Source organism: Cottoperca gobio, chromosome 15, assembly GCF_900634415.1.
Source record: "Cottoperca gobio chromosome 15, fCotGob3.1, whole genome shotgun sequence".
Taxonomy (NCBI): Eukaryota; Metazoa; Chordata; class Actinopteri; order Perciformes; family Bovichtidae; genus Cottoperca; species Cottoperca gobio.
In genome coordinates, this window is record NC_041369.1 from 15,907,808 (window position 1) to 15,979,896 (window position 72,089).

General features: G+C 40.5%; 4 protein-coding genes across 4 annotated transcripts in view; 3 read left to right on the forward strand and 1 right to left on the reverse strand.

Annotated features, from left to right (window-relative positions):
- Window positions 1-12,982: 12,982 nt before the first annotated feature.
- LOC115020156 (phosphatidylcholine:ceramide cholinephosphotransferase 1-like) lies at window positions 12,983-33,094 on the reverse strand. Its single transcript, XM_029450081.1, is given in 7 exon segments — window positions 12,983-15,493; window positions 16,313-16,479; window positions 17,338-17,491; window positions 18,983-19,100; window positions 19,511-19,701; window positions 19,703-20,406; window positions 32,972-33,094. Coding segments are annotated over 6 exon segments (1,230 nt in total). The 5' UTR covers window positions 20,126-20,406; window positions 32,972-33,094; the 3' UTR covers window positions 12,983-15,316.
- A 5,542-nt stretch (window positions 33,095-38,636) lies between these two features.
- On the forward strand, window positions 38,637-49,403 carry LOC115020288 (multiple inositol polyphosphate phosphatase 1-like). Its single transcript, XM_029450240.1, has 6 exons — window positions 38,637-39,216; window positions 39,302-39,496; window positions 40,385-40,482; window positions 41,450-41,580; window positions 42,818-43,196; window positions 48,950-49,403. The coding sequence occupies exons 1-5, from the start codon at window positions 38,637-38,639 to the stop codon at window positions 43,194-43,196; spliced, it is 1,383 nt and encodes a 460-aa protein (XP_029306100.1). The 3' UTR covers window positions 48,950-49,403.
- On the forward strand, window positions 43,987-49,403 carry LOC115020406 (multiple inositol polyphosphate phosphatase 1-like). The gene is given in 6 exon segments (XM_029450401.1): window positions 43,987-44,346; window positions 44,348-44,654; window positions 44,740-44,934; window positions 46,863-46,960; window positions 47,700-47,830; window positions 48,571-49,403. Coding segments are annotated over 6 exon segments (1,464 nt in total). The 5' UTR covers window positions 43,987-43,992; the 3' UTR covers window positions 48,950-49,403.
- Window positions 49,404-60,922: 11,519 nt separating this feature from the next.
- LOC115020069 (bifunctional 3'-phosphoadenosine 5'-phosphosulfate synthase 2-like) overlaps window positions 60,923-72,089 on the forward strand; it is a 12,316-nt gene continuing 1,149 nt past the window's right edge. Inside the window, exons 1-11 of the mRNA XM_029449946.1 lie at window positions 60,923-61,137; window positions 63,130-63,244; window positions 63,355-63,590; window positions 63,934-64,072; window positions 64,217-64,335; window positions 65,382-65,495; window positions 66,169-66,280; window positions 69,835-70,040; window positions 70,173-70,308; window positions 71,269-71,537; window positions 71,653-71,882. Of these exons, the coding sequence (XP_029305806.1) occupies window positions 61,111-61,137; window positions 63,130-63,244; window positions 63,355-63,590; window positions 63,934-64,072; window positions 64,217-64,335; window positions 65,382-65,495; window positions 66,169-66,280; window positions 69,835-70,040; window positions 70,173-70,308; window positions 71,269-71,537; window positions 71,653-71,882 (1,703 nt within the window). The 5' untranslated portion in view covers window positions 60,923-61,110. The remainder of the gene's footprint in view (window positions 61,138-63,129; window positions 63,245-63,354; window positions 63,591-63,933; window positions 64,073-64,216; window positions 64,336-65,381; window positions 65,496-66,168; window positions 66,281-69,834; window positions 70,041-70,172; window positions 70,309-71,268; window positions 71,538-71,652; window positions 71,883-72,089) is intronic.

The window sequence follows — 72,089 nt, forward strand, 5'->3', positions numbered from 1 at the left end:
GAACCAGAGCTCAGGAAATTGACTTAGCACACTCAATGATGATACTTCCTTCCTGCCTTCCTGTATTAGTACCATCAAAATCAGATAGGTGAGGATGAAGAGTATTTCACAGTTTTTTGGGCAGCAACTAACGATTAGTTTCCTAATAACTTAATCTGTCACTGAATCGCTGTGAAGACTGTTGGTCAAATTCAACACCTTTGCGGTAGATTATTCAAGAGGAGACTAATTGTCTTTAATGCGGCTATAATCTATATTTTTGTATTTACAGTGAATCACGTCGCTCGTAGTGACAAACCCACCAAGAATTACCACCGACTTTACAGTTCTCCTCAGCTCTATCGCGCGTTTTAGCTTCTTTTGACTCATTGTTTTGGTTTTACTTTACTGTTTTGGTTCACTCTCACTGCTGTCAGGGCGGTTTCCAAAGTTAGCAAATAAGAGAATGATGATAAAAGAGCAAATATTGGATTTACATTCATCAGGTGGAGAGAAACTACAAGTCATTTCTAATATTTTGCTATAAAGTTCCCCATATCAACTTTATTAACTTTATTTTAACAGTTAATGCTCTTTTAAAAACTTAGAAAACTCTTCCAGCTATCAATGAATCGTCGAGTCATATAGGCTGATCAGAAAAAGCTCTAAAATGTCAAGACATTTCCGGACCTCAAATTTGACAACTTTAAATTGCTTGCTTACTAAAATGTTCACATTTGAGAAGCTGGAACCAGCAAACGTTTGATATCTTTAGCTTGATAAATGACTTGAACAAATAATCAATTAGCGATATTGTTGTAGGTTAATTTCCTGTCAATCAACCAATCAATTCATTTGCTAATTGTTTCAACACTAGACACTGCTTGAACAGGAAAGCCTTATGGGAAACAACCTGTACTTTGATCCAAAGATGACACAACAGTGAGTGTGAGAATAATCTCTGCTTCTTGTGTTCCAGAGAGAAGAAATGTGTCCGTGGGGCAAACGGGAGGTCAGGGGTCGCTGGTTGGAATGCTGCTTTCCCATCATCCTCCAGGTGTGCTGGGTGACTAACATCGTTAATGTCTTCAGTCACGTGTACGGTGGCCCTGAGAGCTCAAAGCACTGCCACAAACACAAGCAATCCCCAATTTGACAACATGTGCAGCATAAAGAAACAAATACAGGAAACAGACAAATACAGACACTCGTGTAGTTACTGAAGTTCATTGAAGAAAAGGTTTATTTTAGTACAAACATTCTGATGTATAATTCAGATCTTATTGCAGATATTTGCTAGTTAGCCCGAACTAACCTGCAAATTCAATTAAACTGACAAAATATGCACAATTTGTTAAATGTTTGTAGTGTCAGCCAGTCTGTATCTTTTTTCAGTTTTCATGTGCTTGAAAATGTGACATTTACTTTATATATCAGTCCGTCTATTTGCAGCACATTTCCTTACGCTGTCTAAGCTGTGTATGTGTAGACGTGTTCTCTAATGCGTTTGTGTTTTGTCTATCTGCGTGCTTCAGTTGCGTGTGTTGAGCTCTCCGGGCCACCGTACACTGATGGGGGTCATCAACCTTGTGACAGATGGACTTTCTCTCAGAGTTGCATCTTTTGTCAACAAAATGTCAACTGAAAATAACAATTTCGGGAAATGAAATATTAATATCTAGCAGACAATAAGTCTTTCATTTCTATGCCCTTTGCTTTGGGGATGTAAATTAAAGTGGCATTAGCAAATGAAAAAAAAAAAGACACATTTTTGTTTGGCTTTGTTGTCACACTCTTAGTCCGATGATGTTTTCTAGTCATGATAATTAAATGGCTCTGAAAGGTTTCGCTTCATTGATGAAGAGAGTGGACACACATGGTAACAGGAGAAGATATGCGAACAGACAGAGACGAATATCGTCATCAGCTCTTATCCCTCTGCCTGATTCAAATCCACTCCAGATCTCTCCGTGCGGAGAAAAATGAGGTTGTGCCTCTCGTTCTCGCTCGAAACAGGATTATTTTTAGCTCCTCCAACAATTCTAAAGGTGTAACAGAGGTGTCTCTTTTCACGCTTGTCCCAGACTGTCTGACACTTTACCATCAAGGAGCAGTGACAGCATGGTTGTGATGTTGTCATCTTACATCTTACTTTTGGTTTTAAAGGTGTGATGTAAAGGGCATCTTGATCACGAGAGTTTGTTTATCTTGTTCTCACTGCACTCATTGCAATATCGATGCTCATCTAGAGTAATGGACAAAGCCCTGAATGTATTGAATGAAAAGAGACATGGTACGTAAGCTGAGGAGAATCCCTCTCATCTCTGAGGCTGTGAGACAACAAATAGCCATATTTCCTCCCCGGCTGGCCGTGGAAGCCACTGCACTAAAGCAACAAACTAATAAAGTAGTAGAGGTGGATATAATTGATGGTTTTGTGTGAAATAAAATGCCCCAGTTGACCTAAAGCCTTTAAGCCTCATACATATACAAACGCTGTTTCACTCTCTCCATCTCCGCCTCTCTTCCTTCGTGTTTGTTTGGGAAAGCACATGTTTGAAAAGGTCATAACCTGATACACATTTGTGATGAATACATGCCTGAGAGGATGAGCTGCTTTGACTGTTTATTGAAGCTCAAAAAAGGTGTTACAAAGCGGTGTAGTCTGTAATAAGCTGTAAACACACCTGAGTGATGAGTCACATCACTGGAGAGCAGGGATCTATAGCGTGCCATTATCAGGCAGTTAACAAGGAATGCGTTTAATGGAAGCTAGTTTGAGGGCGCGCACGTTCCTCCCCCGGTGTAAACCATACCATATGGAGGCTATACACCAGGCCTTCTTCTGCGAGGTGCCAGGAAATAACATCTGTATGCACAAAGCTTTCACATACAACAAGGTAAAAGTCTCAAATGTAGGATGTTTTCTGAGCCCTTTAATGGTCTTCTCAACCATTTTGTCACAAAGCACATTTTGAGCTGTGATATCTTGTTGCCAGAAGCCGACCGCGACGGCGGTATTATTTTCAACCTGTGAGTCTGTGTGTGTGTGTGTGTGTGTGTGTGTGTGTGTGTGTGTGTGTGTGTGTGCGTGTGTGTGTGTGTGTGTGTGTGTGTGTGTGTGCGTGTGTGTGTGTGTGTGTGTGTCATCATGGCAAAATTTGGTGCTGGAGATGCATATTGTTGCGGGAACTACCACAGAAGTCGTTTTGAGTAATTTGCCACGTGTTTATATGTCTCTCTGTGGACAGACCGCAATAGCATCGCAACGGTGCAAGATGCATTCACGGCCTTTGGCTCCCCTACTAAACGCCCCCACTTTACGCCCCTGGCCCGATTTGGTTTCACAAAATTTTACAGGTGAGCAGTTGAGATTAAAATGATGTTTGGAGATGGATGTGGTCTGAGCAAGCGCGGTGGAAGTAGTAGGGTAGGAAGTGAGGAAGAGGCCGTTGCCCACCCCCCACTTTACACCCCCTGGCGTCTCCCCCGGTGTGATCCAATCGCAAGATGATCTTTAGGGAAAAAAAATAAAGGTTGCACTTTACTGAATCTGACTAAACCTGATCATCTCAAGCATATCATTCAAGTACGTAAAGCCAAAAAAGTGCAGTTTTTAAAGACTTTGTTCCAGGAAGTTTGCAGTAGAAGAATCACTCAGCATGTGGGCTGTCTGTGGTTAGAATAAAATTAATGCCAAGTCCAAAGATGGATGTGGTCTGAGCAATAGCGGCGGAAGTAGAGGGGTAGGAAGTACGGGCAATTGCCCCCCCCCCCCCCACACACACACACACACACATACACACACACACACACACACACACACACACACACACACACACACACACACACACTTTACACCCCTGAGCTGATTTGCCATTGTGGTTGAAGTGATCCCATCTCTAGATGGTTTCATATTTATTCGTGTGGTCAGGTAAAAAAAAAATATTTCTGTTGTTGGTTCCCAAGCAAAAAGCATTTTCTCCGTGTTAGAAGTTCCTCTTAAAAATTAGATTCTTGTAAAGCTGTGAAGTCACCTTTGCCCAACATTCAGCTTCAGGTGAATGCCTGTTATGAAAAGTGACAAATGTTTTATATAGCTTAGCTCAAAGGTTTCTTTAGCAAAAGAAGCGGGGACACAACAAATGTTCTATGTTGATCTCATTCATTTTCCCATTTAACAAAATAAATAGTAAAATAAAATAGAAGCTTTAAAAGAGGGTTTCAGTGATCATAAAATTAGAAGTAAAGAAATGTAAAGAAATAACAAACAGCAGGAATATGGAAGAATAATGAGCACACATAATAAATGTTTCAACAATATAAATAAGAACAGATCCTAAAACAACAACAAGCAACTTCTGATGAAATGTAGGCTTCTTAATGAACTTGAACAGAGTTTAAACGAAGCTAAATACTTCAAAAGAGCTTCATCACGACATGTTCAACAGCCCAATTTATAAAGGATTGCCAAAATGGGTCGATAATCATACTAAATGGCTCAATGCCTCAAAACATGTCTACACTGATTTATAAGAATATTGCAGAATCCATGTAGATTTGAATAGCTTTTAAATCTGAAAGGTCAACCACACTTGAGTACACATCCTGTACTACATCAGGCTGTCTGCTTTATGAATGAACAGGAGGTGTGCTGAGATTCTGACCAATGGCAGCACTGGAAAGCGTGCATCATACCTCTTCAGTGAGATAAAAGGTTTCGTCTTCTCCTATAGATCCATGGTGCTCACTTCAAAGCTCTGAGCAGTCAGAGTGTATTCTCAGAATATTTATTAATGCAGACCTGAACGAACCTGATTTTAAAAGCCGGCACCTACTCTTATTACCAGAGGATTGCATCATGATCTGTTAATAACTCCCTGCATTATGGTTTGATATGCATGTGGAGAAGGCAAAGTTATAGGTAGCTACAGTGGTGGGGGGGATTCAGATACCTAAGTAAAGGTAGCGAATAGCACATCGTAAAAGCACTTAAAGGTCCTGCATTACAAATGTAACTTAAGTAAAAGTAAGTGTTATTAGAATAATGTCCTTAAAGTATATTTAAAAACAAATTCTCTATTAATTGTTTGGTGTGTAGAACGTCAATAAATAGTGAGAAATGCCCTTCACAGTACAAATACAACATTATTCAGTTCACTGTCATTTAAGACAATGAAAAGAAGCAAATCCTTCATTTGAGACATGTTTGGCATTTTGCATGAAAAATGAATTAAAGGATCAGTTATCAAAATCGGTTCAGCTCAAATTTGAGGTAGTTTAATGTATAATAATGCACCAGATGTTATAAGCTCATCCCATGTTTTGTATGTAAAATCTTAATACGCAAAGTTCCATTAACTATAGCAGCTCCCCCTACGCACTGGAGTCAAAATTACAATACCCCATGTAGAAGTAAAAGTGCAATGAAATAGAAATAGCCAAGTTAATTCAAAGTACCTACAATTTGCATTTAAGTACAAGAGCACTGAGAACACTGAGTTACATTCCACCACTGGGTAGCTCCAAGACAGTTATGAACTATAGAAGTGTAAAATCACAGCTATTGGACTCCTGAATTCTTCGACACATGCCTATCTCTGCAGGGTTTCCAGCAAACTAAGCAAGCTTTGCACAGCCTGTGGAAGGACGTGATGTAAAGTCACGGCGGAGGCCGGTCAGGGCTGACAACAGTGCCACAGCACGCCTTCAATTCAACAAGCTCATAAAGGTCTGCGCAGCTAAACATAGACACAGGCGGTCAGAGGGCCGGCAATAAATCTATAGGAGACCCCCAGGGCCCGACGAGAAAGGGGTCCTCAGATGGTGAGGCTTAGCTTACTGCCATTATGCTGATCCTCTCCCTGTCACTGAACTAAACCCCTTTCAACACCTAGCTTATGCTCTGAAGCCCATTATGGTGCCTTGTTACAAACAATACCTTGAACATTTGTCATACCTTTTTAATATACTATCAGTACTAGCATTAGCTCTGTAAGAGAAGCTTTTTCTGCCTGCACGGTTGATCCTCACACCTAAAGGGCCTCCACATTCCTGGCTCAGCTGGACATTCAACAGGCCACCACCTGCAGCATGTCGACAAACTGCACGGGGTTAACAATCCCCCCCCCCCTCTCACTGTGAAACCATTTACCGTCACCCTCACTGGAAAGTGCTGTAAAAATAGTGTCTGAAAGCACTTACAGGACCTGTTTTTGAATACTGTCCAGTAATTTAAAAAGATAGAAACACCAGAGGAGTAATTGAAAATGAAAGACATTTTAAGATATACAGCAACACTAAAAGCAAAGAACGGAGATTATATTGCGTATACAATAAAGAGACATTACCAAAGAGATGTTGAGGATACAGCTGAAGCTCAAAACAAAAGGATTTGACTGACATTTGCCCACCATGGCTGGGAGTGCGAACAGTGGGGGAAGAAGAGACAGGCCGTCTTGTCTCAGCTGTCACTTCAGAGCCTGTGGTGGGAAAACGTGAGGGAAGAAATGCCCACACTCTCAATCACATCCACAAGCTGAGATCCCCTGCACCACCAAAATAAAACCAACCACACTGGAACATCTTTTGTCCTCCTCCATCTCTTTGTATCAATCAGATTGGTGTGAGTCAGTGTGTGGCCGTTAAGAGTTTGAGTGTTTCCCTAAGTCAACTTGTTGAAAAGATTTGAGTGACTGCGTTAAAAAAAAAAAGGCAGCGGAATGCGCCGATCCGCTTTGAAGTCTGTTTTAAGAAACCATCCTTCGGCAAGACGGAGCTGGCTCACTGTGTGTTACAGTGTGAATGTAATTTCCATATTTGCATAACAAAGACAAGACTGATTGGTATTAGGAGAGATGGAGATCTCATCTGCGGCTCCTCCTGATTTGCGCTTCGTTGCAGTTGCCTAGTAGCCAGCGACGCCCTCTTCATTTCCAATCGACATCATATGGCGCCAGAGAAGCTCACCAAGAATAACTGGACGGGCCTCCAGGGGCAACTGCTCACTAATGTAATATGTACGAGCTGAGTGGCCATCTCTTTCTTGGATATCACGGCAGAGAGTTGGTGTGAGAATTAGTAACAGAAACAGAGAGACATTCTTAATCGATGCTTCTATGAATCTATGTTACATAACAGCGTACAGTATACTGAAGTTTAGATTAGAGAAACCCCTAGAGAAAATATGACCATGTGTTCCGCATGAGCGCCGTGAATTAAAATAAAAAAAACTGGAGTGGATGACTCAGCCCGAAGGAGCGCTTGGAGATATCTGGTTAAAAGTCAGGCATTGCTGCCAGGAAACAAGTCTTCATGTTCCAGGCGTGATGACTCTTCATCTGTGTGTGCTGCAGTAAATCAGCCATGCAGGTCTCCATTATGGGAACCCTTTGACCTCGTACATGCTCATCAAGACTAACAGCATCACTCAGTGTACACGCTCATCGTCCATTTAGGTTTAGATTTCCGCTGCAGTGTTTCTCTTATTTCTACCTTCAGGTCCATGATAAGCATCTATATATTTCTCTTAATCTGATCTCGAGCCGTTTGTCACAAGATTTTTATTTTTAACGCAGAGCAGAAGGTAGTGTTCCCGCGGGAAGCAGGATTACTTAAGAGAGTGGACTTGAGAGGATCAGGTACATAAATCAGCTTTTAAAAAAATACAATAAAGATGAGACGAAGACTAAACTGGCTTTTACGGGCTCTACTTTTGAGTTTTTAATACTGAATCGAGCAGCTACAGAATATCAGAATAGAGGCTCCTTTAAATATCAAAGGTTACAGATTCAGGGTAAAAGGTTCAAAATAAGAGTGGTCTTGAAGATTGTTTGATGTTTTAAGATCTCTTCAGCTATGTGCTCTGGCGCTCTACTCGACTACAGAAGAGCATCTCCGCTATTTTGTCATGTTGTAACTTACTGAACTAACTTGACAGTCACATACAGTGTTACACAAGACTTCTATATAGTCTGAATTTATCGCTGACATTTCCCCCGTTTCCCCATCTGCGGACCAAAGCTTTGTTTTTCTTTCCATCTGCCATAACAAAGCTAAAAAGTCACAATGACTTTCTGGATCACAAGTGGCTCTCGGCTTTTTAAGGCCTTATAGTGTTTGAAAATGATCCATGTGTAATAGTCACACAGCGGGGCTTTATATACAAAACGAGAATACAAGAATCCTCATCAGTGCTACTCACCAACCCACTGACAATAATCAGAGGAGAAAATAGGATGAGGGAGGCTCGCTTTCAGTCGACGCTGCAGTCGGCTGCCATATTTCTAAATCATTCTCTATTGATTGATTCCCTGCTGATGGACCTTTTAGGGCTCATTCATGTCTAGATTCTGACTCGATGTATTCTGATGGAAAAAGAATCATTTTCTGATTATAGTCACATTAATTTTTCATTGTGGGCTTTTAGGGGAAGTTATGAATGTGTCTAATGACCATCAAGAGGAGGGCTGATCTTAGTTTCCCATTATACCTTGAAAGCCATGTGCTATAAAGGTCATGCTGAAAATGATCATTTCCTGTGCGAGCTCAGGTGACCCCACAGCGGGAACAATGCACATAGGTGCTGCCTTTACCTGTCTGTCCCAACCTGATGCCCAGGACGCCCAGGATTGAAATATCAAGAGATGTTCTACCTACCAATATCCAGCATTATATCACACATTTGTATTGAAGATCAATACATTAAATCTGCTTTAATCAATAGTTTGTCTGTAATGTGAAAGGCGTCACATGTAGCGTCTTTGAGCTGGTTATTTATGGTTTTATAACCTGCAACTTTGTTATTTTGGTTTATTATTATTATTATTTCTGTTTTTAGCAAGAAAAGCTAAAAGGAGATAAAAGAGAGTGAATATTGGAAGTGCAATTGCCAGGTGACCAGAAGCGACCAACCGACAAATCCTGCTCAATGTGCCTTTAAGTTGCTCTTTAAAGTAAGGCACACAGAGTAGTCATTTGTCATATTATAGTCATATAGTCAACAGGAGGAGAAACTGAATCCACATTACTGTGATCAATAGATGCCAGTAGAGCCACAGTTCAGCAGCGGCGCGGTCTCTATCTAAATGACACATGGACAATCAGGATCGGACAGTAATCAGACTGCCATCTGCTCCCCTGACCGTGTCGGCAGCATGGCCTGTTTCCAAAATCCATCAACAAAAATAAACTACTCAGCAGCCAGAGATCAGAGTGTCTGTTCAAGGATGATGCATTAAAAATAGGCCTCGAAGGTAGAGTGTTGAGAAAAGCGTATTTGTTCGGTCCGCTGTGACCGCACTGGTGCCGAGGACTGTGGACAGATGGCAAAGAAACACAGTTTCCATTAGTCATGAGAGTCCCCTCAGTTGGGGTGAGTTGACTTTTGACTTGTTACATCACATGTAACAAGTCCAAAGTATGTTGCTCTCTGAGACCATTGCAGCTCGGACAGGGACTCACTCCAACACTCGTAAGATTATAGAGGGTAGAGGAAGCAATCCCAAACCGTGTCCCATTGTTAACAACATTGTCCGAGTTTGACTTCCAGCTTCAGACTATCCCTATGTCCTTGGAGTGACCTCCACCACTGAGAATCACCACCTTGTGTTATTGGCTGTTACTGTATGACTGCCAGTTACTGAGTTACATCTCCAGTGGTAGATGGACTGAAACTGCAATGCAATTTCAAGTGGTCAGTGGCTGGAGGGACCCAATTTACAGAGCGTGGCAAGATGAGCAAGCTCTGAAGCGAGGATAAACTTCAGTGGTTAGCGGACGGGGGGGTTGACACACTCGCCTCTTCCAGATCTGGCCTTTTTTATTGCCTCTTGAGTTGTGTGGAGCGCTAGAGGTGGTGGTGGTGTGCGATGAAAATAACTATCATCTTTAAAACTGTCACATACTCCAGCAGCAGCCGCCACGTTTGTTCCAGGTCTGGAGTGCTTCGATCATATCAAGTCCCTTGAGAGGGAAAGTGTGTTGCTGTTAGAGGATAGAGTTATTTCTTTGCTGACCTTGTCGCATTTCAAAATTTGTTGGCAATAAAAGTGATGTGAAAACGTTTTTAGCCTTTTTACAGTCCCTCAAATCCATCCACCAAAACTCCACAGAGAATATTAAGCTGTCGTATACTTAAAGCCGTTATAATATATTTAATGCATCGAGCATCAGGTCGTTTATTGTGCTGATCTCGTCTCAGCTTCAGTTTCAGCTCATTGTTTAGCTGTTTTGGTTCACTCTCATAGCGTCGTATTGGAGGCAGACAGACACAGTGAACCACTCGCTGGTGAACATACTGGAAGAGACCAAAAACAGAGCAAAAAGGAGATTAAATATTTATTTATTTTTGTTGACAAAACTCAAAAATAAATATTTTCCACGTACCTGTAGTGCGTGTAATGTATTTATTAATCAAGATTGTTTTAGTGTGAGTTGCCGTGTGCTCGAGATATCGGCCGTTTCGTGCATTCTCTAAAATATGATGTAACAAGATGTCACTTTGTTTGTGGTGCTCGAAGCATAAAACATACAAACTTAACAGCAATGTCTCTTTCCAGAAATCATGTCCCAGTTATACTCAAGATAATCCTGTGAACAGTTTCAAATGGGAACTATTTTCTTTGTATCATATCACCGGGCAGAAGGAAGTGAACATCTACTAATGGACGAGAGGCTCTCCTGAGCTCACCTGAGCTAGCTAACGTTACAGCTCAGCACAGGAGGACGCCATTAGCGTTTACATCTTGCGCTGTCACGAGCACGAGCATCTCGTTCATGAGTAGATGTCTTGGCTTCTATCTGAGCGATGATATGGATGGCGGTTGTAGTTCGGTAGAAAGAAAATAGGCGCTTTGAGCACCACAGGAAATCTAGTTCCATTATTTTAGAGAGAAGGCAGACATATATCGCTAACACTCACACCACAAATATCTAGATTTATAAATAGCATAGGTCCTACTGATAAGAGGAAAACATTTTGGATTTTGTGATGTACTGTCACTTTAAGTACATTATGACTCGGGCATGCAACATCGGTTATTACAGATCTCAATCGCAGCTCTACAAAAAACACTCCACAGTACTAGAGAAATGATTGAAAACACAGAGAGAAGTGTGGAGGAATGAATGTTCAAGCTAATCACTTTGTAACCTTTACAAGACACCCAACAATCCATGCACGTAAATGTGTGCTTATCTTTCTATCCATTATCTGTCACCAGTACAAGCGCAGGAGGGGAATGTGATTGTAGAACCTTCTTTCTCATACCACCCACTTTCCAAGCCATCCATTAATAGATAAAACTCCATTTGCACTCCAACAACATTATCTTCACAGACTAAGTATGGTATTACGGTGGAAGACCGCAGTACTGCTGAGATTAGAATTTTCTTGTGAACCCATGAATCAGACCGATGTTTTTCTTGGCTTCGCGGCCTTGAGGGAGTGTAGGTTACTTTGTAGCAGCAGACATTGTATTGTGATGGGGTCGTGTAATCATAAAAGATAAAGTTTGTACTTTCACATTGTGAGCCACAAGCAATAGAAATGTTCTTCTTTAGGAAAATGATTGATGGACAGCGGAGCATAGAAAATGGCCAGATTGGAAAACAGGCTGCTGTAGTGTGGACAACGATCGAGCAGAATGGTTGCACATTATTCATGCTGTACAATCATTTACAGAGTATGATTTTACCATCTCAAACTGTCAAATGACACGCAAGGTGGCTGTAATTAAGAACACAGCCTGTTTTCTGTCCACAGCACAGACTGCACACCTGCATATTTAAAACATGTTCAGCCACATTAAGCTGGGAACTATCTTGAGAGCATCACTGTGGCCTATTTAATGTCAGCTGAAACTAGGAGATGTTTAGAGCACAGACTCACTCCCCCCCCCCCCCCCCCCCGCTCCCTCATTTGTGTGCAGTAGTAATGTGTGGGAGTTCAGCTTGACTGGCCAGCACAATGTCTCCAGGGTGCCAGCAAATTCTCCCACGGGCCAAGGAGCCAGCCTGACATAAATATATGCCCCTTTTTCATGTAAGGAGTTATGAGGACCTGTTGCTCTTTTAGCAGGCAGCTACAGGAAACTCCTCAAACCCCCCCTGACAACAATATATCAGCATCTGAGGTCCTGATTTAATGAGCTTTTGTTTGGATCCCTCGTATCCCTCAGTAACCAACACGGACAAGTTATTTAATAAATTGCTAATAAACATTTTGGACATGTTTACTTTAGACTTCCAAGAGTATGTTCACAACTTCATTACTCGAGTCAGTAGCTAACTCGTCTTAGAGAACCAGAAAATCTACTTTTGGTTAGTCACACAAGACTTTTTCTGTATTTTAGATTCTTCCGTACTCTTTTCACTGGTTGGGAATCCGTCGGCTGCCACACATTTCTGTGTACCGGTAAGGATTTGGCAACATTTAAATTAAAATGTGATGTGGGGTTGTTTGCTTATCAAATCTGATCAGAATAGACGGGTTTTAAGTGTTAAATAATAATAAATAATACCTTTTTCCAAGCATTAAGTTAAGCCTCTTTGAGTTATTACTGTAAAGCCTGTAACAGTGGTTACTTGCCACTGGAAAGCATTAACATCAGTGTGTAAGTGGTGTATGTTTATTCAAAAACCTCATGTTCAGCAGACTATAAAACATCTGGGCGGATGAGAGGTTGAAAGTTTGAAACATAAGCAAGACATGTTTGAAAGGCCAACAAGAGGCACACAATGTGCAAAATGAACGGAGGAAGTATCTATGTCAGACATACCTGCGATAGGGACGAGTGCACAAATACAAAAAGAAAGCACAAACACATTTGGGAAGCAGAGGCCACCCCTCACTGTACTGGCCTTATTTATGCAACTCTATGTGTCCATCTGCTGGATGTTAGTGGGTCTGCCATGACGTCATCTTTTGGCACAATGAGTTGACATAATGAGAACAGATTGTGATAAACTTAGAAACAAAAAAAGAGGCCGACAGTAAATTAAATACATTTTAGTAAAAGGTTTTATTCAAAAGCGTCCCAAGTACAATCCTTTATCATATCTTACAAACATCTGGTATACGCACAAAAAGGGACAACATAGGTGAGAGGTTTTACAGAGGAACTTACAGGATAAGAAATGTTTAAAAAAAACAAAAAAAAACAATTTGATTGGCAAACTAGAAGACAAACAACTCCAACCCTCATCTTTATCAAAGCCCTCAGACAACATAAGAGAGCCTGGTTTGGACCGTTACTTCAAACATTATCTCAAAGCAAAATATAGCCGAATGTGAGGAACCTGCTGTGCTCTTAAAACTGAGAAACTGTTCTCTGTTAAAGTTAAATGATTGTACAGGAAGGAGAGCAGGCCTGTCATTTGTCTCAAACATTAAGACTCTTGTTGGCATTGTAATGCATTAGCTTCATAAGTTGGAAATAATATTTTCTCACCTCCTCCTTTTGACAATATTTAAAAGAAGTATCACATTATTATTATTTATTTGGGATTCGTATAATCTACAGTTTAGTGCAGTTTCTCTTAAATCAAAGTTTTGTCAGTATAATTTGAAATGAAAGTTTTACAAAATGAGTTCAATCTTTCCCTATACATGAACTTGTGCAATACTTATTCTTTACAGTTCAGTCATTGTAACACACACACAAAAAAAAACAGTCAACATGATTAGGATTATCAATAAGGACGCATTTTCACATTCATGGAAATCAATGTTATTCTGCACACATATGGTCAAATATATCACCAGCTCTGTGCATCATGCATCAGCTTCTTGCCCACGCACAAGTTCCATGTTGAGTGTTTGCTACTGCAGTCTTCAAACTGGAAGGTAGCAGCTCGATTTAGTGGGAGACATACCACATAAAGTACACGTAGAGATTCATGACAAACATGCTCAGAAACTTTACCTGAAGCTTCCGTTTTCACAACTTTGACATTCCCTAAAACTCAACACACATGTTCACATTGAACGATTCCTCTAGATCTCATCACCACCAAAAGGTTCAAAAGACCAGACAGTAATGAGGATCATTCTGATTTCAGAATGGGACTCAATGTGGGGAACAAGAGAGAGGCTTGTTCTCCGAGCAAGAGACGCTGCAATGATGCACACGACATGTCGACGTCCAGAATAACTTAACAATGCATCTCAGAGACACCTTTTCTCCGTTTTCCAATCAGGCAGTGATTTTTAGCAGATAACTAGTGGTGGAAAGTAAAACTAGCATACAACTGAGCGTCAACGATGGAACTTTGAACATGGCGGGGGTTGGTTAAAGACTGATTGGTAAAAATGAAATGTTACAGACATAAAAAAAAATAAAAAATACAATTAACAGTCATTATTTTCTGCTAGAACAGCATTAACCAACTAAGCACAAACTGACATTGTAAAGCATCAATAAATAAACGGGACATATCACTCACTGCACTTAATTTTGGGAAAACCAATTTTCTGGTAAGGCTGGCGTAGTTTACATTCATGGGAACGAGACTGTTAACTAAGTACCTCCTTGTACCACGGAGTGGTCACACCGCGGCAGAGAGACACAAGACACATAGTACTTGAACTGTTTTACAATCAAGCTAAGAAAGGCACTGGAATAATGTTAATAATAATAACATTAGATTCTTATGCTCTCAGTTATCCATCTTGAAAAAGGTAAAAATCTAAAAATCTTTTCTTGGACATCATTTGTTTTTGAAAAATAAAGTTTGACATACTTAAAAAAATTATTTTTTGCACCTTTTGACTCATTTTAGCAAGGACCATTTACAAAAAGTAATTTGCTATAAAAGAAAAACATGCTTATGGCATTTTGGTTATCAAATGAGCATTTGATTGACACCATTTGCACTAAAACTCTTGTAAGAACATGAAGACATTAACTATGGTTTTGTGCAGAGGGAAAAAGAAAAGTGTTTGAGTCCTTGTGGCCAAAAATATATTTGAGTTTTAGTAGTTTGTCGAAATGCTTCATAAACTGTTGTGTGACCCACGAGGAGGAATAGACACAAAACAAATATAAATTAGTGCTCTGTGTTGGCAAATACTGCCGGAAGAGAAAGAGGACAAGAGAAAACAATATATATATATATGTATATATGTATATATGCGTGTGCATATATACACACACATACATACATATATACACACAAAAGAAAATACTAGGTGGGTCACAGTGCTACCCATTTGGACAGGGGTGTGTCTGTTTCCTAGAAGTGAAAGGACAGCGCTACATTTAACCGTGCCATCTTCCACGCGTAGAAACAGCACTTTTGGAAGTCATAGTCCTCGAAGGCTCTGACATGAAAAGTGTCACTGGTTGTCCAGTTTGCTGTACTTCACGCCGCGGCTCCACTGCAACGATCGCCATGATAGCGGCAGCTGATAGTTACGAGGGACCGTGCCATTGACGTTCTCTTCAAAGAATTGGAACAGTCTGTACCACCACACCCGCGAGAACGGGTTACTCTGTGACGTCTCCTTCAGTGACTGAAACAAACAAAAACAAAAGCAAATTATATATAAATGAAGTAGAAGTGCGGACATTTAATACGGAACGCACATTTATGTACCGATGTTTTGACTGTCATTGTGTCAGCTGTACTTTCTGTTCAACATGGACTCTTTTACATACACAGACAACTACAATGCTGTACTTGAGAAACTATTCAGAACTAAAATAATAATAACCGGAGAAAAATATGTTTATTTGGTCAATCCAATTAATTAAATACCTGAAAACTCATCACACTGATGCATAAATCCTGTAAAGTCATAGATATTAAAAAGGAATACTTGGATAAATTCGGAAATACTTATTTCCCTCCCTAGATGAGAAGATTGATACCACTCTCATGTCTTTATGGTCTGAAGCTACAGCCAGCATTTATGTTATGTTATGTTATTTATGTTAGCAAAAAGACTGGAAATGGGGAAAAAGTATAGGTCTGTCCAAAAATCCACCTACCAACAAAGTGAATAAGCAGATTTCCAAAATGTTGAGCGAGTCCTTTAAAAAGGGATAGCTGCTTCAGTATAAGCAATGCGATAAAGCCTCTGACCGTTGATATCAGTGTATTGTGTCATGTTGACCTGCCCTACATACAAGATACCGTGTTCTTTAATGCCATGTATATTCAAAATGATAAAAACAGGATTTTAAGATTAGATTTAAGATTTTAACTTACTTACATGGCGTGTTTTCTCACATAGCTTAGGTAGTCTAGTTACTAACAATACAGGTTCCAGCTAATAAACCCTTGTGCCCATTTACTTTACTTCAAACATCAACTGAGTAACATAACCCACCTGCTGGTTTGCCATAGTGTGGTACCACCAAAAGAGGCGTGTAGTGATAAAGTATGCAACCACCACATCCACAGTGTAGTGGTCATGGGCCAGAAGGATGCAGAAAATCCCTACAGCGCTCAAGGTCCAACAAAACCAGTGGTACCACCAGAACCGCTTGGGGGAATCTGCCAATCAAATGTAAAAAAGGAAAAATGTAGAGTTAATACCCCAGAGACACAGATCAAACCCAGCAGTATGACCTCTATAGGAGACGCTGAACTCTAAATGGGCCATCAGGGTCGGTGAGCGTCTGTTGTGGCGGGACACTGTGGCTCTTTTTGCAGAAATATTAACCCAACCGTTCTCTTTTTCACCACTAGATGTCACTGCTGTGGTGGGAAAGCATGTGAAGTAGCAGAAGGAAGAATTGTTAACACAAATCATGGAAAATGTAATAAACGTTTTACATTTGATCACGCAGTTTGAAATACTTCTGATCTACGTGCTTAGTGGTGAACCAAAGTGTACAAGTAAACACGATAGACAACGGAAATGCCTGCTGAGGAACAGAACATGTGGTTATGTAAGATAGCAATGCCTTAACACACTGACACCAACATGTTAACAGAAGTGTAAGCGGAGCGTGCAACATTTCCTCCTTTTTCAAGTCTACATTTCCTTATACAGTTTGGAGAAGTGTTGCAAAAGCCAAGCAGTGCCAGGCTTTATCAGGGAGATACAGATGGCACATAAAACTGTGTGAACCTAAAACATCAGTTATAAAATTGAGCATATGTTCTAATACATATGCCTTAATGACAATTTAAGAATCAATAGCCTTAAAAAAGCACATGGTTTAACACCATTTTTGAATAGTAAATCATTCTGCCCTGATGTCGCACTACATTATAGCAGATGGGGTTGTCACAATGATCTGCTGCACATTAGTGTATATTTAAACATAGACTTCATATGTGGCTTTAAATTAAAAACCTTCCAGTACATTCTTACTTAAACTACAGTATAGACACAGTGGAACTTACACTCCTTGATGAAGAGGTACGTTAGCGTTAACATGACTGTGTGGCCACTATACAGATAATCTCCACACATGGTGTGGGAACCTGTGATGGATAGGCCCCCACCGGCAATCATCTTCATTATTCTCCTCATCTGTGCCTCCCAGTTCCCGAGAAGCTGAAAGAAACACAGACAGCCATTATCATCTTAATCTTATTAATACAAGAATAATAACAATGTTCCTGGAAGCTGCTAAATAAATATATGATGTGTAAACGTAGGATGTAGAGGAGAGAGTGCAGCACAACATGAGTTTATTCAGACACGGGTGTTCATGTCTACATGGCATAGGTCTGGATTAATCTGTGATGCCATGTCTCACCTCTAGATTACTTTTCCATCGCTTGAGGTCGTTTTAAATTGAATTTTGAATTTTCTCTGCACCTTTTTTCTCACAACAGATTAAATACTCCCACTTTTTCTACAAATGTAAATGCTTTAATTACAAAAATATTGTAATAAAGTGTAAAAATACTTAATTGCAAGAAGAACTCCTGCATTAATACCATTAATATAATACGATTATATATTAATATAATAGTATTGGCAGCTAAATATAGTGGAAGTATCAAAAGTAAAAACACAAATTTACACAATAGAGGGCCCCTTTCTGGGTGCTAAAGCATTCAGCACTAAGAAGTATTGTAATGCTGTAGGTGTAAATCTGTCAAATAACTATTAACCCATCACATATTTTTTTTTTGAGTAAAAAGAAGAGTTTCCTCTCTAATATTTTCTCTAAAACATTACTAGTAGTATTTTTGAAATCGAAAGTGCAAATATTCATGTAAAAGTAAAAATATCTCAAGATGCATTTACAGTAAACACAGTACTTAAGGATGAGGGTGGTGGAAGGGTTCGACTTAAACACTTGCGGCCATGGATCATTACATGTATCCTCCACTCAAAGTTTTTAACCATGACAATGATCTTAACCCTCACATTTCCCCAACCCTGACAATTGTATCAGTTTAATCTCAAACAGCATTTTTAGTTGTTTAAACTCAAAGTTAACAACAGCATTTCCCATCTCTGCAATTTTACTCCATGAAGATTTTTCCCCACTGGTGCTTTTGAGGAGTGTGTACCCATATTGTTGGTATTTTGTGTTCTAGCAGCATATGCATAAAGACAACTCATGAACTCTACAAACAATCAAATGTTTTACAAGCCAATAGATGCACTGAATATATTTTTATCATCCTTTCTCACCGGGATTGTCAAATGTTTCTATGAACAAAAACGTAATATTTTTCAAAACATGGCAATAACAGAAAGGTTGCACACAGTGGCTTTAAATAAAAGGATATGAAACTCATTTCCTAGTAGAACATTTGCAATATTACAATAGCAGGAACTATAGAAAAGTGAAGCAACCACTCAAAGATCCTTATACTCCTTGGAAATTGGACATGCACATATCTTACAATCAATGGTCAGTGGAGAGCACTCAGAGGCTTTCAGTTTACAAAAGAGATCTCTCTTGTATTGCTGAATTTGCCCATTCAGCACGTTTGTGCCAAAAGTAGTTAAGTGAGAAAGAAGCCTTTCATGCTCAACAAACCTACAATGGCGAGAGAAATAAAAGTGCGTGTGTGTGTATAATACCTTTGGAGAGCATTTGAAGTGCATCCCGGGAACAGGCAGAGTGGTGATGTACATTGTAATACACCGGTACAGATAGAGTGTGCCAACAATGAAAAAGAATCGCCTGCCTACAATTGACCTGGGGGAAAAAAGACAAGGAAAATGAATGGTATGGTATTTTCTAGGGGTGTAAGAACATATCCATACACTTGAGTATTGCGTATATTATGTTTTGTTATACTATATTGATTCTCAAAAGCATTGTACAGATATTGTATAAAAAAATTAAGTGCAAAGATTTATGGCAGTTTATTTTGTGTTGTGCTTTGTTGGATGTCGATACAAATGCAGATCTCACTGTTCTGATTTACTCATATTTTATGCATGCATTACCAAAATTTGATTTCAAAAAAAGTATTGCAATATATTGAAACGTAACCCCTGTATCATGATACATGTTGTATCGCGAAATTCTTGTCAATACGCAGCCGTAACATTTTCATGTAGTTGCATTTCAGATACTAACTCAAAAAATATATTTTGGCTTACCTGTGCTTGAGTAAAATCCACTGTATCAGCCAGAGTCCCACTAGCAGCATGCCATTAATCTCACAGATGGAGAAGGCCCACTCCACCCTGTTAAACAGGTCGAAGAATTTATCAGGCAGTGGTGGGGTGTGCTCCTTTGGCGGTACTCTCTCATGGACCACTGAAATGACGATAGTGGTGGTAACAAAGCACACCTACCGCATAGGCGAACGCTATGCCCGTCTTACCCCACTCGACAGGGAACGAGGGGCGCGTAGTTTCTATCGTAGGGATGGGGATGTGGACCATCTCCATCCTGAAGTCCTTCATCCCCAATGTGCCATTTCTCTGAGGCTTGCTAGTTCCATTAGGTAGCCCGCCAGCATGCCCGTTTGCATGGCCGTTTTTGTGAGCCTCGATATGAGTCTCTATCCGCAGCGTCTCCAGTCGCTCCAACAGCTGCTGACCGCCATCAGACGACACGAGCGAGAGTGGAGGCATCTGGAAATATGCCTCGTTGAGCCTGAGCAGACCAGGACCGTCCGTCTGACGGAGGGCATCGATGTACTCCGGCATCCCCTCTTTGCTCAGCCAGTCAGAGACGTCCTCTGCTGACCATGCTGCCACCTTCTTCATCTTGGCCAGTGGGCAATGTGGAGGATCAGGAGGGTCCTCAGACTAGAGGGGACGGTTCACAAGAGGTTTTGCAGACTATGGGGCAGGGGTAAGTCCTCTCCAGTTTTGGCACATGGTGTTTCTTGCACCCAGAGGGAGCCCAGCCACCTCTTGAAGTGATACGGGAAGAAAGTAAGCAGCAGGGTTTCTCAGAATTAGGGCCAGTAGATAGCAGGCGAACCACAGATGCTTCCTTTCGCTTTCTTCACCTCATCAGCTCTACCCCCACACACACTGCACCCCTGTTAAAAAAAGAACAATTAAATGCTGTGAATCTGAATACAGTGATGCCATATCTGCTTACACAACTCTACTGGGTGTAGTCACGGACCGGATGCCTGGTCATAGCTGGAAGCTAGAGTGAATACTCTGAATAATAGAGCAGCATGACACAGGTTGTTTGGCCAACTCTGAACTACTGCAAATCACAGAAGAATCATTAAATGAATTATTCACATCATTCTAGAGCTTTTACAACAATAACAGCAACATGGAGGACTCAATCGATCAGCATGTTTCCCGTCTTTGTTTCACATTACAGGGAAATCTTGTAGCAACATCCTGAGTGGATTAGCTTTTATAAATGTGATCAAGTTCGACCCATACACAAGAACTGTATACTGTGGTCGTCGATTGTTGTTTTTTGGGTAGTTTTCACATCTAACTCAGCGAATTAAGGGTTTCTTTGACCAAACCACAGTTGGTGATTGTTGGGACAGTGGCAAGAAGGTTTTGGTGACTTTTCTTTTAGTGGTTTTTTAGTGTTTTACGCTGCTCTGCCACCTAACGTACAAGCTAGGCTCTCTGTTTTATACAGGGCAAAACGGCTAAATCTGAATTTCTGTAGGTTTGATGGAGTAGCCAGGTCAACTGACAATGTAATTCAGGTTACTTAACCAATTTAACCTAAACTGCAAGTAGCCTATAGAAGATGAAGAAAATACTATACAACCAGTTCTTTTACAGATTGTAAAACACATTCATTGTTTCCATATTGTGTACGTTTCTCATCCGGGCTTCAGGCAACAGCCAAAGTTTAGCATTAACAAGAGGATGAACTCACATCTGTTGCACATCATGCATTTGTTTACAGAGCACGATGTCTGTGGTGGACACAGGGTGGCCCTGCTTGTGTTCGGGGGAGTGTTAGGTACAGCTGGAGGCAAGTCCTGATCTACTGCGTGGATACGAGGAAAGAGGGAGGATGGGAGGGGAAACAGACTGCAAGAAGGAACTCATAAATCAGAGTGAAGGTCAGCGCCGAACACTGAGAGAGCCCCACCCCTGTGACGAGGGCAATCAGCCAGCAGTGAGGCCTCAGCACGGCCAGCTCAGCTAAGGCCAAAGGCAGCTAAATACACTGGCAGGCTGGCTGGTTGGCAGGACAACAAACTGCACATCTGTACCTCATCTCACCTCAGCTCAGCGGCCCGTTTATTAAGGCCAGAGAAACAGGGCCAAATAAAGGGGCTTATACGCTGGACAATTCTGACAACCCCTGGCATCAGATTTATTCCTGCTGAGGTCTGGAGAACAATTTGGCGAAATAACCCCATGATTCGAACGTAACATACAAAACACTAAAAAACAAGTGTAAAAATAAACATATGAATAGCATTCAAGCTGCACAGCAGGAGCGACATCATTGCAACAGCTTAGCTACGTGACAACCCAGCTGTGTACCTTAACATAGTGTGAAGAGTGCAAAGGAGAGCACTATTTAGTGAAAGTGAAAAGAGAAATACAAAGAGCAGTCGCACCAGTCTGTTAACAGTATACGACTGAGACAGATCAAAGATTAGCTATCACTGAGTCAGCTGTGTGCGGACAAACTTTGGTCTGTAAATCAGTTTACATCATGCTTTGTGAAGAAATAATCTCACTTAACTAAACTGGGAAGGGGAAAAGCATACTTATCCTGAAACTTATTAACTAAACTGCATTTACCCAGTTCTCTGAATACAGTAGTCTCTCAGAAGTCCTGTCTATGAGGGTTAAACCTAAGATATGTTTTGAATTATCCATGTTGACGTTGCATGAGAATTTGCATATTCATTTTTGTAGTGGAGGGATGCTATTGTTTTCTCTTTCAGGCAAAGACCTGGACACTGAGAAAATGCAAATGTATCTGGAGAAAAGAATGTATGCACTGAATTACTTTTCATTGGCTGTAACTTGACCCTGCAGAAACACAGTTCCCTAAAATACGTACATTTACCAATTTACATTTACATTTACATTAACCAAAACCTGATGACTACGTAGAATTTTCGCCAGAAGCATAACAGATGTGAATCTTCAGGACTACATTGTTTAGGACAGAGAACTACAGAAACAAAAGGAAGGTCTGGAAATGCTTCAGCCTTATGATGTTGTAAATGTTGATACAAGATAAAATAAAAACATTGAAGCTACCCCCTAAACATTTCCCCTTAAAAGCCTTGTTTCCCCTTCAGAACTTTAGTAAATATGACAACACCAGAGAAAGACAATACAAATGATTCTTTAAAGCAATGAGGTGTGCTTACTTAGAAGAGAGAGTACTATTGTCATAATGTTTACTTTATTGTAGGCCTACTTACAGGACTGACATAATTCATTTGAGGGTGTTTGAGGAGTTCAGGGAAGTAGTCTTTGTTTTTATCTGACCATACAAAGAGATTGGTCTGTTGGAAAGTGAGCAGCTGAGTAAAGTTCAAAGTGATACTACACCCAAGATCTTGAAAGGTGGACTACAAAAAGTTTGTAGAAAACAGGCTGTGGTCAGCTCAGCAGTATGTAAATATTAAAATGATAATGGTGATACAATTATTAGTTTCCTTCAGTGAATCTTCACTAAAACCTTTAAGTACACTTCTCTGTTTTGTTTGGAGGAAGTGAAACATCAGTTTTTTGGGTGGAGTATCATTACAGTGGTGGAGATACTGGTGGGGCGAAAAATGCTGGGCTCGAATCTTCCCCACACCTCTCCGACGTTGGATTAGAGAGGCTGTGTCCTAACAATTTCTGTAATTTCATGCCACGATTGGCTGGTTCTGCGGTTGTGAGAATGAGCCAGGGTTTTAACGTCTCTCTTTAGCTCTCTGTTTTTTATATTGGTAATCTAAACATCACAGGCATAGAACTACACATATTGCTGTAGACTACATTTTGTACTGTTATCAATATAATGCTTCATGAACTTTTGTGAGTGCTTACTGAGTTTCCGCTATGTTGTGGTGACAGTAATATAGAGAGTCTCATGCAAATAATTTGAAACCGAAAAAGGGTATGTACTCGTCAAAAAGAAGCATTTCCTGTTGTACTTTGTACAGAGTAAAGTTCTTGCTGAGGAATAATCACTATTAATCTCGTGATTCTTTTCTCCCCATTTTACGGGAGCATAACAGAAGCAAGACAGATAAATTAGCTGTGCTCTCTCGAAAAAGTGATGGATTTAAAACTGTAAGCAAGACTGTGTCATACTCAAATAAAACATTAACACAACTGCACTCTTCACTTATGTGTTAAGTCTTTCCCCCTCAGAAAGTTTGGTGTGGCAGATCTGGGTGGTTTTGCAAAAGGCAGTACATGTTACATCACCAGAAAACATCGCACTCTTGCTGACACAAACATAAACACATCATCTGTAGCCCATCTTTAGGCAGCCCAGAGTGGTATGAAAATGACTAATTCACAATGGCTTTGAATTGCCTTTCAGAGAAGAGGAAAGTAGAGTTAGGTTGTGTCTAACAACTAGCAAAGATATCACGGGCCAAAATTAAACTGCCTCAGCTACAAGTTTAATATAGACATGCGGCAACTAAACTAATTGTGTCAATAGCAGCCCAGATATACTTTACAGTTTGTTATCTAAAGAAACCCTTGAGGCTACTACTTTAGAACTTTTCTAAAATGCCTGATCTGAATTTTAACTTTGGAAAAAGGGCACCTGTGCTACATAACTTTATGTTATGTATTCCTAAAATCCCTCTTCTCCTTGCTCAATGCTCAACAGCATTGGCCTCAGAAGGGAGGAAAATTGTTTCTCTGACCTGTTGCCACCTTCTGTTTTAGTTTCCACCTCTTCCTTCATTCTCCGCCCTGCCTGCATGATCAGGTGCCAGCACTTATTGATAGTACTTGCTCCCACTCTGCTGCACATTTGTTTCCTGTCACTCATTTCATTCTTCTTTTGTTTTTTTTGGCCCTCACACAACTTGTGACAATTGAAATCTTCCGATCAGAAAGAATGGCCTTCGAGAACTTGGCAGAAGTAAATGCGTGAACACGAAAGAGCTGTGAGAACAGATATACAGTACACACAAGCTGCACACACACGTCAACCTGAGGCATATTATAGTCTTACAACATGAACTGGAATATGTAGCCTATTTCTGAAAAATACAGTATAGCTCTTAGATAACAGCAGGACACTGTGAACAGTTACAGTCATAATGAGGGCTTTTCACAACAATAGCATGTCTGTGCTTGAGCTGGTTGGTGAACCAAATCTCAAACCGTTTCAATGTTTCAAACAAGGAAACCATCATATGTGCTGGGTAATGTCATCATCATATAAAACTAAACATATTCATAGGCAATGAGCAGCAAGGAGATCTCTGAGCTAGATGAAAAATGTAATTCAGCGACCCTTTAATTAAGCACACTTACTGGTCAAATGGTTGATCAAAATGGGGTAACGTGAAAACCACAATTGTACAGAAAACCAAAATGAAATGGAGAAAAAAAGAAACTGATAACAAAGAACTGAAAACAGAACAAACAAGGTGCAGAGTGCATAAAGATAAGAACGGTATGTATTGTATAGCTGGATACAAACTGTCAAATACACTGACCGGGTCACTCACTATGTTTTTAGCAAACATGTTTGACATGATATAAGAGTTGCCGTCGACCACCACAGTAGAATTCAATGTTTCTTTGGTGTACCACTGTACTTCCTTGTATACAGGCTTAGTATTGTTTTATGTAGATTGAAACCGTGTAGCAATATTGCCGAAGCAAAATTTCACCTTGGAGACAAAGTATATCTTAAAAAGGTGCCACAGCACCAGTAGCATACTGACTCCTGTGTCGGCAAAGAAACCCTAAAAACAAAACCCAAAATAAAATCGCTATCATTCATAAGGCCCAACAGACCAGTCCCTTACATAATTTCACTGATACTTCTCATATTTGACAGCTCATCAAGCATATAACCTGGATGTGTGTGTGTGTGTGTTATACATTTATACAAAAGGGAAAAATCTTTGAGCAGAGTCAATTGCAGAACCAGCAAACAAAGTCACAAAAGCAGATTGTTTGCCCTGCCCCATTGTTATGTCCTAAGGGTGTTTCCTTTTCTTTGTACACTGTTTTTGAAAGAGTATCTCTTTACAGGTGTTTTTATATTGTGAGGCAAACTGACAAAGGTTAAACAAAATGCTCTCACATGTATCCCATTACACCTAGTATACAAACACCCCACAAGTAGACAATGCAAGGCTAATATTTACACAACTTGGCCAGCCTGGTTTAAGTGACTATAGTTCAAAATTAACTGTATGTTCCTGAATACACAATATTTCAGTCCTATTAATTAATACAATTAGTTAATATACTTCCACTATACACTTATATGATGCTCAGTGACCAGCAGTATATACACAGCATATCTTGGTTAAACTATTTTGGGAAAGACAGACTAAATGAAAGTATTTGGCTTCAGTGAACAGAGAGGAGCTGAATACCACACTTGGAATGTGCAGCATTTTAAAGATTAAAGTGTCAACTCACCTAAAATCGCAAGAAAACAAACATTTTACCTCTTACTAACCATGCAGATAGTTTGTTTTATATGCTAAGGTTTTAAGATTTCTGCCACCAACCAAATACAATAAAGTTGACTGGATTTCCATTAGCACTGCGCTAGCAATGGAGGAAAAAATAAAGTACTAAAAAAGGGATCATAAACATGCATTTCAATTTACAAGCACTTATGAATAAATTGACATGGTAACTTACTAATCATATATTTCTATTTGTGGGCTCTGCTTGCTTCTAACTGATGTTGTAATGTTTAGTTTATGGCAAGCAAGAACTATATTAAAATCCATCATGTCACATGATTGTATTGACTGTATGATTATGCTGTCGAGGTCGATTCAACTGTAGAAATCAACATAGCCTTGGAGCCTTCAACATGACCAAAATCAATATTAAAACCTATGCAAAGGAGTCTTGCAGTGCAAGATAGCCTTTAAAAAAGTAGATTAGAATAAGCACAGGCATCAATTAACATTTTTTTAAATACTGCAAGCTACACTTCAAGAAATATTACCATGTGTACTGTACAGCTTCGTTGAGCAACCGATTACTCCAGCTCAGGGAAAAAAAACCTACAGCAATTGATCCATATATCTGGCAAGTTGACATGCATAAAACAAGCATAATACAATTCTGGAGATACACCAAGCTTCTTGTGATGGAACACACTGTACATAAACCCATCAGTTTCCCCTAGGTTTACTGCTTTGGGGGGGTTTAGCGTTTAGTTTATTTAATAGAACTGTTAACCTGTTCGATGTGAAAAGTGAGTTGTGAATATATATATATATATATATATATATATATATATATATATATATATATATATATATATATATATATATATATATATAATAATAATAATAATAATAATAATAATAATAATAATAATAATAATAATAATAATAATTTTAAAAACTCCAGAAAAAAACAAACATGCAGTGCCCCCCCAAGACAATGGTAGGGGAAACACTGCCCATATTAGGTCAATCATTCCATTGTAATGTCAGAGTAGTCTTGTCAGATAAAAGGTCTTACAATGACTATTAAAAGAGGTTTCAAAACCATCACGCAAGCTATTCAGGGTGAGAAAATTGTATGAAACTGGTTAATTTAACTGTGAGGTCTGATGATGGCCTTGACTGACTACAGCTGCTGTGAAGTAAGACCACAGGCAACAAGGTCTGATATTTATTTCTACCAGGGAATAATCAATCTGCTGGCTATAACAGCTGACAACAGACGCTCCAAAACATGCATTACATAACATCCTCCCACACTACTGCCCATGAATATTGTACTTCTAATTTTGTCAGATAACTTGTAGTGGGAGGATGAAATATAAATAGGAGGTAAAACAAATGACTACCATTTAAAAGTTTCCAGTGTGGACACTTAAAAGTGCCGCTGAACTGTGGTCATTACTCCATGATTGCCCTTTTGTTTTCTTTGCATTTCCAGCGTTGTTAGTACACCATCTAAACATACAAAATTCCAGTTATTGCAATTCCTTTGCGATGTCAGTTTTTGATTTCAAATAAACGCCTAATACCTAGAAAGTTAATAATTGGTCATTACAGAATATTATGAGTAAAACCAAGAAATCCTATGAAGTCTGCAATGCCAAATAAACCTAGTCTGAAATGTGCATCATCAGTACACCCTTAGCAACCCTGCTTTCACAGAACAATATTATGTCCAATCAGTCTGTTAATTAACAGAGCAAGGTGTTTTGCCAAGGGTAAAGATGAGACAAGCCATAGAGCATGGGTGGCTCTTGCAGAAGTCTCGAGGGAGCTGAGCTGAAAGGCACGACAACTACTGTACTCGAAGGTGATATCTGCTAATGAGAAAACGACCTGTAGCTTTATGAGTCACTGATTATGATGTCAGGACTTCACAGCCCCAGAGTACAAACATAACTTGTTCAACTGCATGTGGTGCAGACACATCAGGACTTGTATCTAAGATAGCACCCAAAGGACATGTTGTCAACAGGGAGTAATTAGTGTGCAGCGTAGCATTTGGCCCATCTTTTCAAATACAAACTTTCCGAACTGCAGCGGTCTTTGTCAACAACACAGCTTAACAGACTTGTAATGACTTTGCACGTTTGGGCAGAAATATGCAATTTCCTAATTGTTTTTTGTACGACCGACACTGAAAATTGTGCTTCTTACTTAGTACATTGTCCTTGAAACAAAGTAACAAGGGCTAAGGGGAAGAGACTGGAGATAGCACATCAATAAATATTGTGGTTTACTGTCTTTCACACAATACAACTCACAAAAGGCAGGTCTTTCTTGGATTTTCACTCAAAGTGAACGTGAACCTCACTATTGAAAACACCGCAACATACCCTGATGACTCTCTGTGGCCTGTGTGTTGGGATTTTTGTATTTTAAGATAAATAACTCAAACTGACATCTGTTCCTTAAATTCTGGGTTTCTTTGACCTACACAATCTTCCATGAAGATGCCATCCATCAAACCCCTTTGATGACAATGTTAAATGAAAACTCCATGGCACTATAAGAAACTCTACTTTCTCTAACAAGGAAAGAAAAACATAACTTCACAATGAACAAGTCAGTGGTTTACCCACACTTTTTTGTTTTAATTATGTTATTTAAATAATGAACGATGTTGCATTCTTTAACTTTGAAGCATAAACTAGGCTTTAAAATTATTAGGCGGAGTGGAACCAGATCAACATCAACAGCTGAGATTTGTCAATACTGTAAACTTTTACAGTCAAGTATAGTCATAAAATGTATTCACATGCATAGACTGCAAATAAGAACTGAATGTAGTTACCGTGACATCACTGAGGACTACGGTTTTGAAACTTCAAGTTAGGCATTTCGGCTGTCGCCATCTTAGTCTTTTGGAAACAGCGGGTGGAGCTAAGTACAACCAAACGCTGAAAATACATTTTCTAAGGGACCAAAATGTTACAATGAACTTTTATGAAGTGAAAACACACTGTGAAAGGGCTAACTTTCTAAATCTAAAACACAGACACTGTGGAACACTGTGGTAGCAACCTGTTAATCACAAGGTAGTCACGCCCTAAAGCCTACCCTGCTTTATCGTCTATTTTATTCTAAATGGGACCATCATTTACTAGATGAACATGATGCTGTAATGAAGAAGACATGAAACTAGCGATTGAGACTAACAGTATAGTAATACTCATAGGAAATACATTTACTGAGGTAATGAATCAAGTGAGAAGTAGGGTGATTTTCTCATAGACTTCTATACAATCTGACTTATTTTTACAACCCTTGATAGCCATTAAAAATAATTTTACTTTATGCTGAATGATTCCGTATGTTTACAGTATTTACAGGACAGTAAATTAATCCAAGTACCTCCCTAAAAACAACTGTTTCAAATCATTACAATAGGAAAAAGAAACAATATTCTTCTACTGCACATTAGCATAGGAAAGTGTTTCTTTGCAAAAGATACACATGAGATCATTAACATATATTGGAGGTAGGTGGAGTTTAAAGTTACTGTGAAGGCAGCACATTAAGTAGAGTAAACAAACCATCTCTACCAGAACTCTTTGACCCTGCTTTATTATGCATCTGTTGCACATATATATATTAATTTAATCTGTACGTCTTTAAGGACAGTTGTGAGCACAAATGACACACTGGCCTGCCATTGGCCAAAGTCACACCAGCTATCCTCAATATAGCATCATGATGCATTTTCCCTTTAAAATAGGCCAAAATGTCCACAAATTAGGGCAGGAGATGTCTAGGGCAATTTGGTTACTTGGGTGTTTAATAATAAAATACAGTCACAGTTACCGTTACGTACACAAAACACCCTGAGAAACTTGATTAACATAAGTGGAATGCAGGAGATTTGAAACAAGTCAGGACAGGGGGATACCCAGCTCAGGTAGGTGAGACAATAGCAAAAAAAAAAAAAGATGGGCTCACAGGGGCGGCTTACACAACTTAACATTCCTTATTACTACCACTCCCCACATGCATTTGTCACAACATGTGTTATTTATCTGCATCATCTAGTGTAATATAGAACTGTACATACATTACTTTACAATTGTCAAACTATGCCAAATTTACTTAAACTGGGTCTGGCTCCTTCATTTATTCTAACAATGCCCAGCCAAGTAAGATGACATTAGACTATTTAAACATTGCTCTTCTGTCCCGAAAGTGATATTAAAATTTCATGATTTTTTTTGTGGAAATAAACTAAATAGGCTACATCAAAGTGCTACTAGCCTAGATTGTCAAAAGCCAGTGGTAGGCCACAGGAAACTGGGACATCATGTGAGTGGCAGTAAAACTTCATATGTTTCTAATTATGGCAGAAACAAGGTTAAAGCCATTACAGATTGTTTCTCTAGAGACAAACCTATGATGGAAATCAAATGATCAATGGCTATTGGCTGGCACCAAGATTGTAGTAGCATAAACTACAATAACAAACAGGTCAAGGCCGTCAGGTAATAGCATTATACCTTAGATGAGATTTGATTATTCAGGCTCAAGTACGCTACAAAAGAGAAGATACAGACATTTGCGAATGTGTAATTGTTTTTAAAAAGACCAACATGAATTTCAAGTGCTAAAATGTTTCATTTTAGAATGTCAGAAGACCCCCCCACAGTGTTTTCTTATCATGTATCTGAAGCTGTCTGGTAACCTTTTCAAAAACTAACTGATGGTTATACAACAACATAAATGTTGGGGTCATTTTACCAGGGGCAACATTTTGAACCCACAGAGATCCTTTATCGTCAGTGAAGTCTATTTGTGTCAACTGGATGAATAGGGATACAGCCTTGGCACTGTTTTTTTTTTTTTTTACATAGCTTTATACCTAGAAATTGAGCTTTAATAAGATCATCTTAATGAGGGTGCTCGTTCTAGTGTTACAAATATATATTATGCAGCTTTAAACTGCTGAGCCTATAACATCTTCTGCATTATATTGTAAGGTTTTGAATTGAGAATCAAATTTTGATATACATTGTTGGCTGTCGCGTAATATTTATTTAAATTTAGTCAGTTGATGGTGTTGTATAGGCTTATACTTTTCTCTCTCTCTCTCTCTCTCTCTCTCTCTCTCTCTCTCTCTCTCTCTCTCTCTCTCTCTCTCTCTCTCTCTCTCTCTCTCTCTCTCTCTCAGTTTCATACACCTCTCATTCTCTCCCTCCTTCAAAATCAAGATTTTTTTACAAGCTTACACTAACCTTGGTTACACATAAAAACAAACATCACTAAGAGGGATGCTAATACCAGTTAGCTATGAAATCTTATATCTGACACTCTGACTAATTCATCAGTCATATCCAGTAAAGCTATGCTGATTTCATTCAGAAAAATGACACTCGGCTCTAATGCCATTAAGTTCAGTGCAGCCTATGGAAATGACGAACAGCCTCTGTAGAGAAGCAGGAGTGTGTGTTACATCCAGTTAGAAAAACACTTTTCTCTTCCAAATTAAAAAACAGAAAAACTTTATGAAAAGCACTTCCTGACAAATAGAGTTTACCCAAACTCTAAAGACAACAGTAACATTAAATCCCTTTTTCCAGAGGAAGTTGGTGATCTAAGCTACTGTTGGCCAATATGTTTGGTTGTCAGCATAGACAGTTTTCCAAGGCTGAATCATAGCTGTGCCTACAGAAAACTCATTGTTTCCACTTGTTGATAGTCTGACATGCTTTGCTTTGGCAATGAGGCTTTCACAGCAACCGGGGTGGATGGATTGGCAACAATAAGCCCCATTGACTCACTATAACATGTTGCCCCCTTGACACTCACTACAGTCATACTGTTTATGTCTGTGAAAAGTTGCTTTCGCACCAGTTCCGCTACACAGGCATTTCTCTGTCTATTTCAACCAATGTCTCTGTTGGCTCATTTGTCTGTCCTGGCAGTTTCACTGTGGCCCTAGTGCATCTTGTCAGTCATACACAGCATGTCCTGCTAACAAGGCAGTGGTGTCTTTTTCCAACGACACAACTGTTCAAACATATCCGTGATCATGTTTTCCCCCCTTTTCCTGTTAAAAGGCAAGGGAAGTTTCAAGACTTTGAGGGGAAATAGTGGCTAAGTAAGGTCACCCGTTCCACCCTGTTTTAAGGCGAATGAACGAGGCAAAAAAACACCTCATATAACCCAGCCAAGAGGCACGGAAGAAAAACAAATGTTTGACAACCACTTATAACTCAACTCGTGGTTAATATTTACTATAATCGGCGATGCACTGCAACTGTAACGTTGGTAGGCACACCTGTGAGATAGCGTTACATTGATCAACACCATGGCTGACACAGGTGGTTTAATGTTCTGAAATCATTGCTTTCATTCACATTAGGGCCTCGGCAACCATTGTATAGTGTGGTTTAAGAGCTTAGAGTCTGAACACCCTAAAAATAGATAGGCAAGCTGGCGTCTTCAGTGTTTAGCTAGCTAGCTCGCTAGCTAAAACACAGCCTACACTGGGCTCTTACATTCCTAGCGCGATTTGAGGTAACGGTTAGCTAAATGCTTGTAGATTACAAGGCTGAAAAATGTTTATATGTAGTGGTAACCTTAATATCAACCAAGTCAACATTTCGCTTGGGTTAAAAAATCAATGTAGCGCAAACCAAGATTAACGTTAGTTTCTCTGCTAATCACGTTGGGTCGGGATTAAAGATAACCGGAGAAGGTTTGTCGCCAACTGATGAAATGTTTCAACACAAGGCCAGTGAGCTAGCTAACGTTACGTTTGGTGATAAATAAAACGTCAAGAAGTGGTCTGTCAAATAGCGCATACAGCAATGAGTCACATAATACAACTGTGCTTTTTAACTCCGTTAGTGCTACAGCATAACACATTAACTAACAGTTACCTTACCACGACTTGGTGTTAACCAACACCACACAGGGCTGAGAGATCTTAGCGGATAGCTTGGTCTGCTTTCGAAAAAATAGTAGTAAACATGAGTGTAGTTACCTTGTCGTCCAAAATTTGAAGGACTTCTCTTCAAATTGTAGTGGCTATCACCGCAATGTGGCACAAATCCCTATGAGGGTCTCTCCGGTGTTTTCATGGGTAGGCGTTTTGTGACTGAAGAAGCTGGGAGTTCCCTTCATACCGTCACCCGTGCTGCATTCACGTACCATCGGAAATGTTGTTTGATACTTAACGGAATAAGCTGTACAGCAACAACACAAACAAAACGTAAAACGCAAAACGCATAAGGTCGCAACAACACAAACAAAACAACACCACGATGAACTCTCTATCTCATTTCTTATTTATTTGTGTTTATATAGGCAAAGAATGCACAACAAGACATATTTACACTATGCAAGTTCTGAAGTTGTAGCACAGGAGGAGCATGTGAATGCAGCAATAGTGACATCTACGATAAAAATGCAGCGTTGGAAGAGCTCGAGCCAACCCCACTCACTCATCTGAAGCCATCTATTGGTGGAGGTCTGATCACACCAAATATATACAGCATATATTTTTTATCTGAACTAAATGGTCTCAATGTACTGATTATTTAGCTAATTCGATTACAAAACTAACACGAAAGCGCACTGTATATTTTAATTGTGAGGGTATTACCAAAGTTCAGGAGGAGAAGGGCGGGGAAATAGGTAATGTAATGGGCCGAGCAGCGATATGGTTGAAATCAATATCACAATATTAACCCAAAATGTTTCTTCCAACAATACAGCAAAACAAAATCACATTGAATAATAATCTAACTCATATTCAATGCAACCAACTGTGTTCCACTGTTATACATGGCATTCAAACTAAACTCTTACTAAGTGTAAAGCAAAACCTTCAAGAATCATTTTTGTTAGTATTTAATAACAATATGCTTCAAAACATTTATTTGGACAACTGGTTCTTGTAAAAAAAATAGCACACATGATCAAATTATCATGATATAATTTCATTGTTGATAAATGAATGTATTGAATCGAGTGGGGGCAGTGGTGGGGGAGGACATCCATTATGCTAAAAAGTCTAGAATATGGCACAAATAAAACATAATTTGATTAATTTGTAATAGCCTCTTTGCTGTGTAAAGCATGATTATGTGACTCCCACTTACTAACATAAAACAACTAGAATGCTTGTTATAGGAGCAGAAGAGTCATAAACACATTTACAACCAAGCCATGACTTTTAATATAAAAACCTATGGATTCTCTCAGGTTTTATAAACATATTATTTCAACAGTAGAATATGAGCTTTATCCAGTTTTGAACCAGCTTTGCAATCAAAACCATGCCTGCATTTTGCCCTAAATTAGTTTCTGTAAAATACCTTTATAACTTTGTTGGCCACTTCCTTTTTATACCCACAGCTTGCACAGAAGGTTTGTGATTTGCTACAAAAAAACTGAACAAATGATCCCAGTGCTCGCTTCCATTTACCGGCCCCCACTTCCCCTTAGAATTTACTTTTAGTTTATGTAGAGTCTGATTTTTCATGCCTTTTTTATGACTAAACCATAACTGAAAACTTGAATATCAAATTATATATTCTAGAGCAGTAATTAATGAATCATAATAACAAGTAGAATTGGATGGGATACTGGTTAGACAATCAGTAATTACAGTATATCTCAATAGTGAGTACACCCTTTAGATTTTTGCAAATATTCTGTTATATCCTTTCAGGGGATAACATTATCCTACTGAAACTTTGATATAACTTAAAGTAGTCAGTGTGCTGCTTGAATAACAGTATAGATTTATTGTCCTTTGAAAATTACTCAGTACACAGCTGTTAATGTCTAAACAGCTGGCAACAAAAGTGAGTACACCCCATAGTGAACATGTCTAAATTGTGCCCAAAGTGTCAATATTTTGTGTGACCACCATTGTTATCTAGCACTGCTTTAACCCTCCTGGGCATGGAATTCACCAGAGCTGTACAGGTTGCTTCTGGAATCTTCTTCCACTCCTCCACGACGACATCACGGAGCGCACGGATGTTGGACACCTTGCACTCCTCCACCTTCCTCTTGAGGATGCCCCACATGTGCTCAATTGGGTTTAGGTCTGGAGACATACTTGGCCAGTCCATCACCTTAACCTTCAGCTTCTTCAGCAAGGCCGTTGTCATCTTGGAGGTGTGTTTAGGGTCATTATCATGTTGGAAAACTGCCCTACGGCCCAGTTTCCGAAGAGAGGGGATCATGCTCTGCTGCAGGATGTCACAGTATATATTGGAATTCATGTGTCCCTCAATGAAATGCAGCTCCCCAGTGCCGGCAGCACTCATGCAGCCCCAGACCATGATGCTGCCACCACCATGCTTGACTGTAGGCAAAACACATTTGTCTTGGTACTCCTCACCAGGGTGCCGCCACACACGCCGGACACCATCTGACCCAAACAGGTTTATTTTGGTCTCATCAGACCACAGGACATGGTTCCAGTAACTCATGTTCTTGGATTCATTGTCTTCAGCAAACTGTTTGCGGGCTTTCTTATGCATCGGTTTCAGGGCGACGGCCATACAAACCGATTTGATGCAGTGTGCGGCGTATGGTCTGGGCACTGACAGGCTGACATCCCACTTCTGCAACCTCTGCAGCAATGCTGGAAGCACTCGCACGTCTATTTTTGGAAACCAACCTCTGGATATGACGCTGAGCACGTGGACTCAACTTCTTTGGTCGACCCTGGCGAGGCCTGTTCCGAGTGGAACCTGTCCTGGAAAACCGCTGTATGATCTTAGCCACTGTGCTGCAACTCATTTTCATGGTGTTGGCAATCTTCTTATAGCCAAGGCCATCTTTGTGAAGCGCAATAATCCTTTTTTTCAGCCGCTCAGAGAGTTCCTTGCCATGAGGTGCCATGTTGTCCAGCATTCAGAGAGAATTGTGCCCAAAACACCAAATTTAACAGCCCTGCTTATCATTTACACCTGAATCCTTGTAACACTAACGAGTCACATGACACCAGGGCGGGAAAACAACATCATTGGGCACAATTAGGACATGTTCACTATGGGGTGTACTCACTTTTGTTGCCAGCTGTTTAGACATTAACAGCTGTGTACTGAGTAATTTTCAAAGGACAATAAATCTATACTGTTATTCAAGCAGCACACTGACTACTTTAAGTTATATCAAAGTTTCAGTAGGATAATGTTATCCCCTGAAAGGATATAACAGAATATTTGCAAAAATCTAAAGGGTGTACTCACTTTTGAGATATACTGTATAGACACAATGTTGAAATGAAAGAAAATACAAGCTTCTTTTTTAAATTATTTATCTCAATGCCTGTGATATTAGTTATGTATGTTAATATATTCCATATTTAACAGTTAACGACATATTGCAAGTTATAAATTGAAATTATAATAGTTCATCTTTAGTACCTGCAAGAATTTAATTATACATGATGTCAAATGGGGGCCTTGCACTTGGAGAGCTCATGCTGTATTACAATTCTAAATGTCATCTGGACATGAAACAACTACATTTCATTTAGCTGACGCTTTTGTTCAAAGCGACTTACAATAAGTAACTAAATGCATGCTGATATCCAAGTGCCATATAATAGGGATTAAGTATTTAAATTATATAGACTACATTTGATTTTTTTTTTACCAATAGGTAGAGACATTTAAATTACATTTGATGTTAATGGCTGGAAAAGCAACAATTAAAGGCAGACTAAAGTGAAGTGCACCTATAAGATTGAATTGCAGACCAGGGGGAAGAACCATAGTCACCACGCACTATAATCATTTATCAATCATGTAGAGTGGATAAGGGAATAAATGACAAAACAGAGGTCCATGAACCTGCACTACACTGCACAATATTGTGCATAAGGACATATTTTGCTCAAATATCCATATTATGCATCATCTTGATGAGTTCTTGATCTTCAAGCTATGTGGTGAATGTTATATTGTGCCACATTGATCTGAAAGCGCTTGAAGTAACTACTGTAACTGTGATAACAAGTAGAAGGTTGTTAAACCAGAAAGTTGTGGTATGAGAGTATCCATCCATCCATCGTCTACCGCTTATCCGGGGCCGGGTTGCGGGGGCAGCAGCTCCAGTAAGGAACACCAAACTTCCCTTCTCCAGGGCCACATCCGCCAGCTCCAACTGGGGGATCCCGAGGCGTTCCCAGGCCAGTGAGGAGATATAATCTCTCCACCGAGTGCTGGGCCTTCCCCGGGGTCTCTTCCCAGCTGGACGTGCCTGGAAGGCGGCCAGGTGGCTTCTTTACTAGATGCCCGAACCACCTCAACTGGCTCCTTTCAACGCAAAGGAGCAACGGCTCTACTCCGAGTCCCTCACGAATGGCTGAGCTTCTCATTCTATCTCTAAGGGAGACGCCAGCCACCCGTCTGAGAAAACCCATTTCAGCCGCTTGTACCCGTGATCTCGTTCTTTCGGTCATGACCCAGCCTTCATGACCATAGATGAGGGTAGGAACAAAGATTGGCCGGAAGATCGAGAGCTTTGCCTTCTAGCTCAGCTCTCGTTTCATCACAACGGTGCAGTAAAGCGAATGTAATACCGCCCCCGCTGCTCCTATCTCTCACTCCATCGTGCCCTCACTCGCGAACAAGACCCTGAGGTACTTGAACTCCTTCACTTGGGGTAAGGGCTCATTCCCTACCCGGAGTAGGCAATCCACTGGTTTACTGCTGAGAGCCATGGCCTCAGATTTTGAGGTGCTGATCATCATCCCAACCGCTTCACACTCGGCTGCGAACCGATCCAGTGACTGTTGAAGGTCACAGACTGATGACGCCATCAGGACTACATCATCTGCAAAGAGCAGCGATGAGATCCTCAGGCCACCAAACTGGAACCCCTCTCCTCCACGACTATGCCTCGATATCCTGTCCATGAAAATTACAAACAGGATTGGTGACAAAGCGCAGCCCTGGCGGAGGCCAACATTCACTGGGAACGAGTCCGACTTACTTCCGAGTATCCGGACACAACTCTCGCTTTGGGCGTACAGGGATTGGATTGCACTCAGAAGTGATCCCCTCACCCCATACTCCCGCAGCACCTCCCACAGTATCACCCGGGGGACCCGGTCATACGCCTTCTCCAGATCCACAAAACACATGTAGACCGGTTGGGCGTACTCCCAGGCCCCCTCCAGGATCCTTGCGAGAGTGAAGAGTTGGTCCGTTGTTCCACGACCAGGACGGAATCCGCATTGTTCCTCTTCAATCAGAGGTTCGACTATCGGCCGTGGTACAATGTATACAATGGTATGAGCGTAGATCAAACAAAAAGGCATCCCAACAACACTGTGTCCTACTTTACACTGAAACTGAGATAATAAAGCAACATAAACCACATGATTTTTGTGAAAGTGGAACCAATTTTATAATTTAAACAATGAAACATTTACACAGGAAGGAGCAGCATCATGTTAAACAAGATACCTTGATAATCTGACAAGACTTCTGATTTATTTTCCATTCTTACTGTTTGAATTTCTCTTTCGCAGTTGTCCATCAATGGCTGTTGTGTAAGAACGTGTTTACTTTACACTGCTGTGAGGACACAAAGTGGACTGGACTCTGCTCAGTCCCATTTTAGGTTTGGAAAGGTTTAAGGGACAGATGCTTTTTAAGCCTTTTCTCATTTGCATCATGCTGACTTTTCTCACGAAATTCCATGTCTTTCATGTCCTCATCATCTCCTGCTGTCTACTTAATCATGTAAATCCTGAGGACAATCTGGATATACCAACAATTGCTAAATATTTCAACACGAAAGGGAGGTACGAGGAAGTGAACCCGTATCTCATAGAGGACATACTTGCTGTAAACAGATCTATCCTGCAGCCTCCATCTGCACAATGTCAAGAAATTCATCTGACCGCCATCATAAGACACGGCACGAGGTACCCGACCAGCAAAAACGTCAAGGAGATGCAGCAGCTGCACAACATCGTCCTACACAATGCCACAGGCGAAGAGAGCTGGCTGCGTGAAATCCAGAGCCAGTGGACGATGTGGTACACTGAGGACATGGACGGCCGACTCGTCCAGAAAGGTGTGAACGATCACAGGCATCTGGCCGTCAGGCTGTCAAAGCTGTTCCCCTCACTGGTTTCAGAGGAGAAGCTCCGAGGTGGATTCATCAAATTCATAACCAGCTCAAAGCACAGGTGTGTCAACAGCACACTGTCCTTCAAGGCAGGACTGACAGAGCTGTGGGCTATTACAGGTATGACCATGAGCAGATAAAATGCATGATGATTTACCACTTGTATACATTTTCAATATAACATGCTCCCTTTTCTTCTACCCAGATAAGGAGTTTGACCATGCGGTGAATGACGCCCTCATGAGGTTTTTTGACCAGTGCACCAGGTTTTTGCAGGAAGTCAGTAATAACCCCTCAGCTCTGTCAGAGGTGGACAAGTTCAGAGCGGGTCCGGAGATGAGGAGGGTCACAGAGAAGATCGCAGACCGCCTCAGTGTCCAGTACAATCTCATCACACAAGGTCATATCTGCAGAAATCACTACCTTCATACATTGTTGAGTGTGTTGTGTTTCTCTTTCAAAGTATTTAACCTTTATCATATCTCAAAAGGATCCATGCTCTCAGTGGTCCTATACTATGGGTTTCCTAAATGACTGATCAAGACTGTATATGTAGTATTATAATAATAATAATAATAATAATAATAATAATAATAATAATAATCTTTATTTGTGTAGCATCTTTCATACAAAACATGCACCTCAACATGCCTTACTTAAAATAAAAAAGGTCAATATATAGGTCAAGATAAAGAGAAAAAGAAAGAGAAAGCAAGCCATTCCAAAGATCAACTAATAAAAATCAGTCTTCCCACACCTTCTTAAGCCTTTACAGAAGCCCACAGACAACAATTAAAAAAGAGATATGCTTGAATGTGAGATTTAAAAGGCATAAAGGTCATTTAAATACAGCATGTGGGACTCCATGTGTATATACTGTATGTGTCCCAGGTCTATAACAGGTGTATGAAAAGAGTTATTCTTGTTTCTTGACTGAGGTTGCCTTTAATCCAAGCCTAGTAAATTTACAGAATTGAATCTGTGTCACAACCTGATTCAGTGATCAAGTTTCACACTGGGTGGAGCTGTTTACTAATTTGGAAGTGATGAGGTCTTGTCATTCATGGCCATGAATGAGTATCATAGACTTTGAAAAGGTGTAATAATGAAGTGCCTATCTAAGTGCGTCACTTTTAAGATTTCGGTAAACTACTGTAGTGTTTTTGTAGTTTTGTTCGTTTATTTGAAATAATATGTCACTTTTCTGGCATCTCAGATTTTTTTAATGGTTGCCATTTCCTGCGTACTTTTACCCCTAAACATTTTTTTACCAACCCCTCTCCTACAGATATGACTGACGCTGCGTTTGACCTGTGTGCTTATGAATTTGCAATCAAGGCAGTGAACTCCCCTTGGTGTCAACTCTTCGACGAGGAGGATGCAAAGGTAGGAGCAAAAGCAGGTCAACTGCATGTAGATTTAATGTGGCAACCGCTTGTTCATTTATTTGTAGAGTAATGTATCACTGTGAGAACAAATGCAAAGAAATGGCCTTTTTCACAGGCCTTTGTCATAGCAGGAAAAGCACATGGAGTCACTTATAACATTAACGATGGCTCTGTTCTATTCAAAGTGTCCCAATAATACATGCCAGTGTGACAGGGAGCCAGCATGCACAACACCACAAACCTACCTGTGCTTTTTCTACTGAAACATTTCAAAATGACTAACACTGCCACTTCACAGAGGGACAAAGAAACACAGAGGTAGGGGGTGAAAGTAGCAGCATCTCTATTGTACACAGGGTTAGTGTAACGGTTGTGTTTAATTGAAATAATTTACCTGTTGATATTAGATCCATTCAATCACTTCATATGTTTATGCATGCCTTATCTTTGAAACAAGTTTTTTTTTATTTATCCTCATATGCAAATTGGAACTATTTAGGTTTAGGGTCACAACAAAGTGGCGGAGAGGCACTTCAGCGGATCAGACGGGCGCTTTTGACCGACTAGAGGAGCACTTAGGTCAAGCGGGGGCACAGAAACAAAACTGACTATTGAGTTCAACACAAACAGGACAAAGCAAACAAACAGCCTAATCTAGGTCAGATGTACACAGCAGCCTTCAACATTATAAAAATCATTTGGATATCATATTGCTTGTTTCTGAGGAGTATACACTCAGAAAAAAGATCACAATCTTCTCTGTTATTCCACACCATTCATTCATTGAGAAACCCTTTGACACTGTGCTTGTTTCGCATCTTGTGTTACAAGCTGATCTTACACTCGCACAGCTTGAAATGTTATCTCACAGAACGCAAAATTGCTATCCTAAGAAATTCTTCCTTTTAAAGTCTTCATAAAAGCTACACACATACAGACTACATTTCAACTATCTGCACCAACAGGTTATAGAGTATGCAAGTGACCTGAAGGAGTTCTGGAAAAGAGGCTATGGTTATGATATCAACAGTAAATCGAGCTGCATTCTCTTCCACGATGTGTTTAATCGACTGAACAAGGCAGCCAGCGAGAGCAAGTAAGTCGCTTTAAATGACCTGCAGTCCATACAAAAGTTATACTTGCTGAAGAGTTGGATAAAAACCGTCAGAGGAATAGATTAAAAAATCATTGCTGTTATTGTTTTATTTCTGCCTGTCCCCCAATCTTGGTGATTTTGCTGTTGTCTGTGTCCTATCCCTTAGTTACAAGTATGGAGGTTTAAAATGTGTCCATACACACAGACAGAAAAATAACTGTGCGGTATCAACATTTGTCTGACAACTTAGACATTCCTTGATACAGATTTCATATGCTGCTTTGTAGCTAGGCAACACCACAGAATTTGGGTGATCCGATACCAAGTAATACCAGAGCCAGGATCATCAATATCAATGTTTTTTATTGTTAAATGCAGCCAATGTAATATCCTAAGAGAGAGAAATATGTCATGATTTATGAGGTGAATAGATAGGTTCATTATTATTGTTATTACTATCAATATTTGTTTAGGCTGCACACACTCCATTTGTGTCATGGTGAAGGTGAAGGTGAAGGTGAGGACCCAAATGCAGTACAATGGACGATGATTTTAACAAAAACACAAGCTTTATTGAAAACAAAGCCGAAGCAAACAAAATACAAAGTAACAAAACACAAAAAAATCAGGGGACGAGCAGGACACGAACAGGCTGAGCAGAACACAAAAGGGCAGATACGGGCAGGTAACAAACACATAACATGAATAACAATCCAACAAAGAACACTGAGACAGACAGGGATATATACACAGATATACTTACTACACTTTACTTTAATAAAAATCATCAACGCCATATGGACTTCAGCATGGATTGTTTTGTACGCATCACAGCAAAGAGCCTATTTTAGCCTCTTAGCAACATTTTTAATTGGTAGCTACAATTACTATTAGTTTTTAAATAACAAATGTTTATCAAGTGAATTCTCAGAAGTAAAGAGGTAATTGCTGAGTGCATGTACACAACAGCAGTAGAGATGCAAATATTGCAGCACTAAGAAGATAGTTCATGAATCCAGGATGGATCCATTTTTTGTATGGATCCTACTGACTCGATTCTTAAAACAGGACTTTGTATCTGTAATATTCGAGAATAAGAAATGATCTTCCCAACGCTATTTGTAAATGGGTTTGTCTTCTCTTGTGTGTTATTAATAAACACTTCACTTATGAAATGCAGCTCATTCTGTGTCACAGCAGAAACTATGTTCAATTCTGAATATGTCGTGTGTGTCAGGTCGGGCCAGCAGGTGACTGAAGCTGTGACAGTCCAGGTCGGCCATGCAGACTCCCTCCTTCCACTGCTCACCCTCCTGGGCTTCTTCAAGGACAGCGATGCCCTGACTTCCACCAACTACGCCACACAGGCCCAACGCTCCTTCCGCACCAGCCACATGTTACCCTATGCAGCTAACTTACTCCTGGTGCTATACGACTGTGGGGGAGGCGACCTGAGGCTGCAGGCGCTGCTCAATGAGAAGCCTGTGACTTTCCCCGGTTTAACTGAGCAGCAGGCCTCCATGCCGCTCTATCAAGACGTCAAAGAGCGCTACAAGGAGCTCCTCCAAGGCTGTGACTTTGAGACCGAGTGTCAGCTGTTCAAGAGTCCTGCTTAGGCAGACAGGGAAGATTCTGGGAAAAGAGTTCATTATACTGGTTTTATTCTCTTTTATTTGCTCAACAGAATAAACAACTTATCTGGAACCGTCAAAGATGTTATGTTATGCAACAGTATCTAGATTTTTATTTTATTTTAAATGGAATAACCTTTTACAATTGGGTTGACGCGTAACCTATAAGTTGATCATTTTAAACCAGAAAAGTGAAAATGATATTTATAGCTACTATACAGCAACTAATAGACAATAACAAATGGCAGGATGGTGACTGAAATATACAGTACAGTAGGCAGCCAGGGTAATCTTTAGTGATTGATTAAAAGGAAGATAGTAATAATGGTGAAACGTATACTAAGTACATTTACTCTAGTACTTGTTTTATTTACAATTTTGATGTATTTTATGGATAAAGATAAGACTTTACGGAGTATTTGGTGAAATGTACAAGCAACTGTATAAGGAAAAAATAAATAAGCCCCAACTTTATCAGCTGCAACATAAAGTAACGTACATATGAATGCATCAATAATTATAATTCATATTTCTATTATATATATAATTCAAACTTAAAATTTTTACGTATATTTTTTTATGATAATACTTTTAAATTATATACGTATATGCAGGACTTTAACCTGTAAAAAAGTAGTCTATTTAATGAAGTACAATATCTGAGTACGTCTTCCACCACTGAGTAAAGTACAAGCAGTCACGTGATTAAAAGTGATTACAGTCTGTTATGTAAACTGAGTGTAACTTTAAGGACAGGCTCTGATTGGTTGGACAGTCTCACATGACGATGCGGTCACTTGGTCTGGTGGGTGGTGGCGCTCACCGCCATACAAACAAACTCCTTGTCTACATCATGCCGGTCGTATTTTGGAAAGTCATAGTTGTTCATTTCACCATCCTAACTGGCTTTTGCTGCTGTTTTCGTAACGATGTGAATCGTGAGGGAAATCCAAACATACCAGCAATCGCCAAATACTTCAGCACGAAAGGGAGGTACGAGGAAGTGAACCCGTATCTCATAGAGGACATACTTGCTGTAAACAGATCTATCCTGCAGCCTCCATCTGCACAATGTCGCGAAATCCATCTGACCGCCATCATAAGACACGGCACGAGGTACCCGACCAGCAATAACTGCAAAAAAAATGAAGCAGCTTTACAAGCTAGTCATGAGCAGCGCCTCTGGCAAAGAGAGCTGGCTGCGTGAAATCCAGAGCCAGTGGACGATGTGGTACACTGAGGACATGGACGGCCGACTCGTCCAGAAAGGTATGAACGATCACAGGCATCTGGCCGTCAGGCTGTCAAAGCTGTTCCCCTCACTGGTTTCAGAGGAGAAGCTCCGAGGTGGATTCATCAAATTCATAACCAGCTCAAAGCACAGGTGTGTCAACAGCACACTGTCCTTCAAGGCAGGACTGACAGAGCTGTGGGCTATTACAGGTATGACCATGAGCAGATAAAATGCATGATGATTTACCACTTGTATACATTTTCAATATAACATGCTCCCTTTTCTTCTACCCAGATAAGGAGTTTGACCATGCGGTGAATGACGCCCTCATGAGGTTTTTTGACCAGTGCACCAGGTTTTTGCAGGAAGTCAGTGACAACCCCTCAGCTCTGTCAGAGGTGGACAAGTTCAGAGCGGGACTGGAGATGAGGAGGGTCACAGAGAAGATCGCAGACCGCCTCAGAGTCCCCTACAATACCATCACAGACGGTCAGTGGAGAAGGAAGTATTCAGATTCTTTATTTAAGTAAAAACAAACTTATTACAACATTATAAAAAATCTATTTTTGTTGTCAAAGGTAAAAGGTTTCCTGTATGTCAATACAAATTTATGGAAATTTGATGAAACACTTTGTGTAGTAAGAAGCATCAACGTGAATCTCCTGGTGAGAGATGAGTAAATAATGAAGTTACAACAAAGTCGTCTGTGATGGTTTATTGATCAATTTTCAAAAGAGAGATTTCAAACAGAGCCAAACTATTTCAGCTGAGATAGACAGGGTTCCAACAGCAACAAGTGCTGCAGAGTCTGACCAAGAACAATAGAAAATATGTTCTATGAGAATGTGGAGGGGGTGCTTGGCATACTTTGTTCTGTGAATATTCTTTCCTTGGTATTATCTGAAATAGAAGGAAGGGAGGTTAACTGAAACCTACTACACACCTCAAAATATCAAAATAGGAACTAACAAACAGTTTTCAAAGAAGTTTTTCTAACAAAGAAGCAAAGTTATTGTGGAAATTTACTTCTAGGCCTCGTAGTGAAAGTTCACTACAGGATCAAAAGAATTCTAGCTCAAAACTCAAAGCTTACAAGGAGTGTGGTTAAATGAGACTTCATATGATACATTGCTATAACAAGCACAAGACAAAATACAATAATAAAGGAGGAATAACTAGATTTAGACACAGCGGGGCCCCTATACAAGACAGGGTCACAATATTACATAATAATGCAGGACCCAGTTGATATTGTACTTTAGTGGTGCAATTTCCCCAACAAATTTCCAAGCAAAAAATAGGGTTGCACCGATGCAACTTTTCCAGTCCCAATACCGATACCTGGGTTTTGGGCATCTGCCGATACAAAGTACTGATCCGTTACCAGTGTTTAGGTAATAAGCTGTGTGTCGCAGTGTGTGGAACTGACTGAGATCGTTCTTTTATGTGTAAGGCAACATCAGTGTTGACGTAAACATTGCTTTCCTAACTTTGTAAAACAAAATGTAACAAATAAATAAATACATAGATATAAATGTACTGAATTTATTATTAAAATAATAAATCAACGTGCAACTTCAAGTGTAAACCTTTTACATGCAGAAACTATTTGGCCATTGAGCAACTGCATCAATTGAGAATGAAACGTAAACATTAAATCACAATGAATTAATCACAAGTAGCTGTAGAGCTTGTTCGCTCAGCGAGCGTGAAACACCTCCAAACACCTGACATGATTGTTGTTCGCTCCCTTTAGCTGTCTCCATGTTCCCAATAGTACCAAATTACACAATACTTTCTATGAACCTCCCAATGAATTCAGTTACACCAGTTCCTTTCCAGAAAAGTGTAAGAAACTATGGGCCCCTTAAATAACGTGTTTGTGGCAGTCGGAAAACCTACTCCAATGCATCTGATGTCATTGCAAACACGTATTGGGGCTGTTCTGGACATCCCATTGGTCATATTTCACAGTGGCTGTTTGCGCAGTAGATGGAGATGTTTTCTTATTTGAAAGTATTGAAGCTCCACTTTAGACTGAGCCAATATTTATATTTATAGACTTTATTGTAGCCTTGAAAAAGTGCCACAGGCCTTAAATGAAGGTGATAGTTAAGCGATATCCACGTGGTGTTGAGGATAAATCTGGTCACGTCCCCGTGCTTTTAATTGAGTTGGTTTTAAAGGGTAGGTAATGTATTTCAGAAACAGGTTGTATTATATATGTTGCATTGAGCTAGTGGCGGCAGCTACTTTCATTGGAAAAGAGTTGGGAACCCTGGACTGGGTTTTTCGGTCAGATTATTTTAAAAATCTAGTTTACTCTTGCTGGCTTTTCCAATGTTACCCACCTATAGCTGCCTGGCCTGTCTGATTTGACTTCTTATCAACATTTTATCACAACCTTTCTCCTGCAGATATGGCCGAAGCTGCATTTTATTTGTGTGCCTATGAGTTTGCCATCAAGACTGTGAACTCCCCCTGGTGCCAGCTTTTTGATGAGGTCGATGCACAGGTAAGGCTTGCAAGCTCTTCCATTTAAGCTGTTTAAGCACTAGAGGTTGGAGGAGATGTTTATGGGTCAGTAACTTAATATTCTTGTTTTAAGTTAAGTTACTCTTATTCATTTATAACAATGGATTACTGTGTGAAGTTCATTTATTTACAGGGTTTTTTTTAGCACAATGTGTACATGCAGTTTGTCTTAAATGCTGAACATGTGCTTAAATTCATGACTAGCAAGTCAGCAAGAAACTGAAAATCTAGATAGGAACACAAAGGGAAAATAACCCAGGATAAAGCAAACAATCTGACCTATGTAATCGTGTTGAAAGTACCTAGCACCATCAGTGTTAGACCCTTAAATACTACAGAGAACGATGTCCTCAAAGATCTGGAATATGTTTCATCTCTTTGTTTGAACCTACTGTTTGCTGCTAATTAACTTCTGATAGACACTCTTTATTACATTGGTTCATCTGTATGGTCTCTGTTGAATAAACTAATAAATACTCCAAAAAATAAGTTTGTCAAAAAAAGCAGTAGGTCATGCTTTCTTCTGCTTCATTCATTGGGAAACTTTTTAGCATTATTCATGTCACAAAGAGTGTTTTTACAGACTTTGTCACAGTGTAACAAAGTCTGAAATGTTACCTCACATAACAAAAGACTGACGGATCGCTATCTTTTTTGGCGTTCTCATCAAGCTCACCCATGTTCAGACTAGCAATGATTTGTACTGTCTGGTTCAACAGGTTATGGAGTACGCAAATGATATGAAGCAGTTCTGGAAAAGAGCATACGGTTATGATATTAACAGCAAGTCGAGCTGTATTCTCTTCCATGACGTGTTTAGTCGGCTGAACAAAGCAGTCGACGAGAACAAGTGAGTTCATGATCATGGTTGTAATCGATTCTCATAATATATGCAAGACTTTTTCAGACAACCTTATAGATTTAATTGTGCTCAATTCTGACTGTTTTCTGAGTGTTTTCTTACTTTTAGACTCGTCATCTAGTCTAAGTTTATACTTAGAAATAAGGGTGTCTATTTATGTATGTTGTAAAAAAAAAAGAAACGACTTGAGAGTGATGTATCCTTGACTCAGACATGATTATGAACTTTTCCTAAATGTTCCTGCACAAATACATCACTTTGTCAATTGCAACAATTGTTCTAATTATCGATTATCAATGATTCTGTTGCTTACTCTATTGTGTAGTCTACAAATTTCAGGTTAGAAAATAGTAAAAAAGCAAAATGTGAAAAATGGCCCAAAACCCTGAAGTATGTTTAGTTAACAATGGTAGGTGGTGCTGAAGCTAGAGATTTCTTTTGGTATTCTTGCTTTATAAAATGTCTTCGACGATTAAACGATTATTAAAGATTCTGACTCAACTAATGGATGACTCAACTAATCGTTTCAGCACTAATATCTACAACGTCTAGTTTTAGGCGTCCACAAGATTAGGGGGAAATATGCTGATGGTTCAGCATCAAGCTGAATTGTTTTATGTGTGGAGGTTTTTCTAGACTTGTATCTCGTAGTGAAAACCTGTTAATAATTAACCCAGCTCATTGTGTGTTAAAGACCTAAAACTGATGTTGCATGTCGTGTGTGTCAGGTCGGGCCAGCAGGTGACTGAAGCTGTGACAATCCAGGTCGGCCATGCAGAGACCCTCCTTCCACTGCTCACCCTCCTGGGCTTCTTCAAGGACAGCGATACCCTGACTTCCACCAACTACGCCACACAGGCCCAACGCTCCTTCCGCACCAGCCACATGTTACCCTATGCAGCTAACTTACTCCTGGTGCTATACGACTGTGGGGGAGACGACCTGAGGCTGCAGGCGCTGCTCAACGAGAAGCCTGTGACTTTCCCCGGTTTGACTGAGCAGCAGGCCTCCATGCCGCTCTATCAAGACGTCAAAGAGCGCTACAAGGAGCTGCTCCAAGGCTGTGACTTTGAGACCGAGTGTCAGCTGTTCAAGAGTCCTGCTTAGGCAGACAGGGAAGATTCTGGAGAAGCGTACATTGAAACATTTTGAAAATTGTGGTCCTTATATGTGCATTTTAGTCTGAATGCCTAAACCATGAACAAATCACTGTTTGGCCTGGCTTTTTATCTGAATGAAGCAACAAGGAAGCTTTTTTCACTCCCTTCATCTTAAGGCTGAGAAAAGACAGATTCAGTCTCTGAAACGGATACGGCCGAACAATTTAATTTAAGTTCACCTGTACCATTACAGTATTACTTTATTGCTTTTGCAAAGTATCTTGTCAGGAATTAAATAATTACTTTTTGCAGTGTACACTTTTTATATCGCTTCAACCAAAATCAGTTACCCTTCTTAACTTTCTATTCAAATATATTTGGCAGTTTCTGGACATTTTGGTCCCCTCTGGCTACTCTGAAAGTAATCATGTTTTGGTTTGAATAAACTTTATTCAACTTCACACGACTTCTGGTCTATGTCATCAACATCACATATCCACTCTAGTCCTTATTTCCCTTATCCTGCTTTTATTTGGGAAATGATATGTTTTATGACATCGAATGGCCACTCAAGGCTCCATAGACCCCCATGTTAATACACATTATGTTCCACTTTCGTTAACATTGCGAGACAAGGCATTTGTGCTGCATTCATGTGGTATCAGAATAATTTGAAAAAAATAGTTCTGATGGTCATGGAGGCTAAATGTAGCGCTTTAATCTGAGCACTACAGTAACTAGACACAAACACTGATGAACACGTTGTCGTAGCTCCAAAAAATTATTAACAAATTGTTCATTATTTGCCTTTGAGTTACAGGTTTTTAGTCTTAGTGTCAATGTGAATTGGGATTTTAGTTTTGAAGCTTTAAATCTTGGGAGGTTAACTTTAGTTGCATAAAAACCTAAAATGAGGACTTTTATCACAAGAACAAGATTTATCATTTGGTGTGAATGCATCCTTTTCTCAGAACCAACAACGGAGCGATATGATGGTAGAAACAAAGTGTTTATCAAAGATATTAATCTCCTTTGCGAACATGTCAAGTTGTAATCGCATACTCTTCAACTTTTTACAAGTACAGAGATCTAATTTATTTTCAGGGCTTTACATCTCCAACTTGAAACCTTAAGTGGAATGGATTAGACAATTCTCCGTGTTTAATCTGCTTTTCCTATGACTGCTGTTGCTCTCGGGAAAAGGTATTGCTTTCTTGTTCAAGACCCTCGAAAGACTTGATATTTCTAAGTTACCAGTATGGAGGTCGAAAATGTGACTCTTTAAAGGGCCTACGAAATGATAAACATGAAATTCTACCGATGATAGTAAATGCTATTTGTGGTGTAAAATTATGTGTTATTTATGACACTATGCCCGCAGTATTTAATAAATCACGATTTAGTATGTCGACCACCGATGTTGACATCGCCACTACCGGAAACAGCCGACGCCGTGTTCTAACGTCACAAGTAGAACACAGTCCACCAGTTGAATATACAAACAGCACGGCAGACGTGGCGATGTCGGACTCTGGCTCGGATATTTCCACAGAATCGAGTGACAGTGAGTCGTCAATAGACTCGTTGCACCTTCAAGAAGAGGAGTTTATTGAAGAGGATGCCGCTGTCATGGATTTAGATCATGCGGGCGAGTTTAACGTGGTAGAAACAGAGCAGCTCGAGACACTGTTCAAGATGGAGACACAGACGGGAGCGAACAGGCGGATGATGGTGACGGTGATCCTGGATTTGTCGGAGATCCTGTGCGACAACAGAACACAGACAGGTATATACCTGACTATATTTGACTATAGTTCATAAAACTTCCCAGTAAATAGTAAATACCATTAGTATTAAATTAAGATGACGTTAATATTGGCCTTTTTTCTGGACATTGCATATTGTGTACATGTCCTTACCACTCTTCTTTTGTACATGTGAAAACTACAATTATGGAAGCAATTGAAGAGCCGCTGCCAAGAAAAGGATGTCATGAAGGAACTCAATGAATATGAGGGACATGGTGTTATGCATAACCTGCATAACAGATCACCCAGGATTCCAATCAAATTGTTTGGCAGTTTGTGTGTTGCAGACAGCCTACCAAATCAAAATCAAAACAAATGTATTTGTATAGCCCAATATCACAAATTATACATTTGTCTCAGTGTGCTTTACAGACTGTACAGGTTACGACACCCTCTGTCCTTAGACCCTCGCATCGCACAAGGAAAAACTTCCTAAAAGAAACCCCATAATTAAAGGGGGAAAAATGGAAGAAACCTCAGGGACAACAACTGAGGAGGGATCCCTCTCCCAGGACGGACAGACGTGCAATAGATGTCGTATGTACAGGATAAACAACATAGTACAAATACAACATTTGACAGAAAATGATGAAAAATGAGAAAGTATGGATGAATCCAGGAAAATGTCAAAAAGGCTTCCCGGTGTCCAGCAGGACCAGGGCAGCAGGCGCAGCCACGATTCCTGATCCTGACGTAAACTTTATCAGTGGCAACCTGCCACATGAGACACAGAAACTCCGGGGTTGATACCCCGGATGATGAGTTAGTAACATACATTTACATAAATGCATACAGATAGAGAGGGAGAAGAAGAGAGGGAGGGGAGGAGAGAGGAAGAGAAGAAGAGAGCAGGGAGGTGTCCCCTGGCAGTCTAAGCCTATAGCAGCATAACTAGGGGCTGATCCAGGGCAACCCTGAGCCAGCCCTAACTATAAGCTTTATCAAAAAGGAAAGTCTTTAGCCTACTCTTAAATGTGGAGAGTGTGTCTGCCTCCCGAACACAAACTGGAAGCTGGTTCCACTGGAGAGGAGCTTGATAGCTGAAGGCTCTGGCTCCCATTGTACTCTCAGAGACTCTAGGAACTACAAGTAACCCTGCAGTCTGGGAGCGCAATGCTCTAGATGGTTTATAAGGTACTATGAGATCTTTAAGATATGCTGGAGCCTGACCATTAATTGCTTTGTAAGTCAGGAGAAGGATTTTGAATTCTATTCTGTATTTTACCGGGAGCCAGTGCAGAGCAGCTAATACAGGAGTAATATGATCCCGTTTCCTAGTTCTTGTCAATACACGTGCCGCTGCATTTTGGATCAACTGAACAGTCTTAAGTGACTTTTTGGGACAACCTGATAACAATGAGTTGCAGTAATCCAGCCTTCAAGTATCAAATGCATGGACTAGTTTTTCTGCATCATTTTGAGACAGGATGTGTCTTATTTTTGCGTAGATGAAAGAAGGCAGTCCTTGAGATTTGTTTTGCTACCACAGGTATTTGAAGAGGGACAGACAACAAGCAGGTCATCAGCCACGTAATGAGGAAGTTACTTGTGTGCACAAATGTGTAGAGCTCAGAAACTTTGATGTATTTATGGGGAGTCGAATGGTCACTCTGGCACAGTCACAGAATAAATAGATAAATAAGGTTGAAGCAATTACCATTGACATGTATTATCTTGTATTTTACAGAATGTATCGTGATGTGACATACCGCCAGCTGGTGAGATTTTGTTGGGGAATACTTGGTAAAAACCACAGAATGCCATCATGTGCCATTTAAAAGATCTGTGCTACGTTTCCATCTGACAACTAAACGTTGTTCAAGTATCTAGCACTTTATTAGAGTCAATAACAAAACACAATATCAGTTCAGTGATTGAATATGCTTCTATACAGCACAGCAGCATCCCTCTTGTTTGGTTCTTCCCACCGACTGCTGAGTGGATCTGGGACTTCGAAAGGTTCCTCATCAATATTGTGTTGGCACAAAGCGTAGAGTTTTGGTCAAGAGATCAGTAACATACTCTGCAAAAAATAAGTTTTATAATCAAGAATTATATATAATATATATAGCGACCGATTGTTGTTAGCGGAAGTCATTGTTATGCTGTTACGATCGTGATTTATTAAGAATACATCAATAATAAAAAAATATATATGGCACATTTCACAATAGAAATGCAACCTCTATCATATACCATGGCCAATAACACTGACGAAATATAATTTCGTAGGCTCTTAAAAGGAACGGAAACTATGACAAACCTATTCCTACCCTATGTTAAGATTATGTCTGATGACAGAGTAATTTATTAAACGTGTTTCTACAGTACAGCTAGCGTTCAGCATTTTAGCCGTTCTCCAGCATCAGCATGACGTGAACCAAATGGCACTTTTCCAGCTCCGCTGATACATTTTAAATAAGTAAGTGATACGCTATCAATGTTTGACATACGTATAATAATTTGTTATGTATACGTCAGCTACAACACCGCTGTGGAAAAGTTGGACGTATTTGGACTCTGACAAATTTTGAGCAAATTTTCATATACGTCGGCATATGTTTCTGCCATACGGAACTGTGTGACAGGGCCGTATGTCTGGCATGTTCGGCGTGTCGTCTGTGTCCTTCAAACGATCACAATTTACCCTTAATTTACATCAACCTATTGCTGATATTTCGTATTCGCCGGCATACGTTTCCGTCATACGGATATGTGTGACAGGGCCTTTAAAGAGCCTATGAAATGATATTTCGTCAGTGTTATTGGCCTTGGTATATGATAGAGGTTGCATTTCTATTGTGGAATGTGCCATATATATTTTTTTATTATTGATGTATTCTTAATAAATCATGATCGTAACAGCATAACAATGACCTTCCGCTGACAACAATTGGTTGCTGCGCCGGGAGCATCCACTTCGGCAATGTTCGGGCGATGACATCACAAGTAGAACACAGCCGCCGCCAGTGTTTGTCTGCATTGAAGCGTCCAGCAAAGACTGATGTCAATTATTATGAGAAAGAATGGGCAACAATCGATCGCCAAGGATAATTGGCAAGCGATGTGTTGTACGGAGATGTGGGCCGTCTCCAAATCTAGCTTTCTGTGGCCAAAAGATGATAAAATGTTGCGTTTATGGACAAGACAAGTGCGTCGATGAAACCGACGATTTGTCGGCAGCACTTTGAGAGATCGTGTTTCGAACAAATTATGCTCGCCAAGGAAATGAGATTCAAAAAGAATTTAGTAAACTGAACGCAGATGCTGTGCTTACAATACTGCCGAGACCCCAGCCAGCACAAGCCACCACGCCGACTCAAACAGGTCCGCCGATACAGAGTCCTCCACCAAAGAGCCGACGAAATGCATTCTTAATCTTAAGGAGCCGTCTTTCTTTGGCACCAACACAACTGGACTGCACCATTCACTTTTGGACACCTCAATGATTCCCATATCCAGCATCAAGTCAATCTCTTTCTTCAAGGCCAGCACTAACCGCTCAGGAATACGGTAGCTCCTCTTCTGGCTGGGCACTGCCTCTTTGAGGTATATTTGATGCTGGACAAGATTGGTGAAGCCTGGCCTCTCTTGAAACAGCTCTGGGTCCATGAGAGCTTTCATCTCCTTCTGCTGTACAGATGGGATGTGCGTTACATCCACTGGACATGACCCTCCTATGCTGGTCGGGAAAAACTGCTCCTCCACCTCCTCCACTTCCACTGGTTGGACGAAAAGGTGATGGGAAACGGGTTCTGGAGGAACCTGGAACTCCTTCAGCAGGTTAAGGTGGAATGTCTGATGTTTCTTACCCCGATCTGGCATATGGATCTCATACGTGACCGCTCCGATCCGTTTTGTGATTTCATAAGGGCCCTGCCATTTTGCCAGCAGCTTGCTTTCACTGGAAGGAAGAAGCAACAGCACCTTCTGCCCGGGTTGGAACACTCTTTCTCTCGCCTTCTGGTCGTACCATGTTTTCTGTGTCTTTTGAGCGGTGGCCATGTTCTCTTTTGCAAGGGCAGCCATCTTCTCCAAACGCTCTCTCATCTTCACCACATATGCCACAATGTTTTCACCTAATGGCTTTGGATCCTCCCAGTAGTCTCTCAGAAGATCCAGGGGCCCCCTCACCTGCCATCCATAAAGCAGTTCAAAAGGTGAGAACCCAGTTGAAGCTTGTGGCACCTCCCGATAGGCAAAGAGAAGGTACGGCAACCACTGGTTGCAGTCTGAGCCTGACTGAGACACGAACTTGCGCAGCATGCTCTTTGTTGGAAAGGGCTGTAATGGGGCTTTGGCTACTCTCTTCCTTGAAGTTACCTGACAGATTTCACAAGTGTTGCAAAACTCAGGAAAGCTATGTGTACATGCCTGGCCAAGCAAAACGGTTACCAACTCTTTGCAATGTTTTAAGAAATGCCATGTGTCCTGCCCACAGAACTGAATGGCCTAGTTCCATAACTGCATTCTGAGTGTCTGTGGTAACACTAAGGCCTCAATCTCACCCTGACGTCGATACTTTTTAGGAGGAAAGTAGCATCTTCTAAAAACCCTGTATTAGTCTTTTTTTACCCCATCAACCTCAGACACCTTCTCAAACCACTGGCTGAAGCATAGGATCCTTTCGCTGCATCTCCCCTACATCCGGGGGAATGTCAATGTCCAGAGGGTGACTGGGTTTGGGAAGCTCAACAATTTCCCTAGGGCCAGCCAAAAAGTTGTCCCTTCGCTTCTGGGCCTTGGACAATGGTAACTCAGCAAGGGTCTCCTTCGCACTCTGAGCCCTTGTAACCACGTTACACTGCTTTGACTCCGTCCCTGAGTCCTTCCACCAACTCAACTTTAAGGGATTCTAACTCCCTGCGAGTTCCACCTACACATTGAGGTTTAGGGGGCATCACTGTTGGGAGACAGGACATGGAACTATGTGGCTGTGGGTCTTGCACAAAATCCAATAAGGTGGGGATATCAAGTCCTAAAATGACAGGGTATAGTAGCTCGGGACTAGTGCCACTGGCAGAAGAAAAGTCTGCCCACCTACAGTCAAATAGACCTTGGCAGTGGGGTCATCTCTGTGGACACAGCTGATTCTAGCCCTGCCTTTGGCCCACTGATTCCGGAGAACTAGACTGGACCTCACTACGGTCTGACATCTGCCCGTGTCTACCAGTCCTTCCGTACGCTGACCATGTATGAGCACCGGCACTATACAGGCTTTCCCCTGTTTTACTGGGTTCAGCCTGGCGGGTCTAGGAACCGTACACAGGAGCGATGGCCTACTTCCCCTGGACAGGTGTACTGAGTATGGCCAAACTCATTGCACTGATAGCACCTCAACCCTGACTGATCTGGCATTTTGGCATAGGTGGGTGTCCTAGTAGTGTACGGCCTGCTGCTTGTGTTTCTACCCTGGGCATGAAGATACCCCCTCTCACCCCCTTGGGACGTACTCTTACTGCCTGTGTAGCTGTTCTGGCTTGTGGCAAAGCTTCTGCGGCCCTTCCTGGCTGACTGGAAAACCTCAGCAAGACGAGCAGCCTCCTCAGCAGTCTTTGGATCATGCTCCCTAATCCAAACTTCCATCTCTGGATTAACCATTTGTAGGAACTGTTCTAGAATCAGTTTCTCAGAGATTTCTTTGATGGTAGCCATCTCCGTTCTTACCCACTTGCTGAACAGGTCCTTCAGACGGACATACAGCTCACGGGGTGTCTCACTCTTTTACCTGGTGATAATCCTCTGCATCTCTTATGTCCATTAGTACATAAGCACTCCATGCTTTTCCAGTCAATAGGGGGAACCAATCTAACAGCCCACTCATCTTGATTAAACGCAAAAGATGGCCATTGGTCGGATTCAAACCCCAGGCTGCTGCGGCAAGCCTTTAATTGAGGGAACGCCTGCTCTATGAGCTGCGCCACTGGGGCTGCGCATTTTTATGTGGGATGTACATTATTCTTTCAATAGATTTAGATCTGGTTTCTTTACTTGCACACAAGGAACAGATGATGCTGGTGTGCATAAAAATTGTTTCGCTAATTGGCTGGCTCAATGATCAAATACAAATGCAATACCAACAACTCAACAGCAACAACGCATACTACTCCGACAACAACCCACAAATTCTCGGTGTTGAGGCGCTCAAATTCAAAACCGTCTAAACCTGTCAGAATCGACACGAGGCAGTGGCAGTGAATCACCTGATTGGACCGCGAACTGGTCCAGTTATTCATTCAGGAAATTAAGCAGTTATTGCTTCGGACGTCATATGTCACGTGATCTGAAGCAAGCTTCGAAGCAGTGGTTCTATGTAATTGTAGTCCAGAGTTTGAAGCAGGTATCGAAGCTTCAGTATCACACTGCCATCACTACAGATGGACCCCACCAAGGTGGAAGCTGTCACTTCGTGGCCTATTCCGGACTCTCGCAAACAGCTGCAACGATTCCTGAGGTTCGCCAACTTCTACCGAAGATTCATCCACGGCTATAGCACAGTGGCTGCCCCACTCACGGCCTTAACCTCTTCTAAGATTCTTTTCCGGTGGTCGCCCTCAGCTAAGGAGGCCATCCAGGAACTCAAGACGCAGTTTACCTCCGCCCCCATCCTTCAAGTACCGGACCCGGAAGGAACAATTTGTCGTGGAGGTGGATGCGTCCGATGTGGGAGTGGGAGCCATCCTTTCCCAGCGAGCCGTCAAGGATCAGAAGCTTCACCCCTGTGCCTTCTTCTCGAGACGCTTGACTCCGGCGGAGAGGGACTACGCCGTAGAGAACCGGGAACTGCTAGTAGTTCCGGGAGAGAGGAGAATTCACCAGAGTACCCGACCACCCTTCCGGCATCCCCATTGGTCGCTACACTTACCTGGGAGATAAAGGAGAGGGTCAAGCATGCCCTAGAGCAGTGGTCCCCAACCACCGGTAGGCGGACCGGTACCAGGTCCGTAGGTCATTTGGTACCGGGCCGCACAGAAAGATTGAATAAAAAAATATTTTATTTTGAAAGGTTTTATTTTGAAAAATCACCAGATACATCTGTCTGTGCATCTGTGTCTCTTGACACATGTCAAGACGCTCGTCTGTCACGTGATACTTTACTTTAAAAATAAGCCCACATGCAACAATGAGTGGAAAACAAACGTCTTTAAAGAGCTTTTTTGGAAAAGGGAAAAGACCCAATGAGGAGACATTTAAAAGACAACATCAGGAGTCCACCTGTAGCGATAAACACATATTGAAGTGTATATCGCTACATGCGCCGCTCTGCATGATATACAGGCTCGCAAATGAAGCCTTCATAAGTGCTGGCACCCGGCATTAAAAAACAAGCCCATGGAGTTGTTTTAAAGAAAAAAACATAAACAATTACTGATGGTCACCACATCAACACATGCGAGTGCTCTGAGAGCGTCATACTTAGTGACTAACCGTGTCGCTAAGCGAAGAAACCTTTTACTATTGGTGAAGAATTGATACCCCTATATTGGACAGGCTCGTTGCAGAGACACAAGCTCAGGGCTCCCACTAATTCAGCGTAATGGTGAGTTTTTTATGCACTTTATATTACCGTATATACAGCCGTATCATTTTATTTCGTCATATTTATTCTGAATTCTGCACACTTATTGGGTCTTATTGGTGGTCAGTCTTTCATCTGGCTTCCATCCCCAGTCCAACGGGCAGACGGAGAGGAAGAACCAAGAAATGGAGACTGCTCTGCGGTGCATGGTAGCCAAACACCCCGCTGTCCTGGTCAAAGCAACTTCTATGGGTGAAATATGCTCACAACACCCTGGTCAGCTCGTCCACAGGGTTTTCACCTTTCCAGTGCGCTTACAGTTTCCAACCTCCATTATTTACGGCCCTGGAGAGAGAGGTTTCCTGCCCATTCGTCCAGGCTTTCATTCACCGATGTCGTCAGACCTGGGACCAGGCCAGGAGTACCCTCCTCAGCTCTGCCAACCGTTACCCCACTTCGGCTAACCGCCGCCGCACTATGGCGCCCTCCTATCAGGTGGGTCAGAAGATTTGGCTGTCCACTCAAGATATTCCATTACAGGTGAAATCTAAGAAGTTGGCGCCAAGGTTTATCGGGCCCTTTGAAATTCTGAAGATCATCAACCCTGTGGCAGTAAAACTCAGGCTACCCTCGTGCCATGCGGATCCACCCGACTTTCCACGTCTCTAAGATCAAGCCGGGAGAGTCCGTTGGTTCCAGCTGCTCCACCTCCACCACCTCCTTCGGTTCATCGATGGCGGTCTCACCTATACTTCCGCCGCCTGCTCCGTTCCCGTCGTCGTGGGAGAGGCCTCCAGTATTTGGTGGACTGGGAGGGGTACGGTCCTGAAGAGAGGTCGTGGGTTCTGGTTCGACACATTCTGGATTCCCGGCTCATCAGGGAGTTCCACCAACGTCACCCTGATCAGCCGGCTAGACCCACCACAACTGTAAGCAGGGATACTATTGGGACTTTTCCTTCCCTTCCTACTGACCCATCCGATGAAGACAGTGAGGAGCCACCCTCGGACGAGGGCGAAAGTTCTCAGAGAGGAGAGGAGGGGGAGGCTGACAGGATGGTCTCGGATGAGTACTGTTTAGGACCTGTCTGCCTCGCCTGTTTCCCGACCCGGACCGGATTCCTTCAACCTGCCTTGACTGTTTGCCGACCCTCTGCCCGGCCCCGATTTACCCATTGCCAATTTTCCCGCACAAATACACCACTTTGTAAGCATGGAAAAATGCATGGAAACACTTTTGCAATCAATTTTCTTCCATAAACTTCTGACAAAAATAGACATATGTCATGTGATATCAACAAAAGCTGCAATAATTATTTTAATTATCAATTAATCCATCAATTATTCTTTCGCTTACTGTCTTGTTTAGTCTGGTCAGAAATTAGTATTTTGTTTTTTAAAAGAGCAAAATGTGATGTCTTGAAATGTCTTGTTTTGATCAACTAATAGTCCAAAACTCAAAACATGTTTAGCAAACAATGATAAAATAATGCAAATCATCACATTTGAGACACTGAAGCTCGAAATTTATTTTGGTATTTTTGCTTGAAATGCATTTTTTTGAAAATGTTAACAATTAATCAATAATTTAATCGCTTATCGTTTAAAATACATTTCGACTACCTATACAACTGTAGTCATAATAATCACTTATGATGCAGCATATATTATTTTAAATGCATTACACTTTACTTACCACCAACAATGAAACGTTGAAGCTGGCATTATTATAGATGCATCAATATGTATTTCACTTTACTTAACACATAGGCCTACAATGATAACTTATGAGTCCTTACTACAGTTGGTTGTTGAAGTGTGTAAAGGTATTCAGAATGTATTATAATAAATCAATAACTAGTCAAGAGCATGCATAAGACACTTGAACTTATAATTAGAGGTCACTTCTATAATGTTGTATAACTGCTACTATAGTAGCATCAGAAAGCATAATCATTAAGTGTGTAGGCATGAAGCATTCAAAATGCAATACAATTCACTATGAATGCCCTCATAATGCACAGTCGATATGGTCTTCATAGAAAGCTTGTCTCTTTAAAAACACAGGTCATAACAGCTCATACTCATGTCATCAGAACACCCAGTTCTTTACATGTTTTGGTGTTTTAGAAGTCAATTATGATCCCTCAATTAACACCAACTCGGTTATCTAACAACATAGGTTACTTCATTTTGTGTGAAAGACTTCGTAACTTCGGCTGAAAAACATTACGGAAGTGTGAATATGTATATCCCGGAGAGAGTAACCTAAACTTTCTGCGATTTTGCTCCGAACCAATAAGCGAAAACCCGCTGACATTAGTTTCTAAGTTAGTATTACTTTGCTAGTTTGTAACGGATTTCTTAACGGTCCTTCTTCAACTCGTCCCCGTTAACACTTGTTTCATGTAACCTGAGCTGAGCGTGCTATTAGACAATAGTCTCGAAAATAATATGAGCAACAAGTAATTTACTCTTTGCTTGGATATAGCGTTGGTGTAATTTTATATAGCACTTTAACAATAATGTAAGGTGATATCATGCCCAACCTCTGTCCCAGTGCTGCTGGTGTTGGTGCTCAGCCCCCGTCGTGTCGTCAGGGGCTGGTAGACTGCACAATATGCATATTTCTAGTCCGAGGAGGAGGGCTGGAGGCTGGGCCAGCGGAATGCTACGTGTCTTGGAAGCTGCAAGTCCCTTTTAAACCCCCCTCTTCTTCTTCGATTACCAAATTTTGGAGGTTACTAACTCCCTCATCCAGGCCCGTGCGTGTGTGTGTCTGTGTGAAGCTGTCCGAGCCCCGGTGTTCAGCAGTCTGTCGGCGGTGTTACGCTCGTGCGAAATGTCGGGAGTGAAAAAGCTTCGTACGGTAAGTAGATGTTCATGTACCGGGGAGGGAGACACAGCTGTCATCAGATTAGCCCAGAAATGTTTCTCAAAAGTTCAGGCAAGTGTGTGTGAGCCGCCGGCGCCCGTGATTTAAAACATCTCCCAATCAGTTGTGTGTCAAATAAGTCTTATTAATACACTATAACAACACTTTGACATGTTGATGCACAGAAAAAGCAGTGAAAAGTAGTTTTAACAGTTGATTATTTTCCCCTTCAGAGTATCCCTGCATTGCTGCTTTAAATGCTCATTTTCTGCAACGCCTTGTTCACTTTTGTGCTTCTTCATTGTAGTTTACTAACTACAAGGTGTGATGGTTACAGACTTGCCTTGACTCTGAATAGGCCGGTTGTTGTAGTAACGTACCCATGTCAATTTGATCCATTCATAACGTTAGTGAGGGGGAGAAAGAGGCCACTGTGAAAAGGCAGTCTGATGCTGCACACACAGGAATGCTGCTAACTTGGAGAACATATGTGGAGTCATCCTAAATAATAACGAGAATAACGGAAAATATGTGGAAATACCAATAACTGTATGCTAGACAATTTCCATGCACACAAACCTGTCTTTGTCCTGATGCCCTGTAATCCTGTATTTTGTAGTTACAACCCTCAAAGTGTGCACCATATCAGACAAGACGACTTCTTTTTTGGTATAAACCACTATTTTGATTTTCTGCTTCCAGCTTCTTAAATGTGAGTATTTGATACTTGTATCTTTAAAATAAATAATTTTAAAACATTTTCTAGACAAAACAATGAATTGAGAACATGCCAGACCAATTAATGATGAAAATAATCAGCAAACACCCTTACCTTTTATGATTATTGTACGTATTCCTTCAGTTGAGAAATTTTGCAAACACTTCAGTATCATAGTATCATAGAAGTAAGCTGAAGCAAGAGGAAACCAATTACATAAGATCTTCCAAATTGATAGTAACATGAGTTTATAGCACGTTTCATATACTGGAATGCAGTGGAAAGGGCTTTTCAACAGGTACATTAAATGTAAAAGCAAGCAAAATGAAACGTGAGAGATCAAAAATGTAAAACATTTTTAAATACGATTATTAATGTGAAGTGAAATAATGGTTTTGCATAAAAGCATTTCTAAAGTGGGGGTCCTAGAAGTTACATAGATACGCAGTTATAAAGTGCCGTGATTTACAATGAAAGTGCACAGAATCAAATACATCATGTTGCCATGACTGTTGAAAGGTAGAGAAGATGTGTCCCTTGTGTGGAAGAACAGTGCTTGTTTGTCTATCAGTGGGTGTGTGCATGCACAAACTGTAGGCTAGGTGTCCTATGGGGAATATGATGCCATCATTACAGCATTTAAGTACTTTTGTACTGCTTAATATCTGTGAGTAGGAGCAGTGGCTTACTTTCAAATGCTGCTCGAGGTACAGCCACTTGATGACAAATGTTAGTGTACATTTACATCCTTCCACACTTTTGTTACCAATTTTTGAAAAACTCTTTAACGTATTAATTCTTACTTCTATTTTTTTAATACCAGCAATGCCCATATAGGTTATCCATAAACCCAGCAGGGCGGACAGAGGGCAAACGTGTGGGCACGAGCACTGCCACATCATCGCTGGGCTGCAGGCAGCACACTGGACACATTGTCCAGTCAGTCCTCTCCCTCCCTTCATGCCTCCCTCCACTACCCCTCCCCTCAAGAAGTCAATACAGCCCCATTTATCCACTACATGCTCCACACAGTCACTTTGGACCAGCTATGCTAATCACTAAAATGCCACGTCTTGTTAGTTTTCATGAAACGAAACAGAATCCTGCCTACGTCGTAAGGTTTTTAGATTACCGTACAGATGTTCATACTTAAATAAGATGGCTCATACAACCACAATCCATTCCTGTTTGCCTATTTTCTACTTCAAGTTGTCATAAGTGACCACATTAGTTTGCCTTTTTTCTGAGCATGTGTTCTTCTGTTTCAGAATCTCAACAGGGCGACCAATGTGGTGTACCAGGCCCACCATGTCAGCCGCAGCAAGAGAGGGCAGGTCGTGGGCACCAGGGGCGGCTTCAGAGGCTGTACTATCTGGCTCACTGGTAAATCTTCCTCTATTGTTCACGAGGTGGCTCATAAGGGTTCATCTGATATGGACTATTTTAAAAACAGCACCATCATGCTTATACGTGTTATCACATTTTCTGTCTAGGTTTGTCAGGTGCCGGTAAGACTACTATCGGTTTTGCCCTGGAAGAATTCCTCGTGTCCCACGCTATTCCTTGCTACTCACTGGACGGAGACAACATTCGTCACGGCCTGAACAAGAATCTGGGCTTCTCTGCCGAAGACCGCGAGGAGAACATCCGTCGTGTTGCCGAGGTGGCCAAACTGTTTGCCGACGCTGGGATGGTGTGCGTCACCAGTTTCATCTCTCCTTTCGGCAAGGTCAAGAAACATTAACAGTTAAAGGTCACGTGCTGCAGATGCAGTGTGGGTTTTGATAACGCTAACTTTTTTTCTTAACTTAACTTTCACTGACAAACAGGAGGAGACAAAATATTATATATCAGGACTACAGCGGCAGCACACAATGAGCACAGTCAGGAAGACTCGGAGGAATATCATATTTTGACTAGACTGGATTGGCGGCAATGTTTAATACAATCTGATGACTAAAAGAGACTCAAATGTCAACAGTTATTATTGACGTACACTGTACTAAAATAGTTAAGATTTTTTTTGACTAATATAAGACTAAAAACAATATATGTACTACTTTCTTCCACAGGATCGCGATGAGGCGAGGAAGATCCACGAAGCTGCCGGTCTACCATTTTTTGAGGTGTTCGTCCACGCTTCTCTCGAGGTGTGTGAGAGCAGGGATGTAAAAGGACTTTACAAGAAGGCTCGCGCTGGAGAGATCAAAGGTCTGTTGGCCGAGGTTTGATAGGCTATTACTCTATGAGTGATAATGCCAAGGTTCACACTTACCTTATTCAAGTAAAAATGGAATACGAATGCTGATGGGGTTTCAGTGACGTTTCTTTTTATGATCTCAAATCTTTTGTCAGGTTTCACTGGCATCGACTCAGATTATGAGCGTCCTGAGGCGCCAAAGCTTGTGCTGAAAACTGGAGAGCTCTCAGTGACTGAGTGCCTCCATCAGGTGTTGGAGCTGCTCAGGGAGCAGGTGGGTGTAACATCTTCATTGTCAGTTTACATTTCTGTACAAGACAAATGTTTAAGCCAATGTTTAAGCCTACAGGTCTCAACTGAGTCGTGTGACAAAGTGGCCTCTGTGAAAGTGACGTAAATGTCAAATGTTAATTCCAATTAGTCTTCCAGTACACGGAATAATATATCCCTATTTAAACAAGCATCTTTTGTCATTACGCAGGTCCAATATTACCAGGGATGGGCTACTCAAACAGGCTTCATTTAACCAAACAATGACTTTAGATAGTAAACATGAAGACGGCAAAATGTTTTCCATGTATGAAGACTTTCACATTGAAAGAGGAGGGTTTGTAACAACTCGCCAGACGCAGAGAACATCAGTGACCTTCAGATGGTTTTTAGTTGCTAAGAGCAGATGACACTGTTAATCACAGAGCAAACAATCATGATTCATAGCATATGCACACGATATAATACAAATGATATCAAAATATAAGGTTATTAGGTCTAAAATGTTAGCTTATTTTAAAGTGCTTGTGCTGTGGAATACTATAGAGTCATGTGCCTCTCTACCTGAACATTCATTTGACAAAGCCGATTCTTTTGAAATGTGATGAAGGGGTGAGAGTGAAATGTTGAATGCTGATTCAGCGGAGTATTATCAGGCAGCTTGTAATATTATTGCATTCCTAAGAGTATCACATGAAATGACAACAATCTATTCGCCACTAGTTTGGGACACCAACGGCGACATGTGACAGGCACATTCATGAAATTAAAGCTCAAACACATCGTTTTAGTCATTTTTCAAGCAAAAATGCAAAACGTTCCCAAATATTAATACAGTATATTATGCTCTTATCTGTCTTATATGATAGAAATTACTTTTCTTAAGGTTTTGAACTGTTGGTTGGACAAAACAAGCAATCTGAAGACGTCACTTTGGACTGGGACATTTTGACCGCCATTTTTTTTACCATTTTAGATGCAGCCCTACATTACCAACCGTATCAAACTATAATATTGATATTAATATTCTCATTTTCTCCCTGTATATAGAATATCGTACCAGGTGAGATCATGGATGAGGTGAATGAACTCTTTGTTAAGGAGAACAGCGTGAATCTGGCTGTGGCTGATGCAAAAACGCTTCCCACCATCAGCATCACCAAGGTAACGCATGGCTCCAGTGTAAAGGCTTCTTTTTATCACACAGTAAAATGGACAAGAGGGTCAATACGGGACATGGCAGAGAGCTGCTCATGAGGAGTACATAAACATTCATTACTGTTTAGGACGTTGAGTACTAATTGTCTGCTGTAACTTCCCTGGGCACTAATAAAAACATAAAAGCCTACCAGGCATAAAGCGGTGTAGAAATAAATGAATCAGGGTCTTCAACCTTGTCTACATGCGAGTACTTTTTCTAATTGTATCTTCTTAGTGGGCCGAGTCAAATGGTTATTTCACTTTTTATGTGTGTATTTGAAGTAAGAAGGAAAGAAAACATAATAACATTCTCAGTGTATTACTCATCCGAGGCTGTGTATGCAACATGTCATCTCAGACCATCTTGTTATGGTGCAGTGAGGAAGATAATATATTGATTATAAATACATCAGCAGCAATGTCTTATTTACACGCAGCACAATGATGCTTTTAAACGGAGACAAGTGTAACCTTCTGACATCCAGCAATCTTACTTCCACAATTCATTGATTCTTTCATTCATAGTCTAATTACAGATGTGTTGATACTGTACATCAAATACCATCAGTGCAGTTAAATCCATGTATTAAATGTCTTTCATGCTGTTTATAATGAGTGATTATTCTTTTGTCCACAGTTGGATCTACAGTGGGTGCAGGTCTTGTCAGAAGGCTGGGCTAGCCCCCTGAAGGGCTTCATGAGAGAGAGAGAGTTCCTCCAGGTCTTACACTTTGGCAACCTGCTGGATGGTAAGAGACAGTCGCACATTTTTAGTCTTCTTATGCACTGGCAGGATGCTGTCTGTTTTCTTTTTACATTTATTTACTTTTAAGAAATGTGTGTGAATGATTCTTTTTTTATGACTTGGAAGTTAACAGCAGTATTGTACAACAGTAAAAAAGATACACCCTATTTCCAAAGAAACAAAAAAGAGTAGAAACAAACAATACAAAAGCTGCCTATAAAACAAGTACAGCCCCTTTATAGATGATTTTTTCATACAACTGAAACGTCAATGTTAAGATACGTTTGCTCAAGTTTGCATTAATACAACTAACACTTGGAGTGGCAAAAGCAGGACATTTAAACCATTTATCCATTTCTTTCAGTTCTCTATTTCAACTGTTTAGTCATTACTTTTTGTCATCTGTTTCCCCTGTTTAGTCATACATTTTTTTCAATTATTTGAAGTGTTTAATCATTACTTTTGCTACCATTTTAATTTTCTTAATTTTTTTTCTTAATTTCGTCTCTCCACAATCTGCTTGTTTTTAGCTTTAATATCATTATTAATATTATTACACTGCTGTATAAATTGTAACTTACATATTTTTACATATGTATTGTTTTAAAATATTGTACACATTGTGCACATTTTTAGGGTCCGAGCAGGACCCGATTGAAATTAATATTATTATCAAAATTACAATGAATCGCATTTTTAGTTAGTTAGTTAAGCGTGTGTTCTCGAGCGCAACATACTGGACACAGGAAGTGCTGCAAGATTAGTTGTTATTTCCAGCGCATCACACATCTCCATGCATTTCATCACGTTCACTCGTGACCAACGGTCAAGGTAAGGGACTGCAGCGTCAACCGGCGTCTTGCCAGTAACCCTGACGCGCGTGGATGTGAGAGGACCAGTTTATTGCTGCTTGTATTTTTAATTACTTGTACTTCTCTGTGTTTATATAAATATTTTTATTTTACTGTATTTTAATCTTAAACACAGCAATTGTGACGAAATCTAATTTCTCCCCGGAATTAATAAAGTATTCTGAATCTGCTGAAACACGCCCACCTAGCTCGAAGCTACTGAGCTAGTTAAGGCTAGGAAGCTAGGCTGCTCTGCGTTGCTAGCCAGCTAACCCCACTGTCCTGTTGCTAACGGTCGCTACACAGGTGTCCTATTTTACGTTACTTAAAGTAAGTTGACCTGAAACTATACAGCAAAACTTGAAATAATGATTCATGTTATTGAGATTGTATTATACAATCTTGAAAATGTTTCCACATTTAAAAATATATATAATAATGTGTAATTTGCAACACAGACAGATTTTGTCGAGACATTCAGACGTTTGGTCCAGTGTAATTAGATTTTCACATGACTTTAGTTGCAAGTCGTTTATTTGGATGTCACTTGATTATACTTTTAATAAATTAACGTTAACAAGCTAAGTTATATGTGATGGTAGCTAATTAGGGTTCTTACCATGGATGTTTTATTGATTCTGGCTTGCATAGCCATAATTATCATTGCAGTATTTTTAGACAATTATATACAGCCTACTGTGTGTGTGTGTGTGTGTGTGTATATATATATATATATATATATATATATGTTATAAAATATAATGGTTTAATTAGATACCAAACAAGATATTCGAAAATGTATGCTTTGAGTACTAATGCATCGGTGCATAACGTTTTACATTAAAGATTATAATTCCCCAAACCATTGTTGCAGTCAGTGCACATATTTATGGTTAAAACCTTGAAGTCCGTAGGGATTATAACTAATGTTTACTGCTATTGACAACGAAAGATTATTATCTTGAATATGGCTGTTAAGAAAGACATTTTTATATTTGTTATTAAAAAAAGGTTTATTTCAGTGAATCGGTTCTTGATGAGGTCATGGCCACCCGAGACTCCTCCACCACGCCTGCTACACACACACACACACACACACACACCATAAAAACAGCAAGTACCAGTAAAAGCTACTTGAGTTTAGACAAAGTCTTCAAAGGACGAAAACAACTCAAATATATTTAAAGACTAAAGAAAACTGAGCCACCCTTTTAAGTTAACGTTATATTTTTTATTACCTGAAGCATTTATTACACTCATTTATTTTCCTCCCATATTCACAGTTTGAGACTGTCGGGCGTAGTGCCCAGAGAGCTGCAGAGACCTCGCGATGCAACTTCAGCATGCTTGGCATAGCTGTTACCACTTGTACAGGCCCAGTCTGTCGTTTTATTTTTTGTGTTTACGTAAATTTTAAATCTTGTCCACCTTTTTGTGTTGTATGTCCTTTCATTTAAAATATTATTGAAGAGTTCATCTATCATCATTTCTGGTCCACATTTCATTTCCTTTTGTCTTTAATTCTTACTGAAAATGTTATATTTCACATTCAAAGCTGACTGTCGATTGCTATCATTTCTATATGACGCTGGAAAGGCAGATAAGATCATAGTAGTCATGCGTTGGGGATCCGAGCAGAAGAGAAATGATCAGTAAAGTTGTCAAGTGTTAGTAAACAGTGTAGGTTTCAGTTTGTATATTAATAAATGCTGCAGCTCCTCAGAACATTATTTGAGGCTGTGGGCATGTTCTTCATTTACATGGGATGTAACCTACGTCTGCTCTGTTTAACAAATTAACATTAATTACACAATATCCTTTTTAGATGAACAACAAATTGTTGCATGATTATATTGTACAATCTATTGAATTAAAGCAGTCCTCAATAACTTGTCTCAAACGTAGCTTAACCATGTCATAGAATATGACATCTGTTTTAATAAAAGTGCTTGTGAAATGTGACATGTGACTTTGACAAATGTAACATTTATCTCACTTCATAGAAAATACTGACATATATATTACGTCTCGCCATTCAACCTAAAAATAAAGAGATAGGATTTTTGGTCCATATTGCGCAGGCAGTATTATGAAGCTTGTGTATTATTGGCAAAAAGAAACAATCCGCTGATTGAGTGCACCTGTGGCAAATAGTTGCCTTCCAGCAGTCGACTGTGTCTGTTATTATTATTTTGCTACACTATATAAGTCTGACAATAACCACAACACCTGCTCAAAGGTCGCAATGTTGCAAATGAATAACATGTCCTCTGGGGCTTCAAAACGATTATAGATGGCGTGCATAGCTTTGTTTTTCACAATCAAAGTACAGTTTCTCAGTTTGTGTGTTTGAGTTCTGTAGATATTCAACTTTGTATTTCAATGTTTTAAATTTAACAGCGTACTACAATGACAATCAGAGTGTGAATGTACAGCGTGCAGTTCATCATTCATTAAACTATATTACTATTACAATAATGTTTAGCTGTTCTCAAAGCTTACTGCCACTGTAGAATCAACATGTAAACATGGTAAAGTGCCTGTACCATGCTTTCACTATAGTAGGATTCGTAACATCGCGCCCCGGAGTTTGTCCCTTGGTTGTGATGAATGCGCCGTGCATTGTATTGATTGTGTAAATAACATTTCTGAAATAATATTAGCTTTGGTTCACTGGTTGAGTTCACAGCATCCTCTTCTGTCTCAGGTGGGGCCATCAACATGTCAGTTCCCATCGTCCTGCCTGTTAGTGCCGAGACCAAGCAGGAGCTGGACGGCTGTGCGGCTGTAGCTCTGGAGTACCAGGGTTTACGTGTGGCTATTCTCAGGAACCCCGAGTTCTACCCACACTGCAAGGAGGAACGCTGTGCCAGACAGTGGGGCACCACTTGTCCACAGCACCCTTACATTAAGGTGATAAGACATTCATGGGGCAGGGGGTTCAGATTCAAATTCAAACCAAAAACTGGTCAATGTTGCAGTGCATTATTTTGTATTTTTGTATTTATATCAAAAACATATTCATTTTTTTATCCCCTTGTGCAGATGGTTATGGAGGGAGGTGATTGGCTAGTAGGTGGTGACCTGAAGGTGCTGGAGCGAATCAAATGGAACGATGGACTTGACCAGTACCGCCTTACTCCACGGGAGCTCAAGCAGAAGTTCAAAGACATGAAAGCAGGTTAGAAATTCTAAATGACTTAATCACAAAACTACAGTAACAACCAGCAAACACCAAATGGCTTACAATGAGCTGTAAATAGCTACTGAAGTGACACTCACGATTGAATACTATTCTACAAACAAAATATCCATTGCAGCTGGTAAAATAAACATGAATAAACATAAACATTGAAAGCAATGTATTTAGCAGTGCACCGTTTGTCTTTCAGAAGAACTTGACAAAGGACCAGATGAAAAAATAAAATGGTAAATGTTTAGCTGCATGGTGATGTTTGTGATCTGTGTTCAGTGATCAATAAAAAAAAAGGTTCACCTGTTTTTACACTTACTTGCTCACTTTGATGTGAATACTGTCGTGTGAATGGTGTCACTTATTTATCAGCACCCCAATACATTTTTTTTAATTTTTTCAGTATTCTTTGCTGCTCTTTGGTCCCGTGCAAGCATGTTGTGATGTGCACTTAACTGATTATGCTGGACATGTTGTTCTATTCTTAACATAACCCATGAAAAGACCGAATAATAACAACATTGCTCATGTTTGTGGTAACGATGTCACCCAGTGTAACATTGATGAGTTTTTAATAGTTTCTGGACAACAATTGAGCTCTGACATGACAAGAATGAGCTATATTAGGTTTAGGTTTTATACTTCTACTACAAAATACTTGTTAGAAAGATTAATTCATTGTTGTTTTAGGTTTTTCCATGATATTTGTTGACAAGGAAAAAGAAAGTGGAATATCAACAGACTCATTCTTTTGCAATTTCAAAAAGTCTTGAGTTAAAACGTATTTTGAGCATGTTTTTAAAATGCACAATATTCTTCACATATTTTGGACTGCACCGTTTATCATCTCAATTTACACTGTTTACACTGTACTGTAATCCTGCTGCTATTACTACAAATACTGCTGTGTGAACCTTATGTTGTACTCCTCCATGCTGTCCTCCGTAGATGCAGTATTCGCTTTCCAGCTGCGCAACCCGGTGCACAACGGTCACGCCCTGCTGATGCAGGACACCAAGCGCCGCCTGCTGGAGCGAGGCTACAAGAATCCGGTCCTCCTGCTGCACCCGCTCGGCGGCTGGACCAAAGATGACGATGTGCCTCTGGACTGGCGGATGAAGCAACATGCTGCCGTGCTGGAGGAGGGCGTCCTGAACCCAACCAGCACCATTGTTGCCATCTTCCCCTCTCCTATGATGTACGCTGGACCCACAGAGGTAAGGAGTGGTGGATTATTGTTTAGCCAGAGGTTAAGATCAGTCAACCATTTACCCCTGATAATATAAATGCGTGATTGAATATTAACCTGCATGTGTTTCATCGTGTTATCAGGTTCAGTGGCACTGTAGAGCCAGAATGATCGGCGGAGCAAACTTCTACATAGTTGGCCGGGACCCAGCAGGCCTGCCTCACCCAGAGACTAAGCAGGACCTGTATGACCCCACCCACGGAGGCAAGGTCCTCACCATGGCCCCGGGCCTCACCTCTGTGGAGATCATCCCCTTCAGGGTCGCTGCCTACAACAAGATGAAGAAGGCTATGGACTTTTACGACAAAGAGAGGTGAGTGAAGAAAGAACAAGAATGTCCTGTTGTCGACTTCAGATTATTTATTTTGACTAATTGTTTTTTATTGTAAAACCTGGAAATTTACTGAAATGGTTGTCCTAGTATGAACCTAAGTGTAAAAAGAAATTATTGCACATTTCTTACAATTTACTGTGAATTTCTGACACAGCATTACATGACATCCTCCTGCACACATTTAAA

Bases quoted from the DNA above. Each gene is read 5' to 3' on its own strand.
- LOC115020288 (XM_029450240.1), top strand. From the start codon at position 38,637: ATGCTGACTTTTCTCACGAAATTCCATGTCTTTCATGTCCTCATCATC. The intron at 39,217-39,301 runs GTATGACCATGA...TCTTCTACCCAG, and splicing joins AGAGCTGTGGGCTATTACAG to ATAAGGAGTTTGACCATGCG. The intron at 40,483-41,449 runs GTAGGAGCAAAA...CTGCACCAACAG, and splicing joins TCGACGAGGAGGATGCAAAG to GTTATAGAGTATGCAAGTGA.